Consider the following 72,089-nt stretch of genomic DNA (forward strand, 5'->3'; position numbering starts at 1 on the left):
GCCTGGTTAAAACTGCTGCAAGCTAGAATGTGAATAGGGTTTTGTCCACTTGCACTGCACTTGATGTTGCACTACACACTACTTTTACTTTACATTGCAGAGCTTTCCAGGATCGAATTATTATAGTAGATCAGGAATCCTGCTCTGCAATAGATAGTCACGAAGACGTCCTGTGTGTGATATGCCGACATGGCTGAGCAGCCTGAACGTTTCCAAGAAGAATATTAGAAGATCAGAATTCCTGCTCTATAATAGCAATGATGAAATCCTGCAATGTAAAGTGAAGCTAGTGTGTAGAGTGGCCGTACCCACATCACCCTGTCCTAGTCACATTGTAGAGATGCGATAATTAGAAGGAATAAGGATAGCGGCACTCACCCAGATGTTGCAAATAGTAACGTTATTCTTGTAGAATCGGATACAAGGTTCAACAGGCTGGGGCGGACAGAGCGTGTATATGCTGAGTAGTCAAACAGGCGACGGCCTATGATCTCATCACGCTACCTGTGCGCTCCTTTATACCAGGTCTCAAGTTGCCTAGGCAACCTCTGACGCTAAGGTATAACAGTAACCAGCTTCCTGAGCAATGATTAAACCATGCACACGGCATCAGATAAAAACATCCCTGACATCTACTAAATTTACATATAAAGGCTAATCTAGAAGTGTGTCTCCTCACAAAAATATACTTGGATCATTGCGGTCGTTTAACCCTAACTGTCCCATCGCATTTGTGCGAATGATCCAATCTGCCTCCCTCTGAATAAGGAGGCGATCTCCATTCCCCCTTCAGGTGGTGCAAGTACCTGCTCTAGGGCCACAAACTTCAAGCATTTAACATTGCTATCATGCAAGTTCACCACATGTTCAATCAATCTTGGACATCCTTTTCCTGATCTAACAGAATTGATGTGCTCCCTGAACCTTTCATACATAGAGCGAATAGTCTTCCCTATGTAGAAAGATCCACAGGAGCACAAGACCAGGTGTCACATTGTAGGATGGTTTGCTTGCAGAGATTTTAAATAATTTCTGGAGAACCCCTTTAAAATCTTGCCACTTGTGTGTACTTTTAAGTTGGTTTATACAATGTGTGACAGATTAATTTCCTGAGCCGACCGCTGTTGGTTTGACTACAGCACCATGTGAGAAGTACAGTAAAGCCGCGGTCAGGCAGGAACCCACGGCATCGTACATCACTGTAATCCAGTCCAGAAAATGCAGCAGTCACACAAACTGATTCCTGGACTGAACACGTCTGTGAAACTGTCTAATTTCCATAAAGTTCTGTTGCTTGACAGTAACAAGAAAGTGCCATTCACTAGTTGTTACTCTGTGATAGGAAAGCGATGCAACCTTTACATATACAGGTAAGGAATGGGGACAGATACATAAAGCTATTGCTAGTTCGTATCTTCTTTCTCGTCACCATTAATTGTTCTGATTGTAACATATTATATTTTATTGTGACTGAAATCTGCTTATTTCTTTTGATAAATTGAAATACAACGGTACTTGAAATTCTTGTGCTGTCTTTATTCAAAGCTTAGTAAACCTCAAAATTAATAGGGTTTTCCAAAATGAGTAAAGGACTGGTTTATTCCAAAAACCTGGAAATCAATGTTTTGTTTTTCATACAAAGAAATTGCAAAACCCAGATTTGAGACTTTTTAAATGCCATTGCACTTAAATCTAGACAAAAGTGGTGTTTCTACACTGCCCTCAAAAGGGGGCATAAAGTGGGTGGAGCCATGGGCTGATGTAAATGATGACTCAAATCTGCAAATTTCAGTTTCCTGAGGATATCAAACATAGGCGTAAAACACCGGTGTTTGATACATTGCCCCCAGTGTGTTTTACCACTAACATTTTCTGCATGTGCCAATCAGCTAACATCTGGAGCTGGTGGGGGGAATAACATGTGAAACCACTCAAACTCTGCTGGAGGTTGAGAAATGGTTATTAGCAGTATGAGGTGAGCAGTTCTGGGATGATGAGTCACCTGGACTGCATTTACTTAGGCATTCCCGCTGAGAAAACCCGATCAATGCTCTTCATGATGTCCCTACAAAGGCCGGGTTCACATCACCTGGCATCAGAGAACGGATTGTGCAGTCCGTTCTGAGGCGGATACCAGTACAGGGATGGAAGACTGGGTGGGCGCTTACGCCAGCAGTATGGGCCAAGTCCTCTGTGTGACATTGTGGGAGCTACGAGAGGGGACTTTGTGATGCGTTGCTGGGCTCCTTCAGAATGGGCGTGGCTGGGCCCCAGAGACATTAGGAACAGGCCCTTGGGCTCTTTTCAGAGGTAGTTTGCATACTGATAAAAATCTAGTTTCTGAATAAACTAAAGCATTCATCTCTATGGCAAAAGTATGTTACGAACATGCTATAGGACACCGGTGGCGAACCCAAGGCACGGGTGCCAGAGGCGGCACTCAGAGCCCTCTCTATGTCCCCCCCGCACCCTTGAAAAAGTCTATGGCGTACCAATATGCCTTAGACTTTTCCTGCCATTCATCAGAGCAGGGCGCACTATGAACAGCACAAGCAGAGCACTGAATGTAGGCAGGATATTCTAGCTAAATGATAAAGTACATGGAAGATATACTATATTGGTATTCAGGTTACATTGCCATGTTGGCACTTTGCGATAAATAAGTGGGTTTTGGGTTCCAGTTTGGGCAATCAGTCTCTAAAAGGTTCTCAATCACTACTATAGGAGATCTGGCATACCCTATAAACTGCTCTATATGCAAAATCTGGGTGACAGAATCTCTTTAAGAAGGGCACAGAACTGATTTTTCCTCGGTTCCCTCAAAAGACTTCCAAGTTGAAAAAAGATATATACATTTTTTTTTTTTCTTACTGGGGATTTAAGATCTTCTGCAGTTAGTAGCTACGGTATTCAGTCAGTCCCTCAAGAGGAGCACTTTTTCATACGCCTCCCCAACGGCACTAATCAGGAGGTTACCCCGCCTCCCAGGGACAGGAAACAACGTGGAGAGTAAAAGGTTAAAAGCCCCCTCCCCTTTACCTTGTCAAGTTATTTCCTGTCCCTTGGGGATAAAGTGGTGAAGTGAAGGTTTCCCTCCTGCCTAGTTTTTGCTCAGGCTTATGGTAAGTTGAGGGCTGATGCAGAGCGACAGATTCCGGGGCGGGCTACAGGTCTGTCCGTCAGCTTTGGTGTAAGCCCTGTGGTGGCAAGAAACACCAGCATTTCTGCTCCTCTCAGTAGGCAGCGGTGGGAGAACAGCGTCCGGCAGTTGCGATTCTCCAGGAGGGCCGGAGTCTCGTGAGATCGGAAGTTCGGGCTGTAAAAGGCCGGCATGTGCGGCGGTATGGGGTTCCTCAGTCGGAACACAGCCTGTCCAGGAAAGGTGTCATGTCCCTTCCAGCGGAGACGTCTGCCAATCCTCCTAAAGCCCTCAGCCCCGTAAGCCTCCTCCTGGGTAAAATTCCTTTTGTAGCACTTTTTTTTTTTGTGTGTGGGGGTGTTGAGTGTATTTTCACCTTTGTTCATGGTGGAGGTTCCAATGTTTAAACAAAAGCTCCCTTTTCAAAGAGGAAGTAAGCTCTATTGACCAAAGATGGCTTTAATTCCGCAAAAAACATCTTCATCAAGATCTAATCCCGAAACTAAGGTTGATATGGATTTTGATTTAGACGAGGGTGAAGTTTCATCTAATTCTGACCCTGCCTCATCTGATGATGATTCTGGAAGGCCTTTATGTTTTATAGAAGAGACTGATTCGTTGCTCAAAACAATCAGAGCTACTATACAGGGAGTGCAGAATTATTAGGCAAGTTGTATTTTTGAGGATTAATTTTATTATTGAACAACAACCATGTTCTCAATGAACCCAAAAAGCTCATTAATATCAAGGCTGAATATTTTTGGAAGTAGTTTTTGGTTTGTTTTTAGTTTTAGCTATTTTAGGGGGATATCTGTGTGTGCAGGTGACTTACTGTACATAATTATTAGGCAACTTAACAAAAAACAAATATATACCCATTTCAAATATTTATTTTTACCAGTGAAACCAATATAACATCTCAACATTCACAAATATACATTTCTGACATTCAAAAACAAAACAAAAACAAATCAGTGACCAATATAGCCACCTTTCTTTGCAAGGACACTGAAAAGCCTGCCATCCATGGATTCTGTCAGTGTTTTGATCTGTTCACCATCAACATTGCGTGCAGCAGCAACCACAGCCTCCCAGACACTGTTCAGAGAGGTGTACTGTTTTCCCTCCTTGTAAATCTCACATTTGATGATGGACCACAGGTTCTCAATGGGGTTCAGATCAGGTGAACAAGGAGGCCATGTCATTAGATTTTCTTCTTTTATACCCTTTCTTGCCAGCCACGTTGTGGAGTACTTGGACGCGTGTGATGGAGCATTGTCCTGCATGAAAATCATGTTTTTCTTACCTTGCAGACTTCTTCCTGTACCACTGCTTGAAGAAGGTGTCTTCCAGAAACTGGCAGTAGGACTGGGAGTTGAGCTTGACTCCATCCTCAACCCGAAAAGGCCCCACAAGCTCATCTTTGATGATACCAGCCCAAACCAGTACTCCACCTCCACCTTGTTGGCGTCTGAGTCGGACTGGAGCTCTCTGCCCTTTACCAATCCAGCCATCTGGCCCATCAAGACTCACTCTCATTTCATCAGTCCATAAAACCTTAGAAAAATCAGTCTTGAGATATTTCTTGGCCCAGTCTTGACGTTTCAGCTTGTGTGTCTTGTTCAGTGGTGGTCGTCTTTCAGCCTTTCTTACCTTGGCCATGTCTCTGAGTATTGTACACCTTGTGCTTTTGGGCACTCCAGTGATGTTGCAGCTCTGAAATATGGCCAAACTGGTGGCAAGTGGCATCTTGGCAGCTGCACGCTTGACTTTTCTCAGTTCATGGGCAGTTATTTTGCGCCTTGGTTTTTCCACACGCTTCTTGCGACCCTGTTGACTATTTTGAATGAAACGCTTGATTGTTCGATGATCACGCTTCAGAAGCTTTGCAATTTTAAGAGTGCTGCATCCCTCTGCAAGATATCTCACTATTTTTGACTTTTCTGAGCCTGTCAAGTCCTTCTTTTGACCCATTTTGCCAAAGGAAAGGAAGTTGCCTAATAATTATGCACACCTGATATAGGGTGTTGATGTCATTAGACCACACCCCTTCTCATTACAGAGATGCACATCATCTAATATGCTTAATTGGTAGTAGGCTTTCGAGCCTATACAGCTTGGAGTAAGACAACATGCATAAAGAGGATGATGTGGTCAAAATACTCATTTGCCTAATAATTCTGCACGTAGTATAAATATACAGGAGTTTAAAGAGCCACACTCTATACAAGACCAAATGTTTAAAGGTCTGGGGTATAAAAAGAGGCAAGTTTTTCCTGTCCATGTCTCCGACAGTTAGCTGCTGGATTCAAAAGGTAGAGGAGACCTGGAGAATGGAGGAACTTACTTCGCAGCCGGGATCTAAACATCTCCCCCCCCCCCCCCCAGCCTGTGGTACCTGGTCGTCAGTGTCTTGTCTTTGTCTAAGTGTTAAAGTTGAGTTCTGTTTTATGTGTGCGTTTGTTTGTTCTCAATTGTCATCAATAATATATGGAAGATGGTCCTTCTTGATCATTTTTCTTAATGGTGCAAGGAATGTCTTTTTCTCGCTCATATCATTGGGGGAAACAGGACCGTGGTATAGCTTGCTGCTGCCACTAGGAGGCGACACTAGGCTGAAAGCTGTTAGCTCCTCCCCTGCAGGCTATACCCCCTCCAGCCTGGAGAGAGAGCATATCAGTTTTTAGCTTAGTGTCGTAGGAGGCAGACCTCCCTGCTTTGCAGGGTGGCGTTTGTATTTTTATTTGATTTTATTATTCTTTTATTTTTATTCACAGACTACTGGAAGGGGGCAGAGGGTCGCCTGCGTCCCTGTATCCCCGGGGGGCTGGCCGGGGGATCTTGGTCAGGGGATGCTACCTCTCAAAGTAGGTTATGTGGTATCCCCTGTGAAGTGGACAGACTCTTCGGATCGGCACTGGATGATATACTTGATAAAGCATCTGATAGAAAAAAGGGGTTCCCGGCAGAGTCCACAATTTTCCATCAACCCTGCTCCTTTCTTAATAAAAAAAAAAAATAGGAAACCTGTTCAAAAGAAAGATGGTTCCTGGCTGCCCATGAGATGCAGAGGTAGGGGTTTCCTGTTCAATCCTGATAAATCTGCTAAACAATCTGGATTATGACGCCAAAGACCCGGGGGGAGATCATTTGTCTGGGCTACAAACTGGAGTTTTCTTCTCCTACAGAAAGGTTCCTGATAAACAAAAGACTGAAGGAGGAAGATCATCGGCTTCTGGAGTCTCAGATTTTCTTATTGCTGGAAAAAAAGGTAGTTATCCCGATCCCAGAGGATCAAAAGGGGAAGGAGTTTTACTCCCCAGTTTTCCTGGTGAAGAAGCCAAACTGTTCTTTCAGTGCTATTATCAATCTAAAGTACCTCAACAAGCACATCACATACAAAAAAAAAAAAAAAAAAAAAAGCTTCCTTCAAACCATCTATCTACGTGAGGTCAAAATCTTGTCGGACAACAGAGCCGCCGTGGCATATATAAACAAACAAGGCGGAACAAGAAGCCAGAATCTATGTTAGACAGCATCCCGAATATTCTCCTGGGCTCAGGTTCATATAAATTTTATTTCAGCAGTCCATTTGAAAGGGGAAGAGAATTGTCTGACGATTTTCTTGAGCAGGAATAAGTTAAAATCAGGAGAATGGAGCTTGAACAAATCTATATTCACCGAGATCTGCAAAACAATTCTCCAGTTCTGGCGGCACAGGAAGAATACCAGTCCGGTTGTGGGGAGGCTGCGGACGGTCTGGGCGCGGTTTCTCCCCTTTGCAGTGGTTGTCATGTTTCGGGGTTCCATGCTGCGAGGCCCCCTGTTTAAAGATATCTCCTCCGTTCACCAGCTCAGAAGGGAAGAGCTCCCGCAGAAAGTTCTCCAGCAGATGCCGACTCTCCACCCAGTCCCACAGTTCCCCGACCACCAGGACTTGCTGAGGTCTCCCGAAGTGCTCCAGCACCTCCCTGAAGCGGCTCTCTGTGCAGTCTCTCGCCATGCCGGCCTTAGTCATCCTAGCAGCATCCTGACCTTACAGTCCCATACACACGATCCACTGCCCGCAAAGCAGAGCTTAAAGAGACAGAGCAGTGGAGAGTCTAGGTGCAAATGGCGAGAAGACAACAAAGTCTTTCTTTTGCAATTCTAAGTTGTATAAATGGTCGCCATCTGGAGCCCTGTTATGGTCCCTTACCTGGATGACCTCCTCTTAAAGGGCCCCAGCAAATACATTTTCAGTGGCAGATTTTAGAAACGGGGTCAGCAACTTTGGTACTCCAGCTGTTGTGGAACTACAATTCCCAGCATTCTACATTCATTTCTATGACAGTTCTGACAAAAGCAGAGCAAGTATGCATGCTGGGAGTTGTAGTTTCACAACACCTGGAGTGCCGGAGGTTGCCTACCCCTGTTTTAGAACATCCCCTAGAGCCAGGCAGCCATGTGAATACACATACTGATATAGTTACTGTAATAATTACAACTACTATTCCAATTTAGTTATCCCTTGGATATGTTCTATGTGCTGACCCAGCACATGTACATTGTGTAACAATGTTGCTTACTGAACTGAATGCCATGTTTCAGTTAGGTCATGAATACATTACACAGGATTGTAATTCTACTGTGTATATTACGGTCAACTGCCTCATAGAAGAGGGTATGTATGAAGAGTTTTAAATATATGAATATGTGTATGATTTCCTATTATATAAACAAGTAAATAAAAAAAAATATTTAAGATTTTCTAATATTCCTGCAGTTTAAGATTTTTTTTGCAAAATACAGTGGACATGGGTCTTAGTTCCAGCACCCTTAGGCCTCTTTCACACTACAGTATGTCCATTCCAGTGTTTTGCGGTCCGTTTTTCACGGATCCGTTGTTCCGTTTTTTTGCTTCCGTTGTGGTTCCGTTTCCGTTCCGTTCCATTTTTCCGTATGGCATATACAGTATACAGTAATTACATAGAAAAAATTGGGCTGGGCATAACATTTTCAATAGATGGTTCAGAAAAAACGGAACGGAAACGGAAGACATACGGATGCATTTCCGTATGTGTTCCGTTTTTTTTGCGGACCCATTGACTTGAATGGAGCCACGGACCGTGATTTGCGGCCAAATATAGGACATGTTCTATCTTTCAACGGAACGGAAAAACGGAAATGGAATGCATACGGAACACATTCCGTTTTTTTTGCGGAACCATTGAAATGAATGGTTCCGTATACGGACCGTATACGGAACGCAAAAAACGGACCGCAAAACGGAAAAAAAAACGGTAGTGTGAAAGAGGCCTTAGAGGACAGGTTTCTGTGCTGTCAATTTTTAGGATTCCAAATTGTCAGAGCATAAGCTTGTGTTTAGAAAGTTTGTTGGCATCTTTGAAACCAAGAATCACTAATCTGGTTCCCTCATGGAACCATAGTTGGGATTTTTAAAACTCTCTCTGGTCCCCCTTTGAGCCAATTAACAACATTTCTATACAATTCCCCACTTGGAAGACTGTTTTTTAGTTGCTGTTTTTTCAGCCCATAGAGATCCAAGCCATTTCTACAGTCCTGTGACGAAAGACTACTTTTTAAGTTAGACCCCTCCTTTTTGCCAGGTCGCAGAACATTAACATTGGTCCTAACAAGGGGAAGAGAGGAAGTAATTCACAGCTAGAACTAGAAGGTTCATTCTACTAGAGCAGTGTTCCTCAACTCCAGTCCTCAGAGCCAACCAGCCGATCATGATTTGAGAATATCCCACTGAATAAAACACACGTGGTAAGTCCTGATGCACTGACACCAATTATATCACCTGCTGAATACTAAGGAAACCCTGAAAACATGGGCAGGAGATGGGCCCTGAGGACCGGAGTTGAGGAACACTGTACTAGAGCTTTGGCACTGGATTGGTCCGAGAGAGCCTCAACGTCAATGAAACAAATTTGTTGTGTGGCCACCATGAAAAGAATGCATACATTTGCTAAACACCATAGATTACATGTAAGAAGCAATAAGAATTTGGCATTTTGTCACAAAGTCCTTCAGGCTGTAGTCCCACCCTAGTTTTGTCTCTGGTATATCTCAGGTGCCTTCATGGAAACAACTTGGGGAAAAGTATAATTGCACTTATTGGTAATTAACTTTCCTGGGAGTCTCCATGTTGGCACGCATAGTTTCCCTTCCCTTCATTTGCATGTGCAAATTATCATATAAGGGTTTATATTTTGTTTTAGTGTAGTTATGAAAGTATTAACTGCCTTTATTGTCTTCTGGGATATTTCTAAAGTCATATCCTTTGATAAACATGAATGTCGATATGTTTCTGCTGAACATACAGTCTCTTACTGAAGGTGGGGAGGGGAAATGTAACCTTTCTGCGTGATTTTCTTGTCCCTGATAGGGATGCCGTCATGGAGACTTCTAGGAAACCTAATTACTGGTTAGTGTAATTTCACTTTTCCTAACCCTAATAAATAAAAGACTAAAATGATGAAAAATGGTATTACTTACCGGTAATTTTATTTTACGGAGCCCATGACAGCACCACCAGAGAGAAGGATCCGCCCCCCGAGACAGGAAACCTGCAGAATAAAAAGGGTGGACACTCTCCTCCCCTTCAGTGAGTTTTCCAAGTACCGGAGGAAGGCCGCCAATATATATTAGACGTGTAAATGAACATTTTATTTTTTTTATATACATATCGCCCTTTTTTTTAAAAAAATTTTTTATATCACCCGTGCAAGAAAAGGACACATAGGGAGGGAAAGCCGTGGTGCTGTCATGGGCTCCGTAAAATAAAATTACCGGTAAGTAATACCATTTTTTCCTATCGCCCATGACAGCACCACCAGAGACTTACAAGAGGAACTCTTAAGGGTGGGATGTAGAAAGAAGGACCCCTTCACCAAAGGAAGCATCCCCCGAAAGGTTCAAGTCGAACCTATAGTGTTTAAAGAAGGTAGAGGGTGAAGACCAAGTGGCAGCCTTGCAAATTCTCTCAATTGGAACCGCAGACCTCTCTGCCCAAGATGCCGCCACCGCTCTGGTTGAGTGAGCCCTTAACCCAACAGGAGAGGACAGACCAGAGGATAGATAGGATAAAGAAATAGCAGCAACAATCCACCGGGCGATGGAATTTTTAGAGGCAGCCGAACCCTTATTCACTCCCTGATATTGCAGAAACAGTGAAGAAGACTTCCGCCAGGTAGATGTGGCCGATAGATATGCTAAGAGAGCTCTTCTGACATCAAGACAATGGAGAGACTCTTCCTCCTTAGTAGAAGGATTCTGAAAAAGGGTAGGAAGAACAATCTCCTGAGAACGGTGAAATTTAGAGACAACTTTCGGGAGGAAAGCCGGGTCAGGGCGAATGATAACTTTGTCATCTAGTATCAAAGTATACAGAGGATTTATAGAGATGGCCTGAATTTCACTAATCCTGCGGGCGGAAGTTAAGGCTATTAACAAGGCTAATTTTAAGGTCAGATGCTTGATAGAGTAGGACTCAATAGGCTCAAAGGGGGGTACTGATAAGGCTTTCAGCACTACCTCTAAACTCCACGCAGGAGGCTTAGGAACTGACACAAGGGAGGTTCTATCCACAGCCCTAAAAAATCTGGAAACCCACGGATTCCCTGCTAAGTTAAGATTGAACAAGGCAGAAAGGGCTGGCTGCTAGACCCAGTTCTAACCCCTTCTGGAGAAACTCCAGGATAGTATGTAAAGAGGCTACCGCCGGGAGGTTCCCTAACTGGATCTGAGCGAAGTCAAGAAATTTATGCCAAACCCTGCGATAAATTCTAACCGTGACCTCTTTTTTACTCTTTAACAGGGTAGAGACTAGGGCGTCAGAAAACCCTTCCTTGTTCAGCAACCACCTCTCAAATTCCAGGCCGTTAAGTGTAGGTTCTCCACAGCTGGATGTAACACCGGCCCCTGGCTTAGAAGCCCCTTGACCGAAGGGAGAACCCAAGGATCGGACACTGACATGGTTCTGAGTCCCGTGAACCAGGCTCTCCTGGGCCAAAAGGGGGCTATCAGGATAACCCTGGCCCTTTCTTCCCGAATCTTCCTCAAAACCCGGGGAATGAGGGGAAAGGGGGGGGGAAGGCGTAAGCTAGATGAAACTTCCACACCTGGGACAGAGCATCCATCCCACAAGGGGACCCCAACAGGTCTAGAGAAAAGAACTTGGGAACTTTTTTGTTTGAATGGGTAGCAAACAAGTCAATTTCCGGAAGACCCCAAAGATCTACAATCTTCTGGAAGACTACCGGGTCCAAAGACCACTCCCCCCGAGACAGGGTATGACTGCTCAGAAAATCGGCTTGTTTGTTCTCCACACCCTTTATGTGAACAGCTGAGATCGAGAGACACGTTCTCTCTGCTAACTCCAGAATAGAGAAGGCTTCTTTCATGAGGGTTTTGCATCTTGTTCCTCCCTGCCTGTTTAAATAGGACACTACTGTCCTGTTGTCTGAAAGAACCCTTAAATTCCTTCCTTTTATTTCCGGAAGTGAACTCTTCATAGCAAAGCCCACTGCCATCAGTTCCTTTAGATTTGAGGATTGCATTTTCTGAAGGAAATTCCAACGGCCCTGATAGGAGGACCCTTGAATGTGAGCCCCCCCACCCCCAAGGGCTTGCGTCCGTAGTTAGACAAACCAAATTCTCGGTTTTCCAGGGGGACCCCTGTGTTAGATTTCTTTTTACTAGCCACCAGGCTAGTTCCTGGATAGTCTGGGAGGAGACTTCTAGACTGGCATCCAGTGACCTGCTCTTCCCCCAACTGGCCAGAATCTCCCACTGTAAGGTCCTGGAATGAAGCTGTGCCCACCTCACTGCAGGGATACAGGACGTGAGGGAGCCCAGGACTGACATGGCTTTCCTTATGGAAGTCACTGGTCTGTGGGATAGACTCGCAACCTTGCTCTGAACGGTCTGTATCTTTTCCAAAGGTAAAAAACATTTCTTGAGAGGAGTCCAAAATTAGGCCTAGGAACGCCTGCTTCTTTAGCGGATGGGATCTTGACTTCTCCTCGTTTATCATCCAACCCAGTTTGCCTAGGATGGAACGGACCTCTAGAACAGCCAGATTGCAAGCCTCTTCTGACTGAGCTACGATTAAAAAGTCGTCTAAGTAAGGAATGAAAAGGATGTCTCTTTCCCTTATGTGGGCCGCCATCTCTGCCACCAACTTTGTGAAGACTCTCGGAGCCATGGAAAGCCCGAAGGGGAGCGCCTGGTACTGAAAATGTTGCAGATGACCATCCAAAAATACTGCTACCCTTAGGAACTTTTGATGTTCTACAGCAATGGGAACGTGGTAATAGGCGTCCTTTAGGTCGAGAACCGCCATAAAGCACTGAGGGTATAAGAGATTGATTGCTGATTTTATCGTCTCCATTCTGAATTTCTTCGGCTGAAGAAAGAGATTTAGTTTCTTTAGATTTATGATGGTTCTCCAGGAACCGTCTGGTTTCTTGACCAGAAAAAGCGGGGAATAGAATCCTTTCCCTCTTTCCTCTTCTAACACCGGGATTAAAACGGACTTTCCTACTAGTTTCACCACCTCTTCTTCCATGATGGATCTGCCCTGCACGGAACCCGGAACTACGGTGGGTAGAAATCTGGCAGGAGGAGACTGAAGGAATTCTAGATTTAGGCCTCTGGAAATGGTATCGAGTACCCAAGGGCTCGAGGAAATTCTCCTCCATTCCAAAGTGAAAGCCTTCAGTCTGCCCCCTACCGGAATGCTGGCGTCATTGCTGGTCAGGCTTCTTTTTGTCTGAGGAGGACTGGTTAAAGAAAAAGTTTCTGCTCTTTCTCTGACCCCTAAACCGGTCTTCCCTAGGTCTTCTATCCTGTTCCTGGTTACTTCTAAAGGGACGAAAGGAGCGGCTAAACCTGTTTTTACTGGGGAAGGAGCTCTGAAAACCGGGAAACTTTCTCTTCCTATCAGCCGCCTTATCCAGGAGGTCGTCCAAACTAGGACCAAAGAGGTACTCCCCCTCACATGGAACTCCGCAAAGCTTAGTCTTGGAGGCCGTATCGCCACTCCAATTCTTTATCCACAGAGCTCTCCGAGCAGAGTTGGATAAGGCTGCCGACTTAGCGGCCAGTCTGACTGAGTCAGCAGATGCGTCCGCTAAAAAATCAGCTGCTTTTTTAATAGTAGGGAGGGAGGCCAGTATCTCCTCACGGGGACTTCTGTTTTTAAGCTGAGCTTCTAATTCGGATAGCCAAACAATTAAAGAACGGGCCGTACAGGTGGAGGCTATACTGGGCCTAAAGGATGAGGTAGATGCCTCCCAAGCACCCTTAAGAAAGGCGTCTGCTTTTTTGTCTAGAGGGTCTTTTAATATACCCATATCCTCAAAAGGCAAGGCCGTCTTCCTAGAGACCTTGGAGATGGCTACGTCGATGCGGGGAGCCCTATCCCAGGAGGTAGAGTCCTCTTCTTTAAAGGGGTATTTGCGTTTGAGGTTTTTGGAGATAAATACCTTTTTATTTGGTTTCTTCCACTCGCCTCTAATTAACGCAGCTACATTTTTGTGTACCGGAAAAGTACCATGCTGTCTGGCTTCTAACCCCCCAAACATAATGTCCTGAAAGGAACGGGGCTCCCGGGTCTCTTCTATGCCCATCGTAGAACGAACCGCTTTTAACAGCTTTTCCGTATCTTCCACAGGTAAACATGGTCTCCGCCCTTGACCTTCTTCCTCATCAGGAGAGGACTGCCCTGAGACGTCCGAAAATTCAAACACTGAAGAAGGCAAATCTTCTTCTCCATCTGAAACACTGGGATTACGCCGGGTCTCTTTACGAACCGGCCTCTGATCCTTCTTAGCAGTTAAAGAGGAGTTAACCTCTGACTGAACTAACGCCTGCAGACACTTATAAAAGGAAGGGGATTCTTCCGCAACTGTTTTGTCTATACAGGTCTGGCATAACTTTTTATCCCACTCTGAGGATAACCCCACTTTGCACAGGGCACACTCTCTATTTTTCTTTTTGGACACCACTTTTTTAGGCTTAACCTGAAAATAAACAGTAACGCCAATTAGTAAAAAGGGAATCTAGGTCATAAGAGACCCCACTCACCCCTTCAGAGGTACCGAAGCAGGAGGGACAGCAAGCTCCTCAGATGGCTTCTCCTCCTCCATGATGCAGGCTCAGCCAAGTCGCAAATGAACGCCGGCAACTGGAAAATCGCGCTCCTCTCATAGGGCGCATACTGATGACGTCACCGCCGACGCCTGCGCCGGTCACATGACGGCAGGAGCGCTATCCGGCACTCACTGCCGAAGCCCCTCCTCCTCCTCCCCCAGGCAGCCGGCGTCAGTCTTCACGGCACCTCCACAGAGGCGCCGGCTTCCAGCTCCAGCACACTGAATACTCCCTCCGGAGCTCAGCTGTGCCTCTGAACGGACCCCCCGCGCATGTTGATGCCGCTGATCTCACAGGGACTGCAGGTCAGTAGCGGAGCGCCACCAGGGAGAGGGATCCGAAGCATCCATGCTGCAGGCTTCCCGCCAGAGACAGGAAACCACACTGAAGGGGAGGAGAGTGTCCGCCCTTTTTATTCTGCAGGTTTCCTGTCTCGGGGGGCGGATCCTTCTCTCTGGTGGTGCTGTCATGGGCGATAGGAAAATGTTAGGTTTTAGACACCAGTTCATAAACACTCTTCTCATCTCAGTCTCACATGACTATGCCAATTTAGTTTAGGCTTGCTCATTTTACTCTAATACTTATTCCCAAACCCTAATAAATAAGAGTATAACCATCCTTAGGGGACATGCTGCTGATTTTCTGCAGAAAATTTGCAGGCTATAAAAGTAGTACCAAAGTGAATGGGATTTTACCTACAGGGATCCAGACATTACTTTACACATGGTGTGGATCTGTGGCAAATTCCATGAATTAAATCCACACCATTTGGTGCAGATTTTGCTGCTGTGGAGTTTGATAGAGTACACTATAGATTTTCTGCTGTCTGCTTGTAACATGTACACATTCGGTTGTGGGAAGGTAAGACGCCTGTCCAGTCCCACAGTCATTATAAACTCATTTAAAATAAAAAATCTTTAATGCAACATATTTTAACTTTGAAACACAATACTGAAAAAATACTACTGATTCTCTCCATCCCCAGCATTGGCATGTCTTCACTTGCAGTATCTATCTGCTTTCAGTTTTGCTCTCCTGAAAATAAAAATAAAAAAATATATAAATAAAAAAAATACATTAATATTGGGCTGATAAAACATCAGTATTTACAGATTTCTGCATTCTATTTGAAATAATCTTTTACATTACTTTTACACAGGTAGCCCTTTTATGGTTATGTCCCTGATATTCCCGCCATAGTGATTTCACTGCCTACCACAATCTGCTGTCACTATTGGACACATGTTCACCCTCCTAAATGAATCCATAAGGTTTTATTCAACTTACATATCTATCGTGTGTCTACTTGAAGTAGTTATCCTTTGTATAATGCTCTGTATTACATAGTATTCCACAACAATATAGCCTGGAAGTAGTACTCCGACAGGCAACCTGTTAGACCTCTGACTGTAGTGGTAACACATTGCCAATCCATGATCACGTTGGTGCCCCCTCCCTCTGTCAACCATGTTGATGCTACACTTGCAGTGTAATACACCTGAGCTTCCGCTGCAATCTCGAGGGGACATTAAGTGGTGCCCATAGGATCGTCATAACAGATACAGTACAGACCAAAATATTGGACACACCTTCTCATTCAAAGAGTTTTCCTTATTGTCATGACTATGAAAATTGTAGATTCACACTGAAGGCATCAAAACTATGAATTAACACATGTGGAATTATATACACATAACAAAAAAGTGTGAAACAACTGAAAATATGTCATATTCTAGGTTCTTCAAAGTAGCCACCTTTTGCTTTGATTACTGTTTTGCACACTCTTGGCATTCTCTTGATGAGCTTCAAGAGGTAGTCACCTGAAATGGTTTTCACTTCACAGGTGTGCCCTGTCAGGTTTAATAAGTGGGATTTCTTGCCTTATAAATGGGGTTGGGACCATCAGTTGCGTTGTGGAGAAGTCAGGTGGATACAAAGCTGATAGTCCTACTAAATAGACTGTTAGAATTTGTATTATGGCAAGAAAAAAGCAGCTAAGTAAAGAAAAACTAGTGGCCATCATTACTTTAAGAAATGAAGGGCAGTCAGTCCGAAAAATTAGAAAAACTTTAAAAGTGTCCCCAAGTGCAGTCACAAAAACCATCAAGCGCTACAAAGAAACTGGCTCACATACAGACCGTCCCAGGAAAGGAAGACCAAGAGTCACCTCTGCTGCGGAGGATAAGTTCATCCGAGTCACCAGCCTCAGAAATCGCAGGTTAACAGCAGCTCAGATTAGAGACCAGGTCAATGCCACACAGAGTTCTAGCAGCAGACACATCTCTAGAACAACTGTTAAGGGGAGACTGTGAATCAGGCCTTCATGGTAGAATATCTGCTAGGAAACCACTGCTAAGGACAGGCAACAAGCAGAAGAGACTTGTTTGGGCTAAAGAACACAAGGAATGGACATTAGACCAGTGGAAATCTGTGCTTTGGTCTGATGAGTCCAAATTTGAGATCTTTGCTTCCAACCACCGTGTCTTTGTGCGAGGCAGAAAAGGTGAACGGATGGACTCTACATGCCTGGTTCCCACCGTGAAGCATGGAGGAGGAGGTGTGATGGTGCTTTGCTGGTGACACTGTTGGGGATTTATTCAAAATTGAAGGCATACTGAACCAGCATGGCTACCACAGCATCTTGCAGCGGCATGCTATTCCACCCGGTTTGCATTTAGTTGGATCATCATTTATTTTTCAACAGGACAATGACCCCAAACACACCTCCAGGCTGTGTAAGGGCTATTTGACCATGAAGGAGAGTGATGGGGTGCTGCGCCAGATGACCTGGCCTCCACAGTCACCGGACCTCAACCCAATCGAGATGGTTTGGGGTGAGCTGGACCGCAGAGTGAAGGCAAAAGGGCCAACAAGTGCTAAGCATCTCTGGGAACTCCTTCAAGACTGTTGGAAGACCATTTCAGATGACTACCTCTTGAAGCTCATCAAGAGAATGCCAAGAGTGTGCAAAGCAGTAATCAAAGCAAAAGGTGGCTACTTTAAAGAACCTAGAATAATGACATATTTTCAGTTGGTTCACACTTTTTTGTTATGTATATAATTCCACATGTGTTAATTCATAGTTTTGATGCCTTCAGTGTGAATCTACAATTTTCATAGTCCTGAAAATAAAGAAAACTCTTTGAATGAGAAGGTGTGTCCAAACTTTTGGTCTGTACTGTATATCAATCATGATGTGGACACTAGTAATCAATCATGATGAATATATATGGGGTTTTCCAGGAATTTAATATTGATGACCTATCCTAAGGCACTCCAATCAATCAGCTTTCGAACATGCTGTGGTTCTCTGACGAATGGTGTGGTCCCTACATATTATATCAAGCACACCGCTGTACATTGTAGCTCTATCACATCCACCTGAATGGGACCAAGCTGCACAAAGGCCATGTGATCAATGGACCTGACGTCACAGTCCAAGGTCAAGGCAGCAGCCCCTTTCACCAGATGATCAATGGGGTGCCTGCAGTTAGACCCCCACCAAATTAATATTAATGACCTATCCCGAGGAAAGGTCATTAAAACTTAAAAGGGGTTATCCAACCCCTATAATGCCTCCTGCCCCCATATAATGCCCGAGCTCCTCACACAGGTTGTACTTGCCTTGCTCCCCGCGCCGCATCAAAACATCCGCCGATGGGCGGGGGTATGTTAGCCAATAGCAGGCCACGGGTGATGCTAGGGAGGCTCATCCATCCTGTGTGAGGGGCCCGGGCATTACAGGGGTTGGATAACCCCTTTAATTGCCTGGAACACCCCTTCTAAAAATTGTATCATCTTTCCATTCAGACATATATGGAATGGATCACAATATAACTACACTACTATTTGATATTAACATTCACATGAAGATTTCATCCAACAGAAGACCGGATAGAAGTATTAAATAAGCTAGAAGGGAAATTGTAGAGGGGAATAGTAATGGCCTACTTAAAGCTAACAAGAGATAAATCATTAGGACTTGGTAAAGTCAGACAGGCATGTAATAGAGGAGCTCTGAAGTGTGAGCCTGCCATCACCACTGTAATTATTTCTCCAATTACTATAGAGATAGCTCTGGCTGACACTCTCCAAATACCGCTATAGCGTTACGGATGGCAGGTAATATCAGGTCATGTCACAATAAGTGTACCTCTGCCATCATTTATTAAAAATCATTATTCAGAGTTTTTGTTTTCTGAGCAGACAAGTGGAAAAGTTATGTAAAGGCTTTCCAGCTTTTTAACAAATTTTGCCATGGACCGGGGTTGTCAGGTGTGGTGCTGCAGCGGTAACGTGTCCTCCAAATGTCATGCCACATGTTCCGCATGCATGGCAGCGCCTGCAGCAGCAGATGATCACATGTCCAGGCAAGAAGTTTAGAAGTAAGAGCGAGCATGGCGAATACAGCGGTGGACCAGAAGAGCTGGAACTGAGCGGTGGAGAAAAGGAAAGTATGCTTTCCTTCACAGGGCTGGTGGGGAGGGGGAGGCAAAATTTTCTAAAAAGCTGGAGAACCCATTTAAATGAAGTGTTCAGTTTTTAATATAAAGGATATTAAAGGGGTTTTCCCATCACAGACAATCGGGGCATATCATTAGGATATGCCCCCATTGTCCGAAGGGTGTGGGTCCCACCTCTGGGACCCGCACCTACACCGAGAACAGAGTGGGAAAAGGTGGTGGAGGGCACACTGCGCATGCGCAGCCGCCGTCCATTCATTTCTATGGGGCTGCCAAAAATAGCTAAGCGCTGGCTCGGCTATTTCCATCGGCTTCATAGAAATGAATGGGAGCAGGGGCCACGCGTGCGCAGTGTGCTCCCATTCACTTATACGGGGAGAGTGCATGGTGGTGGCTGGGGTCACCACTCTACCCACTCCATTCTCGGCATACGTGTGGGTCCTAGCGGTATGCCCCCATTGTCTGTGATGGGAATACCCCTTTAAGTTCATAATAAAAAATATACAGTATTTTACTTCTGCACAGGTTAATATTTCCGCTTGCTGTCAGTGAATGGGAACATTGTTTACAAGCAGTGGCTGAAAACCTGTTCGTGTCCACTTGATTAAAAAAAAAGTAAGCTTAAAACATCTCCTAAAGCTAAAATACGTATTAAAATGCTGTTTATATTTTCACAGTGGCAAAAAAAAATTTGCTATCCCAAAATTCACCTGTCCAGAAGTGCTTCATGGAAAGACCCTTCTTTTCTGGCTTTTTTGAGTTCCTTGTGGTCTTCTTTGCTTACTTTAAGTTTACGGTCCTGAAAACTTTGAAATTTTTTGCTGCAAAATAATCAAAAAGAACATTAAATAAATCTGACAGTATTTACAAGTACTATGCCTAGTACAAAGTGTACTGTCTGGGTACAGCCACCTCTCTGTCCTTCTAAGTGCATAATCAGACCAGCACCGTATTCAGGCCACTAAAAACTGACTGCACATGGATGGTGTCTGTGTGCTGTGCATTATTTTTTATCGCGCGCCCACTGACTTGGGTGAAAATTAGGACCAATGGTCCATGCAGAAAGTTGGAGCTGTTAAATGGACCATTGATCATAAAGGCCTAGTGTTCAGTCCACGTGCTGTCTGTTCCACACTTGGACTGCAAATGGATATGAACATTGCTGGTATGACAGATATTTTCTGTAATTTTTCAGATAATGAAGTTCTCTGAGATTTTTATATTGATGGCCTATTCTTAAGACAGGCAATCAATATCTCATCATGTGGGTCCACTATTGGTACCTGCACCGATCAGCTGTTCTGCGGTAGCTCCGTCCACCACACAATGGTCAAGTCAGTGCTCAGCTGTTTTCAGAGCTCCTATATTGGTGAATGGAAGGTGGCCGTGCACGAGCAGCTCCTCTCACTTCACATCCTAGCAATATGCCATCAGCGTCCTAGATGGTAACACCCCTTTAAATAGATACAAACACTCCAGTATTTTTACTCTCAGCCACTGAAACCCAACAGGAGGGGTAGGGGCACTGTGGCTGACCCCCGATGGGGTAGGGGCACTGTGGCTGACCCCCGATGGGGTAGGGGCACTGTGGCTGACCCCCGATGGGGTAGGGGCACTGTGGCTGACCCCCGATGGGGTAGGGGCACTGTGGCTGACCCCCGATGGGGTAGGGGCACTGTGGCTGACCCCCGATGTATATATATTGTAGGAAGGCGCAAGGGGCCGTCGTTAATGGAAGGTATGTGTCACCGAGATTCCTGGCCTCGGTGAGGTAAGAGTCGGTAGCTTTAAGTGTCATCGGCAGCTAGTGCTGATTGACACTGTTTTGTTGTTAGTTTGGCTGTAAAGCTGATCCAGGCCGGCTGTTACTGGGAGTAGCCAAAGTGCTGGGTGGGTGGCTACTCCCCACACTCCAGGCCGGGTCTTTTTTTGGCCTATATAAAACCGAGCCAGCAGTCTCAGCTGGGTTTGGTTTATCCTCCATCTGAGAGAGAGAAACTGTGGAGTCTCTGTGTTTTGGGACCTGTGAATTTGTGCCGTGCTAAAGGACTGAGAGCCACATGCTGGGAAAACAGGCCCCTAAAGCCTGCTGTGGACTGTGGATAGAAAACTGCTAACCAGGTGAAGATTTTGTTCTATGGACAATGCATGGTGTGAACAAACACCAAGACTGTGAACGGTCATTTAGTTTTTCCTTATGTGTGAATAAACACCGAACTGTTTAAGTTAAAGACTTCGTGGTTGCCTCTATACTGTGTCCGCTAGCCTGTCTACCAGAGCAAATCCCAATATAATACATATACATATATACATATACACAACAGAATAATCCGAGATCAAGGAGTTTGTGAAAGTCACCTGACATTCCACAAATCTTATTTATATCCTGTTTATAATCTGTAGTTTGGTGAGAAAGTCATGCAAACGAGTGTCATCATTAATGTTACATATGCAAGGGAATGATGTAGAAGCAGCGTTTTTATTTTCCTGCCTCACAGAGATAAAATCAGCTATAATCCTCCATGTAATGCTGCAAGCAATGAAACCCGCAGGACTAACGTACTACACAAAATAAATAGGGAGCAGACTCACAAGGTGATCTACTCTGCAGGTTATCTTGGAACCATTTGTATAAAGCTTCTGAGGGACTTTTACTGCACATGACACCAGTGCTTATTCACTAGGAGCGATGGGACTGACACACAGCATGGTTGCCAAGATAAGGAGATCTTCTAGAGCATTTCTTCTAGTTCAGTGTTCCATTTTCTTACATAAATCTCAGCATTTTCGCAATAGAGTCATTACCAGAATTGCTCCCATTTATACAACCTTTCATCAGCAGAACGAGAGATGCAACAATTCGCTAACAGAATATAGACTGCCATAAGCAGTACTTGATTTTGGCTTAGGACATTTTATTGAACTGTATTGCCATCATACTGCCCTATCAGGGGAACTGCCTGCCATCATACTGCCCTATCAGGGTCTAACGGGTGTACTAAGATGGCAGACAGGGGGGCCACTGCTGTCACAACAAGCCAATATCACATTACAGGGGGCTGATGGCGTTAAAAAGGGAGCTCCCCACCTGTGTCAACCACTTAGGCCCCTTGCAGACGAGCGTGTCCGGATGTGTCCCGGTGCATTGCGGCAAACCAGAGCGAGTAGGTACGCAGTTGCAGTCAGTTTTGAAAGCGATTGCGTTCCGATGTTCAGCTTTTATCGCGCGGGTGCAATGTGTTTTGTACACGCGTGATTAAAAAACGACTGTGGTACCCAGACCCGAACTTCTTCACAGAAGTTCAGGTTTGGGTTAGTTGTAGTGTAGATTGTATTATTTTCCCTTATAACATGGTTATAAGGGAAAATAATAGCATTCTGAATACAGAATGCATAGTACAATAGGGCTGGAGGGGTTAAAAAAAAAATATAAAAAAAAATTAACTCACCTTAATCCACTTGTTCGCGCAGCCGGCTTCTCTTCTGTCTTCATCTGTGAGCAATAGGACCTTTGATGACGTCACTGCGTTCATCACATGGTCCATCACATGATCCATCACCATGGTGATGGATCATGTGATGAGCATAGTGACGTCATCAAAGGTCCTATTGCTCACAGATGAAGACAGAAGAGATGCCGGGCTGCACGAACAAGTGGATTAAGGTGAGTTAATTTTTTTTTTAATTTTTTTTTTAACCCCTCCAGCCCTATTGTACTATGCATTCTGTATTCAGAATTCTATTATTTTCCCTTATAACCATGTTATAAGGGGAAATAATAATGATCGGGTCCCCATCCCGATCGTCACCTAGCAACCGTGCGTGAAAATCGCACCGCATCCGCACTTGCTTGCGATTTTCACACAACCCCATTCATTTCTATGCGGCCTGCGTTACGTGAAAAACGCACAAAGAGGAGCATGCTGCGATTTTCACCCAACGCACAAGTGATGCATGAAAATCACCGCTTGTGTGCACAGCCCCATAGAAATTATTGGGTCAGTATTCAGTGCGGGTGCAATGCGTTCAACTCGCGCGGAATACTCGCCCGTGTGAAAGGGGCCTTAGGTGTTGAGGACAGCAACATCTATTGGCAAGTTACAATGTCAGCCATTGCAGCAGGATGGCAGCTTTACTTTTCAGCGGAACCCACTCCTGATGGCGTGGGCTTAGCTCCTGAATATGTTGGGAGCAATTTATCATTCCCCCACGCCACTTTTCTGGCATAAAAAAGTTGCAATCCTCCTGTTTGTCATTTTGTAAACGGCACATGTGATAGATTTTGTCGCCAGTGGCATTTCTACGCCACCCTCGCCACTTTACGAAAACTGAGAGTGGCAAGGGGGGAGCCATCTGTATTTTAAGCATTTTTTGGAAAGCTTCTAAAAAGGCATGAGATTTAGCTTACACATAATTGAGTTCACACTGTTTAACATTGCCCCGATCTTCATCAGCTAAGTCGTCTTTTCGCGTCGATTCTCTTTCTGTACTGCATCGGATCTGTAATAAGGGAAGAACATAAAGAGACCTGTTATAAGAAGAAGACACGACTTGTATTATTTGCACCTGACTTGCTGCAAACTCTAGTTTTACTACATTTCTCTCAAAGTGGCTACGGTAATCTTCTGTACAATCTTATTATAGTGGTTTTCCGGGCTCCCATTATTTGTGACCTATCCTCAGGATCAGATACCCGGCACCCTCACCAATCAGCTGTTCCTTGCAGGTGCCAAGGCTACCACAGGGGCTCAAACTGTAGTGGCCGGGGCAGGTTTCTACAGCTCAGCTCCCGTTCAAGTGTATGGGCTGATAGAGGATCCTATCCATCAGTGGCCCCTCCATTCACCTGGAGACAGGGGAACTAGCGTGTGCGCAGTCCATCCCTGGTATAAGTGAATGGAGGGCACTGACGAACGGGATCCTCCATCAGCGCCCATGTACCCAGCACAGTGCGGGCCTGCGTGTAAACATGAAGTATTCTCATTAAACCGACGGACATCAGTGCATGTGCTGTGTGATTTACACCTGTTCAGTAGGTGCCATTTTTGGTAACTTGAAATCGGTCATTGTATTTCAGACTATATTAACGACAGGGAAAGTGCAGGCAACTGAAACCTCATCTACATCTAATATAATAAAGAGCTGATTACTCCTGCTATCTTGTATTGTTCATTTTTCAACAAACACTATTGGCTAAGTCCTCATGTGTCACCAGTTCACAAGTGCTCCCAGACAGGAGAAAGGGTTACAGGCTCAAACTGTCTAAAATTTTATGTTACCTCTGAAATTGGGCCCATCACCTCTCCCGTTTTCAATTCTGGAATATACTTTCATATGACTATGTTGTGCCGTTCCTCTTTTATTCATGCTAGACGTTTATGAATGAATTCCCAGCAGTCTGCCATAAAGGTCCAACTGGGTGTTACCAGTTGGGGAGTTGTCTCTGCACAGTCTGACACTATCCAATCAGTGCTGCCAGTAGCAGACTGTGCAGGAACACCCCCCCAACTGGTAACACCTGGTTGGACCTTTATTGCAGGCTGCTGGCAATTCATTCATAAACGTCTATTAGGAATAATAGAGGAATGGCACAACAGAGCCATATGAAAAGATGCTCCAGAATTGTTTTTATACAGGGAAAGTGACATGTCAGGGTAGGTGACAGGTGCTCTTTAAGCACATTTAGGCTATTTTCACATCTGCGTTTTTTCGCTGGATACGGCAGGGATCAGCAAAAACAAATCCGTTCAATAATACAACTGTCTGCGTCCGTTCAGAATGGATCTGGTTGTATTATCTCTAAAATGAACCAGATGGATCCAGCACTAAAACCATTGTAAGTCAATGGTTGCGGATCCGGCATTTAGGTGCACCCCGTTCCGGTTTGTTTAGTTTTGTCCCCTGTGACAATGATGCGTCAATGAAGCGTTTACCTCCGGTTTCGAGATCCTATGATGGATCTCAAAACCAGAAAGCAAAACACAGATGTGAAAGTAGCCGTATACACCTCATTTCACACAATACGCCTGGTTGGAAAGGTGGTGCAATTCACAAGGTATAACTAAAGGGCAGGCAGCCTAAATACCTTTATCATCTCCGCTTCACCGGCCGTCTTACTGTGTGCTACTAAGTCTCCTTCTTCACTGCAGCCAACAAAACAGCTGTTGGACGCCAGCAGAGCCGTTTTCCCCTGAAAGTGATCAGAGAACCCTGTGTAAGTAGAATCCGTCTGCAGTATAAAAATACACCGGTGCACAATTCTGAAAAGTGCCGTTTTGGAAGCAGGGGATAGTATATACTGCTGATCAATAACAGACATACCGGTAATTAACTGATGGAATTGATTTAAGAAAAATATACATTTTAGGTGCCCTTAAAGTGAACGTCTCCATGGAATACATTTGTATTGTCTAAATTGGTTCAAAATTCTGTGCGGACTAATTTCTCAATCCTAACACAGAATGTTGTGTGAAAGAGGAGCCTGCTGGCAGACATGGGTCGGGGCCAGGAAGTATTGAAAGCATATATTACCATCTATCTATATATTTTAATCAATGGAGTACAGTAAAAATGACCTCTGAACGCTGCAGGTGCTGCTCCCCCAGCAGAGGGGCTGGGTTCATACATTGAGCCTGCAGGCCTGGCCGTAATGCACTGGCTCCCCCGGTATACATGCAAAGTTCATTTTTGATAAATAGCCCTCTGCCCCTAACCATGCCTGTCATCAGTTTGCATTGACAAAGCTACTGACAGACTTCCTTTAACCCATTCAGTCCCAAAGGGTTTTTTGTTTTAGTTTTTCACACCCTGACTTTCAGGGGCAATGACTTTTTATTTTTCCTGTTTACATAGCTGAATGAGGGATTGTTTTTTTTCTTTCTTTTACGTGACAAGTTGCACTTTCTAATTCCACCATTTAATAATGCACACGATGTAGTGGGAAGCTGGAAAAAAATTAAATTCCCAAAAAGTTTTATGGGTTTCCCTAGACGGTAAAACTGACCTGTTACTTTCATTCTCCAGGTCAGTATGATTACAGCGATACCACATATAGATCGTTTTTTTTTTTGCATTTTAAAACTGATCACACTGCATTCTGGGGTGTATAAGACTTTTTGATCAACCAAAGTCCAAAAACAATGAATTCGGCTATTTTGACTTTTTGTTTCCCCGTTTTGCAATTTGGGAAAAATATTTTTATACTTTAATAGTATGCTTTTTTTCGTTTTTTTTTTTCATTTTTACATTATTATTTTTGGGGAAAGGGAGGTGATTTGAATTTTTTTATTGTTTAAAACTTTTATTTTATTTTTTTATACACTATTGTATAGTTGCCATAGGGAATGATAACAAACAATCATCAGATTGCTTCTCTCATACACTCCAATGCATTAGCATTGGAGTGTACGAGAGCTTTAATGTATCACTATGGAGTCCTGCTACAGGCAGGGGCTCCACAGAAACTAATGTGCGGCAGCTTCAGTTGCATCCGGCTCCCCTAATCTCTGCCAGGGGGAGCCAGAGCACAAAAGGGTCGCAGGTGTCTGGTGCATGAAGCAGCAGGCACCCGGCGGTTATAAAACCCGGCGCCATGTTTAAAGTCCTGGCCAGCGCCGTACTTGTACAGCACTGGTTGGGAAGGGATTAGGTAAATACCTCTATTGGTCATAAAATAACAATTCTGTGCCATTCCTCCATTGCACCTATCAGAAATGTATTAAATAAACTGACAACTAAATGCTGCCAGTAGGGGGTGCGTTCTTGAACAGTTTGCCATCGTCCAATCAGTGCTGACATTCCTCTTTAACAAGTGAAATGATAACAACCAGTTGTCAATATATGTATTCATACATGTCTAGGAGGAATAACAGAGGAATGGCACATCACAGACTTCAATGAAAAGATGCTCCGGAATTACTACTTCTTAGGGAATACAAGTATTTCGTAAAAAAAAACAGGAAACCTGACGATCCTCTTACAGCTATGACTATTCCACTATAAACATGCATCATCACAAAACGCCTAAAAACCATGGGAAGCTGGAGATTTTAACGATCATAGGCACTTATTAGAGCTTACGTCTTGAAACACAGGCTCCCATTGCTCCCTAGCGCCAATTGCATCTGCACGACCCACGACCAGGCCATCTGAGTTTATTCCCAGGTACTTCCCATATCCAGACTTCAGTGCAATCCTACAAAAGAATGAGGTAAATAGATGAAATGTCATAGCAGTTTTATATAGGTAGTAACAGGAGCCCCCTGTAATTACCTGGCATCTGAGAGTTTAATAGCTGTGAACTGCTCTGGTGGCGCTGGACCCTCATCATCTGGAAGGAGAGGTAGAAACATTTCTTCAAGTAATGACTGCGCAATTGTATCAGGGAACAGCGCAAGACTAACCATATCAGCTGGAGTCTAGCTGCACGTGGCCAACAAACCACCATCGCGGGAGAACAGAGACAAGAGACGCTCGTGAGTATTGGCCTGACAAATACAGGACCACCGAGCCGAGCATCTTTGGGACATTTACTTACACGGTAAGATCGTCCTGATTCTTCCGGCAGGCCGTCATAAGGAGCACGAGAAGGTTTCTTTCCCCAGTGGGACGCCGCTATCTCTCTGAGTGTATGTACACACTATTTGCAATTGACCTATAGTACCCAGTTTGTGATACCACACCAGGAACATCCATAGATCCTTTCTAGGATATTTTGTAAATATCGATTACATTTGGGACTATATATCAAGTGCAATCCATCTACCTCATTGACAGTGCCGTTTTCTATTCTGCAGCGATATTTTGTTACTTGTAGCCACTTGTTTATTTATTTATACCTATATTTTAGGGTTTCTTGTTGGCATGTATATTCTTATCCTTAGGAGCATCTATTAGGATATGTTTGGGTAGCGGAGTTCTATGAATTAGCATTTTATTTATTTGTGTAGTAAAACTCTTTATGGTCCGATTATCTTGAGTGCCCAGATTTTCCTTTGTTACACGTATCTGACCTTTTGAGGATAGGGCGAGTCCTCTTATCTGAGAGCACCTCATTTTGGTCCTAGTGAATACAGTGCGCCACATCCATCACTATGTACACCACTACTTGCTTTTTAAAGGGAACCTGTCATCAACTTTATGCCGACCTCACTGAGGGCAGCATAAAATAGTGACAGAAATGCGGATTTCAGGTGTGTCACTCATGAGCTAAAAGTCAGTGGTTGCCGAGAACCAGCATCATAATCATTGCAGCCCAGGCCTTGAAAAGAGTCAGATCTACTTCAGAGAGAAAGGGAGGAAACTCTGTATTAGACTGTCAGTCCTCAGCAGGTGGGCAGGACTTCATGTATAACCATGACTCTTCTCAGGTGGCCGGACTCTTTTCCAGGCCCAGTCTGCAATGACTGTGATGTTGGTTCTCAGCAACCACTTACTTTTAACTTATAAATGACCGACCGCAGAAATCAACTCACCTGTCTCTACTTTATTCTGGCGTAAGTATGGGCAGCATAAAGTTGATGACAGGTTCCCTTTAAGCAAAAAGGGACACACTTAGCAGGAGGGGACAAGGCTTTGCGTGGTCCACAAATGTACTATAACTTATGCCAGAAGCTGGCGTGTGTTACAGCTGATGTCTAAGTCAGCCCCTAGCTGGTGTACACTTCAGTATCTGGTGCCCGGACTGTCAGATACATGACTAATGCATCTGCCTCTTAATAAATTAGGTGCAACTCTCTCTAGCGCACATGGATCAGGAATGGTGATTTTGAACGCCAGTCCCGATAAACGTCCCTCTATGTAATGTTTTCTTTTTATGAACATGCCCAAAAGAAACTATTTCAACACATTTAAAGGGGTTATCCTATGAGTAATGTAAAAAAATTAAAATCAGAGATCATATAGTACATGCCAATACCTTTCTAACAACGCTAGAAACAGCCCTGTACCTCACATGGATCCAGAGATCTCCCCATTCATTGCTCGGCTAGATTTATATCAAGCTGGCAGCTCAGGGGAGTGTCTTATCTGCTGCAGCTCAGGGGGCGTGTCCACGCTCTCCCTATCACAGCTCAGGGGGCGTGTCCATGCTCTCCCTATCACAGCTCAGGGGGCAGTGGAAGGATGAAAGCGAGCATGTTCGGCCTTCTCAGTGACCAGGTCAAAGAAACAAGAAAAAAAAAACAGCAGGTGGTGCTATACAGACACATTTTCTTGAATAACTCAGTGGCTATACAAAATTTTTAATTACATGCAATTACAAAAGTATTCAGATCCAGGTGCTGGTTTGAAAAACTGTAAAATATTTTTCGTGGGACAACCCCTTTAACCGCCTCCGGACCGCCTAACGCAGATGTGCGGTCCGGAGGCGGCAGCCCTGCGCACGACGACGCATATACGCGTCATCTCGCGAGGGCCGGGATTTCCTGTGAACGCGCGCACACAGGCGCGCGCGCTCACAGGAACGGAAGGTAAGCGAGTGGATCTCCAGCCTGCCAGCGGCGATCGCTCGCTGGCAGGCTGGAGATCCGAATTTTTTAACCCCTAACAGGTATATTAGACGCTGTTTTCATAACAGCGTCTAATATACCTCCTACCTGGTCCTCTGGTGGACCCTTTTGTTAGGATCGACCACCAGAGGACTCAGGTAGCTCAGTACAGTCGCACCAAACACCACACTACACTACACTACACCCCCCCCCCCGGTCACTTATTAACCCCTTATAAACCCCTGATCACCCATGATCACCCCATATAAACTCCCTGATCACCCCCCTGTCATTGATCACCGCCCTGTCATTGATCACCCCCCTGTCATTGATCACCCCCCTGTCATTGATCACCCCCCTGTCATTGATCACCCCCCTGTCATTGATCCGTTCAGACGTCCGTATGATTTTTACGGATCCACGGATACATGGATCGGATCCGCAAAACGCATACGGACGTCTGAATGGAGCCTTACAGGGGGGTGATCAATGACAGGCGGGTGATCACCCATATACACTCCCTGATCACCCCCTGTCATTGATCACCTCCCTGTAAGGCTCCATTCAGACGTCCGCATGCGTTTTGTGGATCCGATCCATGTATCCATGGATCCGTAAAAATCATGCAGACGTCTGAATGGAGCCTTACAGGGGGGGTGATCAGTGACAGGGGGGTGATCACCCTGATCACCCCCTGTCATTGATAACCCCCCTGTAAGGCTCCATTCAGACGTCCGCATGTGTTTTGTGGATCCGATCCATGTATCCATGGATCCGTAAAAATCATGCGGACGTCTGAATGGAGCCTTACAGGGGGGGTGATCAGTGACAGGCGGGTGATCACCCATATACACTCCCTGATCACCCCCTGTCATTGATCACCCCCCTGTCATTGATCACCCCCCTGTAAGGCTCCATTCAGACGTCCGCATGTGTTTTGCGGATCCGATCCATGGATCCGTAAAAATTATACGGACGTCTGAATGGAGCCTTACCAGGGGGGTGATCAATGACAGGGGGGTGATCAGGGAGTCTATATGGGTGATCACCCCCCTGTCATTGATCACCCCCCTGTAAGGCTCCATTCAGACATTTTTTTTGGCACAAGTTAGCGGAAATTTTTTGTTTGTTTTTGTTTTTGTTTTTTCTTACTAAGTCTCATATTCCACTAACTTGTGTCAAAAAATAAAATCTCACATGAACTCGCCATACCCCTCACGGAATCCAAATGCGTAAACATTTTTAGACATTTATATTCCAGACTTCTTCTCACGCTTTAGGGCCCCTAAAAAGCCAGGGCAGTATAAATACCCCACATGTGACCCCATTTCGGAAAGAAGACACCCCAAGGTATTCCGTGAGGGGCATATTGAGTCCATGAAAGATTGAAATTTTTGTCCTAAGTTAGCGGAAAGTGAGACTTTGTGAGAAAAAAACAAAAAAAAAAAAATCAATATCCGCTAACTTATGCAAAAAAAAAAAAATTTCTAGGAACTCGCCATGCCCCTCATTGAATACCTTGGGGTGTCTTCTTTCCAAAGTGGGGTCACATGTGGGGTATTTATACTGCCCTGGCTTTTTAGGGGCCCGAAAGTGTGAGAAGAAGTCTGGGATCCAAATGTCTAAAAATGCCCTCCTAAAAGGAATTTGGGCCCCTTTGCCCACCTTGGCTGCAAAAAAGTGTCACACATGTGGTATCGCCGTACTCAGGAGAAGTTGGGTAATGTGTTTTGGGGTGTCATTTTACATATACCCATGCTGGGTGAGAAAAATATCTTGGTCAAATGCCAACTTTGTATAAAAAAAATGGGAAAAGTTATCTTTTGCCAAGATATTTCTCTCACCCAGCATGGGTATATGTAAAATGACACCCCAAAACACATTGCCCAACTTCTCCTGAGTACGGCGATACCACATGTGTGACACTTTTTTGCAGCCAAGGTGGGCAAAGGGGCACATATTCCAAAGAGCACCTTTCGGATTTCGCAGGCCATTTTTTACACATTTTGATTGCAAGGTACTTCTTACACATTTGGGCCCCTAAATTGCCAGGGCAGTATAACTACGCCACAAGTGACCCCATTTTGGAAAGAAGACACCCCAAGGTATTCCGTGAGGGGCACGGCGAGTTCCTAGAATTTTTTATTTTTTGTCACAAGTTAGCGGAAAATGATGATTTTTCTTTTTTTTTCTTTTTTCCTTACAAAGTCTCATATTCCACTAACTTTGGAATATGTGCCCCTTTGCCCACCTTGGCTGCAAAAAAGTGTCACACATGTGGTATCGCCGTACTCAGGAGAAGTTGGGCAATGTGTTTTGGGGTGTCATTTTACATATACCCATGCTGGGTGAGAAAAATATCTTGGTCAAATGCCAACTTTGTATAAAAAAATTGGAAAAGTTGTCTTTTGCCAAGATATTTCTCTAACCCAGCATGGGTATATGTAAAATGGCACCCCAAAACACATTCCCCAACTTCTCCTGAGTACGGCGATACCAGATGTGTCACACTTTTTTGCAGCCAAGGTGGGCAAAGGGGCACATATTCCAAAGTGCACCTTATTTTTTGTCGCAAGTTAGTGGAATATGAGACTTTGTAAGAAAAAAATAAAAATAAAAAATCATCATCATTTTCCGCTAACTTGTGACAAAAAAAAAAAGTTCTATGAACTCACTATGCCCATCAGCGAATACCTTAGGGTGTCTACTTTCCGAAATGGGGTCATTTGTGGGGTTTTTCTACTGTTTGGGCATTGTAGAACCTCAGGAATCATGACAGGTGCTCAGAAAGTCAGAGCTGCTTCAAAAAGCAGAAATTCACATTTTTGTACCATAGTTTGTAAACGCTATAACTTTTACCCAAACCATATTTTTTTTTGCCCAAACATTTTTTTTTTTATCAAAGACATGTAGAACTATAAATTTAGCGAAAAATTTATATATGGATGTCGTTTTTTTTTTGCAAAATTTTACAGCTGAAAGTGAAAAATGTCATTTTTTTGCTAAAAAATCGTTACATTTCGATTAATAACAAAAAAAGTAAAAATGTCAGCAGCAATGAAATACCACCAAATGAAAGCTCCATTAGTGAGAAGAAAAGGAGGTAAAATTCATTTGGGTGGTAAGTTGCATGACCGAGCGATAAACGGTGAAAGGAGTGTAGTGCCGAAGTGTAAAAAGTGGCCTGGTCATTAAGGGGGTTTCAGCTAGCGGGGCTGAAGTGGTTAACTTGTCCACCATCGCTTATACCCCTGGCAAACTGCTGATATTGTTGAAGGAGGTTATTGAAGACCATACAGAAAACACAGTTTCCTACATGCCACCCATTAACTTGAATGGGTGAACATGTCATAAGTGGCCAAGCTGAGTACACCCGAGCAAAAGCCACTCTTTCTTAGCAACGTTCAACTCTGGCGGTGGAGAGACCCCTTGCACGATGCCCATTTGCCCCAGTAGAGCCCATGGAACATGATGGTCTAACCAAGACAACTGCCTTAACCTTGTTTGACTTTGGTTAGAATATGACAAGTACAACAGGTTCACAGGCCTCGAAATGCACACTAACCTATTCACTGAGAGTCATATGGACCGCCAGGTCTGTGAGGGAATGCCAACTATTCGACAAACTCACCCTTGTGTGGGGCTCCAATAGTAAACAGGCCAGTGTCCAGGGCATGGATGTAAGCTCCTTTGTCCATTTCAACAGCTACCGTCCCTGAAATGTCACCAAGGCATCTGACCACCCACCAGTTTCCTGAAATAAGCAGATGTTTAATTATAATGTCAAACATTACTGACAAAAAAGCATAGTTTTAGGCTATAGACTGGCATAGATAAGCGGGTATTCCCCAAAGGAATAAATGGGAGCTGTAGGGCACCTTCACACACGGCAGATTTTGTGGCAGAAAATTCCCCAAATGAAAATCAGTTTCATTCATTCATTTGAATAAGCGGCTAGCACACGGATTTCTCCGGGCTCCATTAAGGCGAATGGAATTTTCTGCCACAAAATCTGCAGAGTGTGAAAGCTCCCATAGAAACAGCAGATCATCTAGCTGAAAGTCTAACTGCCCTTCTATCTACAGGCGCCTAAACCTGACCCATCGTACCACTCAGATGTTCTCAGAAACTAGTGACAATGTGGAAAAGTATATACAATGTCTGTCACCCGTCATCTGGTACAGCAGCAGAGGATGTGATGGGGGCTGTCAGTGTTATCATGTGTCTCCTGGGGCTCATGGACCTCAGTGCCATACACATCAATGGGGCCATGCACACATCCGTTCTGATCATGTATCTGTGCCCAATCTGAGAACCTCACCACAGCCCTCTCTAACGGAGCGAGAAAACAATGGCACTCACATGGACGCCACGCGTTTCTCACTGATCTCTTTTTTGGTTTTGTACGGCCTTAGGACACTTCTTGAGACCCAGTTGTGGACCCATTGACTTCAATGGGGCCGCAAAAGATGCGGACAGCACATGGAGTGCTCTGTTCCGTGGGTCCACAAAAAAAAAAAAATAGAACATGTCCCATTCTGGTCCGTTTTGCGGACAAGAATAGGCATTTCTATTATGGCCGACCCTTTCCTTTCCGCAAATTGCTGAATGCACACGGGCGTCATCTGTGTTTTGTCGTGTGCATGAGCTCTAAGGGTCCATTCACATGGCCACAACTGTTTTGCAGTCCGCAAATTGTGGATCCGCACTTGACCGGCACTATAATAGACATGTTTTTTCTTGTCCGTGTTCTATTTTTTTGTGGGGCCACGGAATGGAAATGCGGATGCGGACAGCACACAGTGTGCTGTCCGCATCTTTTGCGGCCCCCGCTGAAAATGAATGGGTCCACAATCGTTCTGCAAAATTGCGGAATGGATGCGGACGTGTGAATGGACCCTTATGCAGAGATTCCATTGATCTGATTACACAGGACGATGACCTCACTCACCCACAATATCCAAGCTATCTTCTTTCGATTCCTCTCGCTTCCTCTTACTGCCTTTATGTTTTTTCTTGCTGGAAAGAAAGCAGTAGTTAGCTGTATGTATAGTGCAGGGTTCAGGTCCACAGGTACTGCGGGGGCCCTTGAGCCCTGATAAGAAGTTTTACTAAACACAAGGAGACCCGCCACTTCTACAATGGGGAATGTAAAGGGATTTCAGCTCCTGAAGATGCTTTGTAAAGCAGCAGGCGTATCTGAGCCACATTACAGCACAGAAAGAAGAATTAGCGGCTGCGTTACCTGTCCCTGCGCCAGGCTTCTTCACGGCAGGACTGTCATGGGGGGCGCCCTAGTAGCAGAGGCATTTATTAGGGGCTCTCCTACAGCAGTAAAACTGGGAATTGCTGGCTTAGAGCTGAATGCTCATTTGGATTACAGATACTCCCCTGACCTGCTGACACTTGTAGTTCCACATTGCCTTGGCTACTATAGAATAGATGACGTTTATTTTTCCCCTAAACTCCATTTTCTCTGTAAAACTAGAGTTTTTCCTCCTGTGATGGACTCTCTCAGCTTCTCACCTTTTATCCTTCACTCCCTTCAGCACCAGCTTGGTGGATTTCACACGAGAATATTCAGCCATGGTGCCAGGAACGAGGTCCTAACTGGTGGAGAAAAGAGGGACAATATAATAGATATGTGTATAATACAGTCTGGATCGTTTGTGGGCCGCACACCTTCAATAGCTGATTCTGCTGACTGCCCCGTACACATGCATCCTCAGCCTGTGCTGTCAGTGCCGATAGAGGAGAACTCCCCTACACACCTGACTATGATAAATCACTATGCTGCAGTCAGTTCTGGAGATGCGGTCGTGGCATCAGGCCTTAGACGTGGCCTATGTCCGAAACAATCTGTCCAGTCACTAACGGGTTTGCCATAAACCTGCCATTACGGTGCACCGGAGAAATGATTCACCAGCCATTACGGTGCACCGGAGAAATGATTCACCAGCCATTACGGTGCACTAGAGAAATGATTCACCAGCCATTACGGTGCACTAGAGAAGTGATTCACCAGCCATTACGGTGCACTAGAGAAGTGATTCACCAGCCATTACGGTGCACTAGAGAAGCGATTCACCAGCCATTACGGTGCACTAGAGAAGTGATTCACCAGCCATTACGGTGCACTAGAGAAATGATTCACCAGCCATTACGGTGCACTAGAGAAGCGATTCACCAGCCATTACGGTGCACTAGAGAACTGATTCACCAGCCATTACGGTGCACTAGAGAAGCGATTCACCAGCCATTACGGTGCACTAGAGAAGTGATTCACCAGTCATTACTGTGCACTAGAGAAGTGATTCACCAGCCATTACTGTGCACTAGAGAAGTGATTCACCAGCCATTACTGTGCACTAGAGAAGTGATTCACCAGCCATTACTGTGCACTAGAGAAGTGATTCACCAGTCATTACTGTGCACTAGAGAAGTGATTCACCAGCCATTACTGTGCACTAGAGAAGTAATTCACCAGCCATTACTGTGCACTAGAGAAGTAATTCACCAGCCATTACTGTGCACTAGAGAAGTAATTCACCAGCCATTACTGTGCACTAGAGAAGTAATTCACCAGCCATTACGGTGCACTAGAGAAGTGATTCACCAGTCATTACTGTGCACTAGAGAAGTGATTCACCAGCCATTACTGTGCACTAGAGAAGTAATTCACCATCCATTACTGTGCACTAGAGAAGTAATTCACCAGTCATTACTGTGCACTAGAGAAGTAATTCACCAGTCATTACTGTGCACTAGAGAAGTGATTCATCAGCCATTACTGTGCACTAGAGAAGTAATTCACCAGCCATTACTGTGCACTAGAGAAGTAATTCATCAGCCATTACTGTGCACTAGAGAAGTAATTCACCAGCCATTACTGTGCACTAGAGAAGTGATTCACCAGCCATTACGGTGCACTGGAGAACTGATTCACGTTTGTTATATATAAAGGAATAATCCATCTGGAATACCACTATAACAATAGGTGACACGTCGATTACCCCATTGTAACTGATGGAGCTTTCACTACCACAATAGGGGCTCTTATGAGCACCGCACAGGGACACCATAGGGCAGGTATCGTTGCTTCCGGCCCTGCTGTGTATAAGTCCCGTATCATCAGTACGTACATAACACAACGACAGACCCCGCTCTGCTACACCGCACACAGCACCACTCACTTGTTTCCGGAACTGCTGCTACCTCATCACAACACGACGCAGCGGAAGTTTCCCCTGGAAAACAGCTCTCAACAGGGACAACCATGATCCAACCCTGGAACTAACAAGACGGTGCATGGTAATGCTGCAGTTTAGGAGCGCCCTCTAGTGGCACTCCTAGTAACCTGCTGGCTGGAAAGACCTAATGGTTCATCATTCACTACTCACTCCGCCTGGAGAAACAAGAAGTGATATCTGTATATATTATTTATAGAACTCATTCTGCTCTACTATGTATGGTATATATGGAATTTCGAGCTCAGGCACAAGACCCGATTTTTCATCTGTGTGCTATCCCCTTTTTTCTGCAGATGGGAGTAGTAGTACTCATTATGGCATTTCTCTCCATGTCGTGCCCTGGGCCCTGCAGTCATAGGAAGGATGCGCCTTTTCTTCATTCTTTTGGTTCACACCCCGGTTTTGGGGGCCCTGCCTGACCTTAGGTGGGTGCCCTTGGTGCAGATGAGTTTTGAGGTGCAAAGCATGGTCACTAAATAATGTTACAGCAATGCAGGTGTAGGTGCACACAATGATAAGAGTTCACTGATAAAATCAAACTAATTATTACTTTATTATAAATATATCTCAAATACCTTTCATTAGTTATAATGGCTTGCTTTGTCTAGGGAGCAATCATTAGGAGAAAAAAAAATATATGTCCGCCACCCTATTAGTACACACAGAAACTGTCCTAATCACACAGCAGGACAAGTTACTTCAGATCACTGAGGTAAAGAGCTGCCTCATCCTCCTCCTCTCTGCTCTGCTTGTCAGATCCTGAATACAGCTGATAAGATCTTCAGCTGAATCTCTGTAGGAATGGAGTTCATGAGGAGACATGAAGTACAGAGATGAGGTGGGGATTTGGCTAATGAGCAGCAGCTCTTGTATGCAGTGTCCATTACCACAGTCTGTCTTGTCCATCCTCTATGTACTTAAAGGGGTTCTGTCAGCAGGAAAATGGTTATTAACCTGGCTGACATTAGTGATGTACTAATGTCAACTGAACATAACTATATTAGTGCCATCTTACTGCGTGCCGCCATTATTAAGAAAAAATTACTTTTAGAATATGCAAATGAGCCTCTAGGTGCAGGGGGGCGTTGCGCTGAATACTTAAGGGTATGGCGCAGGCGCAAGATTTCCTTGGCAGACAGGGCTGGAAGGAGGAGATCAGCGCTGCCTGTCCCTGTTAATCAAGTGTAGCAGGGCGTGGCCAGAGGTGGGAGAACGGAGCCTCTAGGAGCAGGAGCAACGCCCCCACCTCCGCTCCTTGAGGCTCATTTGCATAATATAAAAGTTATTTTTTTCTCAATAACGGTGGCACGCATTGAGATGGCACTAATATAATTATGTTCAGCTGACATTAGTACATCACTAATGTCAGTCAGGTTAATAACCATTTTCTTGCTGACAGAAACCCTTTACTGTTTCCTCACGAACTCCATTCATACAGAGATGTAGCTAAAGATCATCTGTATTCAGGATCATAAACCCTGACGAGCAGAGAGGAGGATGAGGCAGCTTTTTACCTCAGTGTTCTGAAGTAACTTGTCCTCCTGTGTGATTAGGACAGGTTTTGTGTGTACTAATTGGGCAGCGGACATTTTTTCTTTCTTCTGATGATTGCTCCCTAGACAAAACAAGCCATTATAACTAATGAAAGGTATTTGTGAATATATTTATAAAAAGGTAATATTTAGGTCTTTTAATTTTCTTAATTCCTGGCGAACCCCTTTAAGCGCAGTCTTGTGCATGTGCAGTCCCTTAGGCTGTGTATGGGAGGCTAGTCTGTCTTTTCAATCAGCCGTACATTCCATTTTTTCTCTCAGTGGAATACAGTCTCTGAACAGAGGGCCTTTCTGTCTTTTGATATCATAGAGAACCCAAAACTTTTTGCTCCCACTAATATGCAGAGAAGTCTGTAGCTACAATGTAGATGTGCTACCTTTCTCTTACAAATGCACAGCAATCCTCCTTGCATGGCTGCTGAACTTTCTGCTGCATTCATTAACTCTTTCTCTCAAGAGCTGGCACATATGCTGTCACTGTAGTTTTTGTAATCCACAGGGGAATTCTGCTTCCACTGGAGAATATACCGTATATATATATAAAAAAAATCTATATATAGGACATAGAGACAGTTGATTGCAATGATGAAGCAACTCAACTGCTTGCACTCCCGAGCATAGACTATGCGGTCACACGTTGGGCTGTATAGGATGAGGGTGTAGGCCTGGGAATCATCCTGTGCGCTGCTCCTACACAGCCCAGCAGCGCAATGTGTGACTGCATCATGCTTGCTGGAGAGGGTAGGTCGGGAGATCATCAGGCGAATGGCTAGGTGAGTATTTACTATATTTTTTTTTATTTTAATAGTGGAGGTGGCACTAGTGAATGGGGCATAACTACTACAAGGGCACAATGCTGGCATATCTTCAGTGAAAGGTGCTCAATGTGGACATAACTACTGTGAGGGGACGCAATGTAGGTATAACTTCTGTGTGGGGCACTAAAAGGACTTGCAGGATTGGGTGTGTATAGATATACATTGGGCGGAGTTAGTACTAAAAAATTTGGTGCACTGCTGCTATTGTCCATCTTTGTGATTTACAAACGTTTCTCCAAAATAAGCCCTACCCCGAAAATAAGCCCTAGCGCTATTTTGCTGGGTTTTTGGAGTAGGCTTAAAATATAAACCCTACTCCAAATATAAGCCCTAGATACAGTGAGCGCCTCCAGTGCTAGGTTATGTCCCATGACGTGACTGACGTCATAGGAACACTGTAGCCTTACACTGCGCCCAGGACGGTAGCAGGCATGGCAGAATCCACTCACCCAATCACGAGACATGTCTACTGCCTCCCGTGTCCTGCCTCCCGAGAGGAGATCCCATAGAGAGAGCACGGTGCCACTGCCAGAGTGGCTCCAGAGTTCTGCCTCCCAAGTGCAGAGAGTAGATTGCCTTAGAGAAAATGTGAGAGAGAGTGCCAGTAACACCCACTGACACTACACCACCGAATAAGCCCTACCCCGAAATTAAGCCCTAGCCCTTTTTTCGAAGGAAAAAATAATATAAGACCCTGTCTTATTTTCAGAGAAACACGTTATCAAGTATAAAGAGCACCTGGCACCAAGAGCTTTTGAACTGCATCGTTGTTAGCCCAGCGGTCTGCACCTGCGCTGCTGGCCCTACACACAGGCACAGGTGCGGTCTCCCGCTTTCCCTCCTGCTGCCATGCGCTGTGCTGACATGCGCAGGCAGCAGGTAGATAAACTGTTGTATTTGTGCTCCATGCCAGAGCTTACGTCCTGCTTGAGTCCTGTACTGTTTGGTAGGGCATTCATGGGCATGTCTCTCCTCCGTTGTGAGGCAGCATGTACATGCCTTCTATCTCCCAGCCTATTGCTGGGTTGCAGGAAGAATTCAAAGGCATTTCCTGCACAGGAAGGCGCCTGAGCAATCTTGGTCACTAGCTTGTCTAGTTCCTAGTGTAAAGGTGTTTTGGATGTTTCTGCTTTTCTGTGTACCGGACCCTGCTTTTTGATTTAATGGATTTTGCTTGTTTACCGCCTGCCTCTGACCTTGGACTTCAAAAACTTTGCTTTATCGCTGCATTCCCTGACTCTGGGTTCCCTGACCACGTCCTTCCCCGTGGTGCTTTTACCGTTATCTCTGGAGTGGTACCTGGTGATTATCCTAATGGCCCAATATAAAATTATTTGGACGGCACTCCTCTGTTACTTTTTCCGGTGCTCAGCAGTAGTTGCAGTGACAACATAATAGGAATGACCACGGCACTCGTTTTACTATTCAATTAATAATGTTTCTTTATTATCCATCCAGGAAGTAAGAGTTAATAAATAAATACTCGCCAACGTTTCGGTCTTATCACAAGACCTTGTTCACGGCCTGAGGCAAAATGAGAAATATGGTACATATAAGGACACATATATAGGCAAATATTAATAATATATATCTAGGTACATAAAGTAGATCAAATATTAAGTATAATATACATTGTGCATGCACGGACATTAGAGGACTTTGCTCGTTCGCGGTTCGCCGAACATGTGAACATATGGCGATGTCCGCCGGCACCATATTCTTTTGCATTGAGCCGAACTTTGACCCATGACACATCCATCAAGTGGTACAGGACAGCCAATTGAGACGTTTCAGCACATGGACATACCCCCTACCTTATAAATAAACCTGATCTGGCCGCCAGTTTACATTCAGTGTTTTGCCAGTGTAGGGAGTGGTTGCTGTGTGGAGCAGGGACAGCCTGTTAGGGACACCAAATACTAGCTAATAGGGCCACAAAAGTCCTTTTAAGGACTGGTATAGGTGTGTTATCGATAGGTAAGACATACTGAGGGGTGTGATATACTTATATTTATTTGAAGTAACTAATTGCAACTGGTGTGATATACCTGTTGTCCCCCCCAAAAAAAAAACTGATTGAGGGGTGTGATATACCTATAATATACCTTCTAACATAGAAAGTAGATTATAGTTCATTTGTATTGTGCAGCAGTTGTGGGTGGTTCTGCTGAGATACCACAGCTAGATAGAGGGACACACGCTATTGGAATAACTAATTGCAACTAGTGTGATATACCTGTTGCCCCCCCCCCCCCAAAAAAAAAAAATGATTAAGGGGTGCGATATACTTGCTTCCACAAAATACTGTTTGAGACTTCCACAAAATATTGATTGAGGCCTGCGATACACCGTCTTCCCCCAAATATTGATTAAGGGGTTTGATATACTGGCTTCCAGCAAATATTCATTAAGGGGCTCTATATACTTGTTGCCACAAAATACTGATAGAGGGGATAGATATACAGGATTCCACCAAATATTGATTGAGGCCTGCGATACACCGGCTTCCACCAAATATTGATAAGGGTTTTGATATACCAGCTTCCAGCAAATACTCATTAGGGGGTTCTATATACTTGTTTCAACAAAATACTGATCGAGGGGATTGATTTACCGGCTACCACCAAATATTGATTGAGGCCTGCGATACACCGGCTTCTACCAAATATTGATTAAGGGGTTTGATATACCAGCTTCCAGCAAATACTCATTAAGGGGTTCTATATACCTGTTTCCACAAAATACTGATAGATGGGATTGATATGCCTGCTTTCACCAAATGTGGATTGAGGCCTGCGATATATATCTGCTTCCACAAATACTGCTCTTCTATAGGGACTTTGTCACAGGGTCATTTTGAAAATGACAGGCAGAGGAAGAGGCAGTTCATTTCGCAGGGGTGGTAGGGGTCGGGCAGGTGCACCAGGCCAGAGCCTAAGTGGTAAGTTGGAGAAGGTGTGTGCGATTACGTCAAAGGACGCACCAGAGTTGGTTGAGTGGCTCACTCAGCCTTCTGCTTCTGCACCCTCCTCATCATCTGTATCTGCACCCTCCTCACTCTCTGCTGTGTGCACCCCCAAAGACACCACCACCACCACCACCAAATTATTTTACCATTCATTCCCAGACCTTACCGATGCGCAGCCATTCTTGGCATTGGATCAGGAAGAGGAGGCAGCAACGGCTGCCACCCAGCGGTCTGATGACAGTACCCAGATTGGCCCAAGAAAGGGAGGTCCCCGCTGTTGCTGCCTACTCAGAGAGCTCTAATGTCAGTGGGGGTGAAGGCGATGATAATGACATGTCGATGGATGTCACGTGGGTGCCCACAAGAGAGGAAGAGGAGGGGAGTTCAGAGGGAGAGACGGAGCAGCAGATAGAGGGCAGAAGGAGGAGAAGCAGGCAGAACTCGCAGTGCAAAGGAGGCAAAAAGCAGACTGCAAATGTATCTGGAGCGAGCCATCCACAATTCACTGTCACATCTGGCGCTCCCAGGACGCCCACACATGGCTCCGCAGTGTGGGCTTTTTATAACGTGTCAGCTGCTGACAATAGTGTTGCCATCTGCAGCCTGTGCTGTCAAAGCATAAGTCACGGTAAGCCCAACACTCACCTAGGGACGACCGCCTTAAGAAGGCACCTGGTCTCCCATCACCGAGCCCAGTGGGAGAAACACAGTCAGAACCCACAAAGCCACACTCCCGGCGCTCCACGTTCTGCCTCTTTTCCTTCTGCTCTCTCCCCCTATTTGTCCTCCACTCCACCTTCCACCGTGCCGTCGTCGAGTTCATCTGGTAAAAGGCATGCTTCTGTGGCCCAAATGTTCGAACATAAAAAGTTGATGACGCCGGATAACCCTCTTGTTGACCGCTGGCTTGTCGGAACTGCTAGCCCGCAAACTACTACCATATAAACTGGTGGACTCGTAGGCCTTTCGAAAATTTGTGGCTATTGGCACATTGCAATGGAAGGTCCCCGGAAGGAAATATTTTTCCCAGGAGGGCATCCCAGAGCTATACGGCCACATTCAGCAGCAAGTGAATATATCTCTGGCACACAGTGTTGGTGCTAAGATACACCGGACCACAGACACATGGTCTATCAAACACTGGCAGGGAAGGTACATAACTTTTACTGCCCACTGGGTGAACCTTCTGATGGCTGTCAAGCATGCAACCTGTAGCACCCGTGTGGATTTGGTGTTGCCGCCATGCATTGCATGCAGGCCTGCCTCTTCTTCTCCTACTCCATCATCCGTCTCCTCCTCGGCTGACTCCTCCTTTTCCACTGCTACCACCTCTTCCACTGCACCCCCCAAGCTTCCTAGAACCTATTCGACGTGCCAGGTGAGACGTTGCCATGCTATGCTGTGGCTGTTGTGCCTGGAAGCCAAGAGCCACATCGGTCCTGCACTGCTTTCAGCTCTGCGGTCACAGGCCAATCAGTGGCTAACCCTGCTCAATTTGACAGTTGGTAAAGTGGTGTGCAACAACGGTGCCAATCTCGCAGTCGTGCAGCGATTCGTTGGCAAATGCCCTGGGGTCCAGGATGTTTTGTGGCAGGCCAGGAAAAATCTCTGACCATTTTAGAAGATCTTACACGGCCATGGCTCGCCTTGCTGAAGTTCAGCGGCGACACCACCTGCCAATCAGACGTCTGATTTGTGACAGCTCGATGCGCTGGAACTCCACCTTGTATATGCTTGATAGGCTGCTCCAGCAGCAACATGCCATTAATGACTACCTGTAGGAACTCTGCAGCAGGAAAGGTTCTGGGGAGCTTGGTTTCTTTTCACAGCGCCAGTGGCTTCTCATGCGCGATGCATGCAGACTTTTGCGGCGATTTGATGAGATCACCAAACTGGTCAGTCTCAGCTAGGGCACCATCAGTGACATCATGCCTTACGCCTTCTTTCTGGAGCATGCATTGCGTTGTTTCACTTATCAAGCTGTCGATGAGCAGGAGCTGGAAGATGAAGAAGTCGCAATGCTGAATGAATTCCCAGGGGGGGCTACTCCATCTGATACAAGTCAGCAGGATTCTGAAGAGGAGTCAGAGGAGGATGGTGCCTGGGGGGAGGAGTAGCAAGAAGAGGAGGCTTTAAACTTTTTGGGGAACCCTGGTGTTGTCCGTGGAAGGGGGGAGGAGACCGAGGATGACATTCTCCTGGGCCATGAGCAGGAGCCAGGGTGCTCCACCACTTTTAATTTAGTGCAAATGGGGCCTTCATGCTCCAGTGTTTTAAGAGGGACCCCCGTATAAAAAGCATAAAGGGCATGGACCAGTACTGGGTGGCAACGTACTTAGACCGCCGGTAAAAACTCAAAATGGCGGACATGTTACCAGCATCACAGAGGGCTGTTATAATGCAGCATTTCCAGGCCTTGCTGTAAAAGATGCTGCATTCTGCTGTTGCAGGCGCTGGTAGAGGAATTTCCACCCACAGAGAAACAGTTGCAGGTACCAATTGTGACGGTCATGTAAACTACACACAGAGGGGAGGATAGTGACCACTGTGCTCCACCCTCACCCCTGGCCCTGCCTACTTGCCTCGCAAGTCCTAATGACAGGGGACAACTAGACGGCAGTCCTTAACTTAGGATACGTGCTGGGAAGACAGACAAGACAAATAACGGAACGTGAACAGACCGGGTCAATACCTAGAGAGCTACGCAGTACTAAGGAATGAGCAGAGAATAGTCAGGAAAAGCTGAGGTCAAATACCAGGATAGAAACGAAGTACAACAGGAGTCCGCAAAGAATCATCAGGTGGAAGGCAGGGTCAGGATACCAGGAGAGATGCGCAGTACAGGAGGAGCAGGCAAAGGATCGTCAGGGAACAGGATCAGGTAGTATTCAGTAGTCCAACAACATGCCAAGAACCTAGAATTAACAGGCAACCTGTGGCCAGCAGGCTGCCTGCATTTATAGTGGGGAGTGAGGGTCATGTGACGTGGCCAGCGTCACATGACCGACCAGTAAAGCACCGAGTGATCAGCTCGGCGCTCAAGGCAGACCTAGGAGCAGGGAGCCTCCCAGCTAGCAAAGCCGCCCTGGGAACGAGGTCAAACACAGATCCTCGCTCCCGAAGCTAAGCAGCAGGTCTGCGGCTGATGGGAGACCGAGTGCGCCTTCGGCACCCCGTTACACCAATCCTACAGTGCATGCAAGAAGAGGGCGGTTTGAAGATGTGTTGGTCACTTCGGATATGAGATCATTCTTGCAGCCAACCCATCGAGAGCTGCCCTCCGGATCCAGCCTCAGGGAATGCCTAGACCGACAGGTGTCTGACTACATTGGGTTAACGGCTGATGTGGACGCTCTGAGAAGCGAGGAACCCCTGGACTACTGGGTGTGCAGGCTTGACCTGTGGCCAGAGTTGGCACAATTTGCCATGGAACTCTTGGCTTTCCCCTCATCGAGTGTCCTGTCCGAAAGGACATTCAGCGAAGCAGGGGGGATCGTGACCAATAAGCGCACTCGCCTAGCTTACGACAGTGTGGACTACCTCACATTTCTAAAAATGAATGAGGCATGGATCTCGGAGGAATTCAACACCTGTGATGACCACGTTTAATTGAATTTCCTCATGCCAACCCACACATATCCACCACCACTCAGAACAAAGAATGGTCCCTGTCTTATGTAAATACAGCGGCATAAAAGGCCTTTTCTGTCCGGTGAATGCCTAATGTTTGGGGCCTGTACTCCACTGGCCTGCAGTAAAATTGTTATCTAATGAACGTCTAATATACCTTCAGCCACATAATCACTTGATCTTTTCTGTACGGTGAATGCCTAATTGTTGGGGCCTCTGAGGAATTCAACACCTGTGACGACCATGTTTTATCAAATTTCACCTATTATCATTTGGGGTTTATTCAAGAGGGGATTTTGTTAGCCATGTTTTTAATCGAATTTTATATTTTTAGTTCTTTTAAACATATGTTTTTGACATGTATTTGTACTGGCCTGCAGTAAAATTGATATCCAATGACCGTCTAATATTTCACCAGCCACATAATTACTTAATCTTTTCTGTCCGGTGAATGCCTAATGTTTGGGTCCTGTACTCCAGTGGGTTATAGTAAAATTGTTATTCAGTGACCACATAATGTACCTCGAGCCACATAATCACAGGCCCGTACTCCCGTAGCCTAAAATAAAAGTTTTCTAGGCTCCAGCAGGGCACATTTTTGAGAATTTCCCAGCTCATGATTAAAATACATATTTTTTGTGGGAATTTTTGTCATTGATCCCCCTCTAATATGTCACTGTCCATGTTGTGGGACTATTTGTTCAATTCTAGTAAGTATTTGGTGGCTGTAAATATGACCTGAAGGTTCGCCTGCCAATAAAGTGAATGTGGCCCGCCGCGAACTTGCGGTTTGCGAACATTTGATCGCCCCGGCCGATGTTCATCCATCATTATGTATGACGCTTCACACTGTCTAGAAAACCCCAAGACGGGTGCATTGCAAATAATAGATCCCATACTTGTCATGTGTTTTACTGTAGAAATAGCCAGAGATTTCACATAGCTCTCACATGCTGGGGCTGTGACCGTCTGTATCCCCCACTATTGTCAGACAGATGGCTCCAAATTGTCACATCATGGAAATAATTCATGCTTGTCCTTGATATAGTCCATGGTTCACATTATACCTTACTGTGCAGAACTCTGCATATAGCTAGGGCGCAGATTATGGATTTCTTTACTTACATATCACACAAGCACAGAGCTATGTAATCACAGCTCTCTGCAGGAATAACATTTTGTCATTAGAACTGGATTATAACATGAGCAGACAGGCACAATTTTAGTGCAAAACTGACGTACGTCTTGTGCCAGGTTCATTATATATTTTACATACTTTTCAAAATTTTCCAGTAAGGGGCAAAGGGTGTCTAAGGGTTCATGCATACGACCATTGCCTGTTTTGCGGTGCGCAAATTGTGGATCCCCAAAAAACGGATACCGGCTGTGTGCATTCCACATTTTGTGGAACGGAAGGTCTGGCCAATAATTGAACAGTCCTATCCTATAATTTTGGAATGGACATGGGGACATAGGGAAAAGGAATGCACACAGAGTAAATTGCATTTTTTGTGTGGACCCATTGAAGTGAATGTGTTACGCCCCAGAGTGGCATTACCACTTCTGCACCTCACTACTATCTCCTATGGTTCACCTAGTGTCATCGTGTGTATTTATTTCCAAGTCCTCCACAATGTGCATTTCCTATTTTGCAACTGTTATGTTCAAATGTAATATGCCAGCAGGTGGCATAAATGGCAGAGATACAGGTGCATTCCATTCAAACACTCCCCCCCCTCTGTGGTGTGGTGGGCGTGTCCCTCTTGCTGCAGGGAGGGTGGAGACTAGTTAATTAGTAGCAGTCTAGCTTACCCCCTGCTTGGGGAAGGAAGCAAGGGCTGGGCACGTCGTCATTTGATGCGCCCACACCAAGCCCAACCAAGCCATCTAGAGCACCTTCAGCTCTGCTGGATGTGGAGGCCACAGCTTGGAGCCTCTGAAGCCAGGAAGTATAGTTCCCTGGACAAACCTAGAACCAGACTGCAAGAGAGAAGTTTCAGCATCCTGCAGAAGCAGAGATTCTATTTAAGTTTGTCAGCACAGCAGACCCAGACAGCAACAGATGTAGCAGAGAGGAGTTTGCCTGCCAGTTTACAAGCTAAAGCCTGCTTTGAATCAAGACAAAGCCTAAGTCTGTTTGGAGAAATATTTATGCAAAGTAAAGCTGTCATTAACTTCATCACAAGGTCTGGACTCAATTTATTTCTCCCTCCCCTTCATCAACAACCCCCTTTTCATTGCTTTGGAGCCAACACCTGGGGTCCAGCATATCCAGGTAGGAGCACCATGACACGTGCACCAACATTAAGGGACATTTAGGCTACCCTACACTACTCTGGCATTCCTACACCTAGGTACCATCCACAGTATCAGTAAAAGGGGCCATGTGCCCTTGTTGCTTCACTGCAACTGGCGTCATGAAAATTTTATCCTTCTTAAAGGCCCCTGGGGGGAGGCCCTGCGCAAATGGATCCGCCTACAGGCGATGAAACAAATGGCAGGGAAAAGGGAAAAAATATGTTTGTTTGCATGAGCCCTAAAACACATTAAATCTGCCACAAGGCATACATGCCAGTTTTTTTGTGAAACTTTGTTAGCTTATAACATTATCGTGTAAGAGAAGGCTCACACTTTTCCATTTAACTGATCTGGCAGGCTATTCCAGCAGAGAACAGCCAGATCCAGCCTAGCCGAATACTGATGGTCACCATGGAACCCCATTTAAAGGGGTTGTCCAAGTTATATTTATTGATGACTTATCCTTAGGATAGGTCATCTATATCAGATCGGTGGGGATCCAACACCCCCGCCGATCAGCTGTTTGCAGAGAAGGCGCGTGCCGCACCAGCGCTGCCTCCCCTTCACTGTTTAACTTCTAGCCGTTGCATCTGCAGCGGTGAGCAGGTGTAACTACACCCAAGACGTCCCATTAATTTCAATGGGACAGATCGCTCCTATACAAGTGTATAGGAGCGATCCGTACCCACCGACTGTTGGCTGGGTGTGTCCGATGTCACTTGGGATGAATTGGATGACCGAGTTAACCAATCAATAACCACTGGGTTGCTGTTCAAGACATGACCAGTAGATGACACTGGGAGCTCAGGCCTCTCGCTGCGACTCCTGCTGCCATGGCCCCTTAATCTGCTGCAACCTCTGCCTGTGCCAGAAACATTTATGCTTTTAGCACAAATAACACCAAAATGTGAACTGCGTATATTTTTCTCTTATTGTACTGAACTGGCAATAAATGGTTTGAACGCAAACACCAGATGTCAACTGTAACATAGTACATAACATAGTAACATAGTACATAAGGCCGAAAAAAGACATTTGTCCATCCAGTTCGGCCTGTTATCCCGCAAGTTGATCCAGAGGAAGACTCCTCTCTAGTAGCTATAGCCTGTAATATTATTACACTCCAGAAATACATCCAGGCCCCTCTTGAATTCCTTTATTGTACTCACCATCACCACCTCCTCAGGCAGAGAGTTCCATAGTCTCACTGCTCTTACCGTAAAGAATCCTTTTCTATGTTTGTGTACAAACCTTCTTTCCTCCAGACGCAGAGGATGTCCCCTCGTCACAGTCACAGTCCTGGGGATAAATAGCTGATGGGAGAGATCTCTGTACTGACCCCTGATATATTTATACATATTAATTAGATCTCCCCTTAGTCGTCTTTTTTCTAAAGCGAATAACCCTAATTTTGATAATCTTTCAGGGTACTGTAGTTGCCCCATTCCAGTTATTACTTTAGATGCCCTCCTCTGGACCTTCTCCAGCTCTGCTATGTCTGCCTTGTTTACAGGAGCCCAGAACTGTACACAGTACTCCATGTGCGGTCTGACTAGCGATTTGTAAAGTGGTAGAACTATGTTCTTATCACGGGAATCTATGCCCCTTCTGATGCAACCCATTATCTTGTTGGCCTTGGCAGCAGCTGCCTGACACTGGTTTTTGCAGCTTAGTTTGCTGTTTATTAAAATTCCTAGATCCTTTTCCATGTCAGTGTTACCGAGTGTTTTACCATTTAGTATGTACGGTTGACTTGCATTTTTCCTTCCCATGTGCATAACTTTACATTTATCAGTGTTAAACCCCATCTGCCACTTATCTGCCCAAGCCTCCAGTCTATCCAGATCCCTCTGTAGTAGTATACTGTCCTCATCAGTGTAAATTACTTTACACAGTTTAGTGTCATCTGCGAAAATTGACACTTTACTGTGCAAGCCTTCTACAAGATCATTAATAAATATATTGAAGAGAATAGGGCCCAATACTGACCCCTGAGGTACCCCACTAGTGACAGTGACCCAATCTGAGTGTGTACCGTTAATAACCACCCTCTGTTTTCTATCCCTCAGCCAGTTACTTACCCACATACAGATAACTGCAGAAGTGACCTGAGTAAATTTTTTTCTTGTTGAACTGAAATAGGCCACTATATGCTTTCCACAGAAATAACTGCAACAGTGCAGTGGGTATATATTTTTCTTGTATTACTGAAATACTGCCCAATACACTTTCCACAGAAATTACTGCAACAGTGCAGTGGGTATATATTTTTCTTGTATTACTGAAATACTGCCCAATACGCTTTCAACAGAAATGACTGTAACAATGCAGTGGGTATATATTTTTCTTGTATTACTGATTTAAGGCCACTATATGCTTTCACCAAAAATAACTGCAACAGTGCAGTGGGTATATACTTCTCTTTTTTTACTGAAATAATGAAAATTTATTCACCAAAATGTTTGTTTCCTGGAGTCCGTAGGAAGCACATAACGAAAGGGTTAAGTCCCCTAGGTACAACCAGGCTAGAGATACATTAGAAAGCAATAAACTTAATTAATCCATCAATTAGCAGGCTAATTGGTAACACACGACACCAGAGCCCTGTATTTGTATGCAGCAATACATTTATTAAGGGGGGTAAGCTGTGCTGCCTACGGACTCCAGGAAACAAAAATTACGAGAGTAAATTTTCATTTTCCTGATCGTCCTTGGCAGCACATAACGAAAGGGACTTGATAAGCAGTACTCATTGGGATGGGGGGGGGGGGGGGGGAGCACTGGCCGCAACTTGGAGCACTCTTTTGCCAAATGTTGACCCTTCAGCTGCTAATATGTCTAGCCTCTATTGCCTTATGAATGTGGATACAGAAGACCTTGTAGCCGCATTACAGATTTGGTCATGAGAAACCTGTGCCAATTCTGCCCAGGATGAAGCTGTAGATCTTGTAGAGTGCGCTATTAATCCAATGGGGCAATCTAGGCCAGCAGCCGTATAATATTCTTCAATTGAGCGTTTGATCCACCTTGCTAGTGTTGCTTTGCTAGCTCTCTTTCCTTTGTTTGGCCCTTGAATCTGTAAAAATAATCCTTCAGATTTTCTGAAGGAGGCAATAGCTTGAAGATATGCAAGCAAAGCTCTTTTAACATCCAATAGATGCCAATCAACTTGTTCTTGAGGATCTGAGTTAAGAACTGGAAGAGAAATTTCTTGGTTAATGTTCACCACTGATGCTACTTTTGGGAGAAAACCTGGCATAGTTCCGAGAACAATACAGTCACCAACATTTCTAAAATACGGTTCTTTACATGAAAGAGCTTGCAGTTCACTAACACGTCTGGCCGAAGTGATTGCAACCAGAAAAAAGGCCTTCATAAAAACATGCTTCAGAGAAGAGGATTCAATTGGTTCAAAAGGTTCTTTTAACCCCTTAAGGACACAGCTTTATTTCACCTTAGGACCAGGCCATTTTTTGCAAATCTGACCAGTGTCACTTTAAGTGGTGATAACTTTAAAACGCTTTGACTTATCCAGGCCGTTCTGAGATTGTTTTTTCGTCACATATTGTACTTCATGACACTGGTAAAATGAAGTAGAAAAATTTCATTTTTATTTATAAAAAAAATACAAAATGTACCATTTTTTTTTTTAAATTGCAAATTTCCAAGTTTCAATTTCTCTACTTCTATAATACATAGTAATACCTTCACTTGTCTACTTCATGTTTGGATCATTTTGGGAATGATATTTTATTTATTTTTTGGGGATGTTACAAGGCTTAGAAGTTTAGAAGCAAATCTTGAAATTTTTCCGAAATTTTCAAAAACCCAATTTTTAGGGACCAGTTCAGGTCTGAAGTCACTTTGCGAGGCTTACTTAATAGAAACCACCCAAAAATGACCCCATTCTAGAAACTACACCCCTCAAGGTATTCAAAACTGATTTTAAAAACTTTAACCCTTTAGGTGTTCCACAAAAATTCATGGAAAATAGAGATACAATTTCAAAATTTCACTTTTTTGGCAGATTTTCCATTTTAATATTTTTTTTTACAGTTACAAAGCAAGGGTTAACAGCCAAACCAAACTCAATATTTATGGCCCTGATTCTGTAGTTTACAGAAACACCCCATATGTGGTCGTAAACCGCTGTACGGGCACACGGCAGGGCGCAGAAGGAAAGGAATGCCATATGGTTTTTGGAAGGCAGGTTTTGCTGGACTTTTTTTTGACACCATGTCCCATTTGAAGCCACCCTGATGCACCCCTAGAGTAGAAACTCCACAAAAGTGACCCCATCTAAGAAACTACACCCCTCAAGGTATTCAAAACTGATTTTACAAACATCATTAACCCTTTAGGTGTTCCACAAGAATTAATGGAAAATAGAGATACAATTTCAAAATTTAACTTTTTTGGCAGATTTTCCATTTTAATCATTTTTTTTCCAGTTATAAAGCAAGGGTTAACAGCCAAACCAAACTCAATATTTATGGCCCTGATTCTGTAGTTTACAGAAACACCCCATATGTGGTCGTAAACTGCTGTACGGGCACACGGCAGGGTGCAGTAGGAAAGGAATGCCATACGGTTTTTGGAAGGCAGGTTTTGCTGGACTATTTTTTTGACACCATGTCCCATTTGAAGCCCCCCTGATTCACCCCTAGAGTAGAAACTCCAAAAAAGTGACCCCTTTTTAGAAACTACGGGATAGGGTGGCAGTATTGTTGGTACTAGTTTAGGGTACATATGATTTTTGGTTGCTCTATATTACACTTTTTGTGAGGCAAGGTAACAAGAAATAGCTGTTTTGGCACAGTTTTTATTTTTTGTTATTTACAACATTCATCTGACAGATTAGATCATGTGATATTTTTATAGACTAGGTTGTCACGGATGCGGCAATACCTAATATGTATACTTTTTTTTTATTTATGTAAGTTTTACACAATGATTTCATTTTTGAAGCCAAAAAAAATCATGTTTTATTGTTTCCATATTCTGAGAGCCATAACTTTTTCAGTTTTTGGGCGATTACCTTGGGTACGGTATGATTTTTGAGGGATGATATGACGGTTTTATTGGCACTATTTTGGGGTGTGTGTGACTTTTTGATCGCTTGCTATTACACTTTTTGTGATGTAAGGTGACAAAAAATGGTTTATTTAGCACCGTTTTTATTTTTTACGGTGTTCATCTAAGGGGTTAGGTCATGTGATATTTTTATAGAGCCGGTCGATATGGACGCGGCGATACCTGATATGTATACTTTTTTCCCCCCCTATTTTTTACCAATTTTTTTTTACTTTATTTGGGGAAAGATTACCTTTTTGTTTATTTTTACTTGAAACTTTTAATTTTTTGGGGGGAAAACTTTATTTTTTCCACTTAATTTTTTGTCCCACTTTGGGACTTGAACTTTTGGGGTCTAATCCTTTACAATGCATTCCAATACTTCTGTATTGGAATGCATTGGCTGTATGAGTAATACTGTGTGTATTACTCATATAGCTTCCGGCCTGTGAGATCCAGGGGACTGTATCTCACAGGCTCGTCACAGGAAGGCAGCTCGATGCCTTCCTTAGGCATCGCGCTGCCTTCCATGCCATCGGGTCCCCCTACAGCCGCATGGGGACACGATGGCACCGCCGCCAGCAGCCGCAAACCGCAGGTCTGAATTGACCTGCGGTTTGCGGCGATCGCCCTTATTCGTGGGGGGGGGGGGTGGGTCCCCCCCCCCACGCATTTAGGCAAGGTGCCTGCTCAATGATTTGAGCAGGCATCTTGTTCCGATCACCGCCCGCCGGGCGGCGGTGATCAGAAATACACATGACGTACCGGTACGTCATGTGTCCTTAAGTACCAGGACAACATGCCGTACCAGTACGTCATGTGTCCTGAAGAGGTTAACATAGCTGACAGCACCACAGATAAGTCCCAGGAAGGAACAGGCAGACTAACAGGTGGTCTTAGATTTTTCAAGGCTTTAAAAAAGGGTACGTATTATTTGATTACTTGAAAACTTCCCTTGTAACTGCATTGATCGCAGTGAACTGTACTTTCAAGGTGTTTGTTTTTAAACATTTACTAAAGCCTTCCTGAAATAATTGCATAACAGAATTCAAATCTTCAGCCGCTCAGCCTCCAGGCCGCAAGTTTTAGGCTGTTGGGATTGTGGTGAAGAAAACCTCTCTGGATAAGCAAATCTGGTCGAGGAGGAATCTTCCAAACTCTCCTCTTGGAGAGGGATAGAGCTAGAGAGAACCACATCCTTCGAAGCCAGAAAGGAAGAACTGCTATCACCTCTGTATGATCTTCTCATATCTTCTTGAAGACTTTTGGTATAGGGGAATCGGAGGAAATACATAAATCGGGCCCTTCTTCCAACTGATTGACAGACCGTCTATCGATAATGCTTGGCTGGACCGATGAATGGAGCAGAATTGGTTGAGTTTCTAGTTCTGCTCAGTTACCATGGCATCGAGAGGTTTCCCTCAGTGAGATGCAATGCTGTTGAAGACTGCAGGATTTAAGCTCCATTCCCCTGGATGTAGAGGGGTATGGCTAAGTAGATCTGCAGACTGATTCAGAATTCTCCTTAGGTAAATAGCTGAGATGTCTTTTGTGAACTTCTCTGCCCAACTCATCAGGATAGTACACTCCCTGGAGAGACTGTGACTCCTTGTGCCTCCCTCCTTGTTGATATAATAAACAGTCGGTAGATTGTCTGACTGAATCATTATCTTGAACCCTGAAAGATATGTTTGAAAATGAAGGGCTAGCCTTACTGCTCTCAATTCCCTCCAATTGGAGGACATTACTGCTTCTTCTTTTGTCCACTTCTTTTGCACCAATATATTGTCTACATGAGCACCCCAGCCCCAGGACGAGGCATCCGATGTGAGAACTTTTTGGCAGTGGGATTCAGACCCCTGCCTTGTTTTAGGTGATGTGATGAAATCCACCACTTTAGGTCCATCTTTTTGTCCAAGGAGCTGTAATTTTTGTTCCAGCTGGTCAGTATATTGTACTGCAAATTTCTGATGTGAGCTTTGGCCCAAGGAACCGCTTCTATAGATGAAGTCAGGAGACCTAACACCCTCATTGCGTGACGGATAGAGACCTTGTAATTGGACAAAAGTTGATGCACTCCTCTGTGAACAGAAGATATTCTTTGCAAAGATAGTCTGATTGTCATCTGATGAGAATTCAAAACGTAACCTAGAAACTTTATCTGTTGTGACGGTACTAGAGAATATTTTTCTTTGTTTATCACAAATCCATGAGACTGGAGCACTTGTATAGCGGACTGTAGATGGAGGCTCAGTTGTTGGCTGGAACTTGCTATTAAAAGCTAATCGTCCAGATATGGAATACACGTTATACCTTTCAACCTCAGAGCTGCTGTTAGGACTATTGACACTTTAGTGAAAACTCTTGGAGTGGAAGTTATGCCGAAGGGAAGGCATGTAAAGTGGAGATGTGCAATGCCAGTTACCGTCTGAACTGCCACCCTCAAGAATTTTATGTGGTTGGGGTAAATTGGAATATGCAGATAGGCATCCTCCTTCAAAACCATTAAAACTGATTTTATGAACTCCATTTTGAATTTATTCTTCATTAAGAACTTGTTAAAAAATGTTCGATCAATAATTAGCCTCCATTTTTTTCTTGGTTAGGGTACAGGGAATACTTTGGAATATGCCCCCTTGAATTGTTCTTCCAGGGGCACTGGTTCTAACTCTCCCTTCTGGATAAACTCCTGAAGAAGATAGAAGAAAACATGATCTTTGGAATGATTTAGCTAAAACCAATCTGGAGGAAAGTGTGCAAACTCTAGAACGTAGCCGTTTTTGACTGTGGTGAGAATAGCTTTAATCCTGTGCCAATTTTTGGCTTTATGCTGGCGTCATAGATCTGAGGATTTTTTTTAGGCTTCTTTTTATATTCAGACCTTTCTTACTTGCCCCGAAATCTCCTTTGTCTAGAAAAGTGCTGTCTATTTCTGAACCTAGGAGATCTTCTCCTCTGACGAAAAGGCCTAAAAGCAATCTCTTTTTTGACTCTGGAAAAACTGAACCTTTCCCTTTATTCAAGGACTCAGGAATTTTTTCAAGCTGAGGTCCAAACAGTGATGTTGGCTGAAAAGGGAGATTGTAAAAATGATTTTTGGACAACACATCTCCTGGCCACTGTTTAATCCAGAGCGCTCTTCTTGCAGCATTAGTGAGGCTCATAGAATTTGCTGAGGATTTTATAATATCAAGAGCGGCATCACACAAGAAATCTGAAGCTGCTTTCATTACTAGTAAACTTTTTAAAATCTCCTCTCTAGCCACTCCATCTTCTAGGTCATGGGACTGCTAAGACAACCAGATTCTTAATACCCTGCTACGGGTACAGAAGATAGGCCAGCTACACAGGCCGCTAAAGTAGAATCATAATCTCTTTTTAGTAAGGTTTACATTTTCCTGTCCATGAGATCTTTAATAAGGGATGCTTCACCCGCAGGAAATATCGCCTTTTTGGACAGACAGGCGACTGCTAAATCAAATTTAGGAACTGAAACCTATTGTGCAAAAAATTTTTCATCCAATTTATAAATTAATTTTAGCCTAGACCCCGGATTTGATTTTTTTGTCAGGTCTATCCTAGTCCTGTTTGATCCATTCGTTAAGGACCGGATGCCCTGAAAACATATTCCCTTTAGTTTCGGTAAAATAAAAAAGTTTATCTGACTTAGATTTCCCTGAAGTAACTGTAACGGATTTCCTAGCACCCCGACCGGGTACCTCCGTTGATAGATGCTCCTAGTGCTTCCCGAGGTCCCCAAGCATTCCACTTGACACCGTAAGCGCTGCAGACTCCACAAACCGCCGAAGCTTGGTTGAGGTCTCACCGTCTCCTACCCACCCCGGACCGACGACAAGGCTCCAGGCTCCAGTGGGTGAACCTCTCCTAAATCCTGAGAGCAGGAACAGCTCTTACAAGAGCTAGTAGTTATGCCAGGGGAGTATAGAAAATCTTCAGCGCATAGCAATCCCCCAGTGTCGATGAGTTACCAAAACACCAGCCTCAACATGGTAAAGGGTAAAACAGGAACTCTTTATTTGGACACACAAGCACTGATTTATACACATTTTCCAACAAGGTTACCACCCACAGGGTTTTGTAAAAACAGCCAATAACCACATACAATACACTCAGACACTCCCACACAAAATCCTCCCCTCTGCCTGTGATACAATTACCTCACACTGGGTTGATGTAATCATCACAGGCAGGAGAATACACAATAGTCTTCTGTCCTGGAGACAACCGAGACGTAATTCAATTATCTCTCAGGACAAAGGGACACCGCTAATACACACAGAGAGACAATGGAACAGACCTCACTACTCAACGTATACAATGTCCCACCCTTTACAATACACATAGACATTTAACATCCCAAAATGGCACGAATTAGACCAGGGGTTCAAGTTAGTACAAGTCCTTTGTGAACAAAGGAGGCCTGGCTGATGAGAGGGCCCATAATCCAGGGGCAGGAGGTGGGCAAACAGCCCCCTCCAAAACACTGCGGCGAAGTGGCTTTCGCCACAGTGACCTTATCAGACTCTAATGTCTGTTTTACTGCTTTTAGTAGGTCATGTAATTTGTCTTTACGAAAAATAAAATATTCATCAGAATCATCAGCAGACTTATCAGAATTGATTTCACCTCAGACAGGAATTCGTCCTCAGATGAGGAGGAAATCATCTGTGGAGGCGGAGATTTGTTTGCATGCCTAGGCCTTTTGTTTACTGACTTGATTTCATCAAACACAGAAGTAAGTTGTTTCTTAAACCACACAAGAAAGTTCATATTTCCAGACTGGATAGACGTAGTTGGAGACAAGCAATCAGCGCAGACATTAGTGGATAAGGCTGTTCACACTTTTGACATAAACGATGATAACATTTTATTTTATTTTTGCTGGATTTCTGTTGTGAGGCAGACATCTGTTAGTTAAAAATTAGGAAAAAATACACAGCCACATACCTGATATATGCAAAGATACATATTACAGTAAATAACATGAATGGGCCCAGGCCACAGGCTGAACCGCAATACCCCAAGTCAGTATTTAGTTTTTTTTTTTTTTTTAGTAAAACAGCCAAAACCATAACCTCTGAATGGTTAAACCAAACATAGGAGCTTTGCCCTCAGCAGAGGCAATATGCAATCATATCCATTTGTATTAAGGCAAGATCCTCAACTCTTATCCAGCAAGAGGAGGCTTTTAAATACAGCATAAATATATATATATCATCCTGCAATCGCAATAGCTTCCAAGCAGTCAAACTCCAGATCCCTCCATACTTACCGCAGTAAGCAGCGGGTGAAGCGCTCTTAAAAAGCCGGACTTCCGGGACGCGCTCGCCAGAGGCACGTGCACGGCCCTAGCTCCCCCAGCCGCACGTGCACGCCATATGACACCAAAGTCGGAATAAGCACATCGGCTTGTGGAACGAGGCACTGTATGAGCTACACAGGGGAGGTGCGCTCGTTCCACCTTCAGGCTGAGGGACAGGCAAGCATGTATACCACCTGGAAGGGATCGGGTCTTCTTTTGCAGGATGATTACACATGTGTCCATCTGATCACCTAGAGAAATAAAAAATACAGGGCTCTGGTGTGTGTTACCTTATATAGCCTGCTAATTGATGGATTAACTAAGTGTATTGCTTTCTAATGTGTCTCTATCCTGGTAGTACCTAGGGGACTTAACCCTTTCGTTATGTGCTGCCAAGGACAATCAGGAAAAGGCCACTATTCGCTTTCACCAGTAATAACTGAAACAGTGCAGTCGGTATATATTTCTATTTTTTTAATGAAATACTGCCCTATACGCTTTCACCAGAAATTACTGCAACATTGCAGTGGGTATATATTTTTCTTTTTTAACTGAAATACGTCCCTATATGCTTTCAACAGTAATTACTGCAACAGTGCAGTGGGTATATATTTTTCTTGTATTACTGAAATACGTCCCTATACGCTTTCAACAGAAATAACTGCAGAAGTGACCTGAAAATGTATTTTTGGTGTTGGACTGAAATAGGCCACTATACGCTTTCACTAGCAGTGCGTATATATTCTTATTTTTTGTATGAAATAAACCCCTATACTCTTTCACCAGAAATGAATGCAACCGTGCAGTGTGTTTAAATGTTTTGTGTATTACTGAAATACCACCCTATACTCCTTCACCAGAAATTAGTTTTTCTTTCACTCTCCCTAGCGCCTGCATACACGTCTGTCCCTGACCAATGTATGATGGTGAATGGCAGCATCTAAGATAGCTGCCATATTTATAGGGCTGTGACATCACCGGGCTGACTGGCTGCATGCATAGTATTATGGGTCATCCCGTCTTCCCAGAGTTCCTTGACCCATGTCCTCACAGGTGTAGCCGCCCGTCATTGTAGGAAATAATGCGTTTCATTATGACGAAGTGTGAGGAAATTTGCTTTTGGGGTTGCAAATATGTCACTATTTTCAGTCCCCATGTAGACAGAGGTGTAACCACATTCACCTGGGGCAAAGATTCGGTTTGGCACCTGTTGTCAGCTGTTTGATCCAAATTTCTAACAGGTTCCCTGCTCCTCCGACAGGTATGCTTGAGGTGTGCAAAGTGAACCATGGCAATTTATTTTAACTCTCACTGTAATCTGCTGCATACTGCTCACAGCATGTCCCCCAAAACCTGTAGGCTGTAAGCTCCTTTGTCCGGTGTTGTCTTTTCCTGCATCATCTTTGCTGAGATAAATGCTCCCTCACACATTTACATCTCTATGTCCTCACCCTGTACAGAAATTACCAACCACACTACTCATGGCACAGGGTGGTGCCTCTCATTTGCGCAGTCCTTTAACCCCTACATCCTCTGGTGCCTATGGACACAGTCAACTGAAGAAGGCAGACCATAGTTATGTGACAACTTTTATCCCATCCATGAGCAATCATCAGTTGGTACTGCTGCATATGGCAGGCTGTCCATTCTTTGTCTGTGTAGGTTCTGGATTCAGAGCTGGTCATCTTTCTGCCCAGTATCGGACCATGACATGGGGGAAGAAGTTTATGGTGTGAGAATATTACAGTTAGCGGGCAAATGGCAGCCAGGTAAATAATTGAGGTCAGAGGGGAAGACTGAGTGCATCTTAATCCTCTCCTTCCTGCAGCTACCCCTTCAGCTGGTTGAGTTTTCTTCTGAGTGTCCTTATCTCCTTTCCCTGGTGCCTTCTTGCTTTACACCTAATGGCACCCAGGGCACTTGCCCCGCTTGCCACCCAAGCTATGTCCCTGTGGGTAGGCTCAGCGTAAGGGCTCATGCACATGAACATATTTTTTTCCGGCCCATATGTAGAACTATTTACTTCAATGGGGCCTCAAAAAACAAACAATGGAATGTGTACATTCCATATGTCCCCATGGCCATTCCACAAAAAAATTGAACATGTCCTATTATTGTCCGCATTAAGGACAGTGATAGGACTGTTCTATTATGGGCCAGATGTTCCGTTCCTCGAAATGCAGAATGCACAAGGTCGGTGTTCGTGTTTTGCAGACTGCAAAACATCTATTGGTCATGTGCATGAGCCCTAAAAATTTGGTTTTATGTTGAAAATTCAATAATGACCTTTACAATGGTGCAGCCTTATACTCAGCATAGATTTTTTATAGGTATGATATATCTACAATGCATTCAGAAAGTGAGTACCTTGAAGCAACTTTTGATTAAGCTGTCCTTTCCTCATTTTTTCCTGTGCAGCTCTATCTTGTTGCTCGGAGCGGAGTGAGCACCTTAGCCAGCAGACACCGAGGCCAACGTCTGCAATCAGCGATAACGCTGATCATGTTCATTTTGAGGCACTGATACCTATCACTGGTATATTCCAATAAAGGCTTGCCGGTGGCAGTATTGCATTGGAACATTCTGAAGTGCATATTCAGTAATGGATAAAATGCCATTTATGAATACAAATGGTGACTTAAAAAAGGTTAAAAAAAAAAGTTTTAAAAAAACATCATAAGCCTCGCTGCTTCCAAAAATACCTGTACTATTAAAATAAAAAAATATTTATCCCAAATGGCATGAATGGGGTAATGGAAAAAAATCAAAATGGCCGATTCACCATGTTTTCATCGCTAGTGCTGGGGGAACTAGGGCTGCAGGGTGGCCTCCGCTGACGTTGGAAGCCCGAGCCAATAAGGAGGTGCGCAGGGGCTCCCGAACGTCAGGGTGCGCAGGTGGCAGCTCTACCCGGTGTACAGGCACACTGGCGTGAGATGCCTTTTACCTGTATAAAAGGCATGTGTTTGTCCCTGTTTGTGTGCTGTTCCTTCACGTATTGCTGTACAGGGACTGTCGTCCAGTTGTGGGGTCACCGCAGGTTCATTGTGGAAGTAGGTAGGGATAGTGTGTCTGGACAGTTTTAGGACTGCATTATCCCTGTTTGTGTGTGATAGTAGTCGTTATCCTGACATATTCACGGGTTGAACCTAACGCTGCCTGTTGTTTCACATTATGAATCCAGTCCGTGATTTAGTGCAACAAATGCTGAGTTTATCCTTGACGGTCCAGGATTTAGCCCAGAAGGTCCATCATCAGAGACTATTCAGGGGTCACCGGGCAGTACCTCGGCTTCCCCATCTATGGAAACGAAAATTAAACTTCCTGGCAAATTTGTGGGCGAGAGTAAATTATTTTTTTGCCTTTAAGGAGGGCTGTAAACTTTATTTTAGATTCAGGTCTTTTTCTTCCATTTGTGAATAGTAGGGAGTGGGGATTGTCATTTCACTGTTACAGGGAGACCCCCAGGAGTGGGCATTCTCTCTGCCCTCTGATTCACCTACTTTAGCCTCGGTCGACAATTTGTTTTTCTGCCTTGGGTCTGTTGCATGAAGAACCGGACAAAGCAGCCTACGCCAAAAGTTAACTGGTCAGTTTAAAACAAAGTATGTGGTCGGCCTTTAGAGGAGTTTTGTGCGGAGTATAGGAAATGGTGTGTTGCCTGTGGTTGGAATGACCATGCATCAATGTGTCAGTTTCACCGGGGTCTTTCCGAGGCATTAAAGGATTTAATGGTCAGCTATTCTACGCCCAATACCTAAGGCTACTTTCACACTAGCAGCACGGATCTCCGGCAGGCTGTTCCATCGGGTGAACAGCCTGTCGGATCCATCCTGCCTCTAGTGAACGTGTGCCCCCGGCCTGCCGCTCCGAAGTTCTGGCGGAGGCATGGCAGCGCACGGCGAGAGGCTGCCGGAATAAATGTCGGACATGTCATAGTTTTATTACGGCAGCCTGTCGCCGTGCCTCCGCCGGAACTCCGCCCCCGCACCCATTATAGTCAATGGGGACTGAGCGGCAGTCTGGGGGCACACGTTCACTAGCAACAGGATGGATCCGACAGGCTGTTCACCCGACGGAACAGCCTGCCAGAGGTCCATGCCGCTAGTGTGAAAGTAGCCTTAGGTATTGGACGTAGAATAGCTGACCATTAAATCCACTTTTGTGCTCGATCAACACTAGTGACAGCGATTGATTTTATCATCCTGGGGAATGATGGCATTAAATTCTGTACTCCTGATATTACCATGTCTGTGGGGGTCGTTCACTCTGAAGTCTTTTCATTTTTGTTTATGAGAGAACTACCATTTCATATCTGGTCATAGGTTACAGGTTTACAAACCTGTTATTAATTGGGAAACAAGGGAATTAGAGAGTTGGGGTAAAGATGATAAAAATCATCTCTCTACTATATCTATTGCCTCGCTGCAAATAATTCCTTAGCAATTGTCTAATCTCATTAGCGCATTTCAAGATTAGAGATGTCCCGAACTATTCGCCGGCGAACATTGCTTGTTCGCGGTCGCCGCGGCGGGTGAACATATGCGATGTTCGGTCCGCCCCCTATTCGTCATCATTGAGCAAACTTTGACCCTGTACCTCACAGTCAGCAGACACATTCCAGCCAATCAGCAGCAGACTCTCCCTCCCAGACCCTCCCACCTCCTGGACAGCATCAATTCTAGATTCATTTGGAAGCTGCAGTCTTAGTGAAAGGAGGGACAGTGTAGCTGCTGCTGATTTAATAGTGAAATCGATAGCTAGGCTAGTGTATTCAGTGTCCACACAGTCCTAAAAAAAACTCATCTGATCTCTGCTGTAAGGACAGCGTCCTGAGACTACCCCATAAAGCCCTTTTTAGGGCTAGTACATCAGTCTGCTTTTCTATTTCCCCCCCCCTCTGTAATCTAATTGCATTTGCCTGCCAGAGTGTGTGTCAGGCTCACAGCGTATACTGTGCCCACTTGCCCAGTGCCACCACTCATATCTGGTGTCACAGTAGCTTGCATTTAAAAAAAAATATATAATTTTGACTGTAATATAATAGCAGTTAGTTTTCTGCAAGCATGTGTGTTAGGCCTACAGCGTCTACTCTGTCAACTTCTGCCAGTGCCACTCTGGTGTCACAGTAGCTTGATTAAAAAATAAAAAAAATAAAATAAAAAAGGTTGACTGTAATATAATAGCAGTTAGTTTTCTGCAAGCCTGTGTGTTAGGCCTACAGCGTCTACTCTGCCAACTACTGCCAGTGCACAGTGCCACTCATATCTGGTGTCACAGTAGCTTGCACGCATAGTACAACTAAACTAATCTAAAAAAAAATGACAGGCAGAGGCAGGCCACCCCTCATCTGCCCACAGTCAGGTGTCTCTCAAGGACATGTTTGAGCGTAAAAAGCCAATGTCACAGAGTCACCCCCTTGCCCGGCGTCTGACAGCTGGCTTGTCGGAACTTTTAGCCTGCCAGCTTTTACCATACAAGCTGGTGGAGTCTGAGGCCTTCAAAAAAAAATTTTGCTATTGGGACACCGCAGTGGAAGGTACCCGGCCGAAATTTCTTTTCACAAAAGGCAATCCCCAACCTGTACTCTATTGTGCAAAAGGAAGTCATGGCATGTCTGGCACACAGTGTTGGGACAAGGGTCTGTCTGACCACTGATACCTGGTCTGCAAAGCACGGTCAGGGCAGGTATATCACCTACACTGCGCATTGGGTAAACCTGCTGACACCTGCCAAGCATGGAATGCGTGGCTCTGCAGAGGAGTTGGTGACACTGCCACGACTTGCAGGCAGGCCTGCTGCCACCTCCTCTACTCCTCCTACTCCATCCTCTTTGCTAACCTCCTCGGCTGAGTCCTCTTCTGCTGTTGCGTCTTGCTCCACATCAACTGCACCCCCCAGCTCCCCAGGGGCTATTCCACATCCCGGATATCACAGTGTCACGCCGTCTTGGGGTTGACTTGCCTGAAAGCAGAGAGTCACACCGGACCAGCACTCCTGTCCGCCCTGAACGCACAGGTGGATCAGTGGCTGACTCTGCACCAACTGGAGATCGGCAAAGTGGTGTGTGACAACGGAAGCAATTTATTGGCGGCATTAAATTTGGGCAAGTTGACACATGCGCCGTGCATGGCACATGTGTGTAATCTGATCGTACAACGCTTTGTGCATAAGTACCCAGGCTTACAGGACGTCCTCAAGCAGGCCAGGAAGGTGTGTGGTCATTTCAGGCGTTCCTACACGGCCATGGCGCACTTTTCAGATATTCAGCAGCGAAACAACATGGCAGTGAGGCGCTTGATTTGCGACAGCCCGACACGTTGGAATTCAACACTCCTAATGTTCGACCGCCTGCTCCAACAAGAAAAAGCCGTCAACGAGTTTTTGTATGACCGGGGTGCTAGGACAGTCTCTGCGGAGCTGGGAATTTTTTTGCCACGTTACTGGACGCTCATGAGCAATGCCTGTAGGCTCATGCGTCCTTTTGAGGAGGTGAGAAACGTAGTCAGTCGCACTGAAGGCACCATCAGCGACATAATTCCATTTGTTTTCTTCCTGCAGCGTGCCCTGCGAAGAGTGCTGGATGAGTGTGAAGAGGAAACAGCCTTATCAGCATCGCTTGCTGGACCTGCGGCAATGCTGGAAGAGGAGTCTGAGGAAGAGGAGTCAGAGGAGGAATGTGGCTTTGAGGAGGAGGAAGACCAAGCACAGCAGGCATCCCAGGGTGCTCGTTGTCACCTATCTGGTACCTGTGGTGTTGTACGTGGCTGGGCGGAAGAACAGACCTTCAGTGAGATCAGTGAGGACGAGGAACAGGACATGATTAGCTCGGCATCCAACCTGGTGCAAATGGTGTCTTTCATGCTGTCGTGCCTGTTGAGGGACCCTCGTATAAAAAGGCTGAAGGAGAACGACCTGTACTGGGTGGCCACGGTACTAGACCCCCGGTATAAGCAGAAAGTACCTGAAATGTTACCGAATTACCGGAAGTCGGAAAGGATGCAGCAGTTCCAAAATAAATTAAAAAGTATGCTTTACACAGCGTATAAGGGTGAGGTCACAGCACAACGGGAATCTAACAGGGGAAGAGGTGAAAGTAATTCTCCTCCTACCACGACCACACCGGCAAGGACAGGACGCTTTACAGACGTGTTGTTGATGGAGGACATGCAGAGCTTTTTAAGTCCTACGCATCGCCACAGCCCTTCGGGGTCCACCCTCAGAGAACGACTCGACCGACAGGTAGCAGACTACCTCGCCTTAACTGCAGATATCGACACTCTGAGGAGCGATGAACCCCTTGACTACTGGGTGTGCAGGCTTGACCTGTGGCCTGAGCTATCCCAATTTGCGATAGAACTTCTGGCCTGTCCCGCTTCAAGTGTCCTGTCAGAAAGGACCTTCAGTGCAGCAGGAGGTATTGTCACTAAGAAGAGAAGTCGCCTAGGTCAAAAAAGTCTAGATTACCTCACCTTTATTAAGATGAATGAGGGATGGATCCCGAAGGGACTGATAGTGGGCGATATATTCAACAAAAAAAGGCCTGATGAGATGAGCTGCCTTGGGCTAAAAATGGTCCACACGCTGCTGTATTTTATCTCTGCATTCCGGATGACTTGCGTGACTTATCCGCCACCAACTAGGGTTCAAGCCGCAATGTTTTAGTGCACTTTCTGCCTGAAAAACATACATTTTTCTGTAGCAGCGGCTGCAACAATGCCTGATTTTTCAGGCATGTGTACATGCCTAATTTTTCTGGCCTCTGGTGCTGCACTGTGACTGCAAAAACAAAACAAAAAAAAGGCACACACTTGTAAATTCCCCTTCGTGATCGTTACCTTGTTGTGGTGAAGGGGCTTGCGTATCACAATGAAGCGACCACCTCTATGAGTGTGTTGGCAATGGCAATGTTGGCACAACCCAGAAGATAAGGTCGTTGCTTCATTGTGAACAGACCAAAAGCGATCGGCTGGATAATTTTGCATAGAAAAAACATTAATTTTCTTTGTGATCATCTAAGGCGATCATTAAAGCCTACTAGGCCAACAATGGGCCCACATCATTGTTTTCTGGGTCACTTAACTGTCACTGAACTACCTCAGCACGACCATAGGCTTTGAAAAAAAAACATTGCCTGCAATCTCCCAAACGTGCGCATGAGCACAGTCATCACTACATCAAGATTGATGCATAGAGGAATAAAATTTATGTCATTTGTCAACTATTGACAACTTTTTGAGGTTGTCTAAAATCTATTCCATACACGTCCCCTGATAGGAATAGTACTACTTAACACACCACTCATATCTGGTGGCACAGCACATTGCACGGCGCATGCGCCGTGCCCCAAATTGGAAGTAAGAGGACCGACCAAGCATCTTTCTCCATCTCCCGTTTCCTAAAATCTATTCCATACACCGGCCCCTGAATGGAAAAAAAAAAGAGGACAGCCTCTGTGGAGCTGGGTATTTTTGGGCCGCGTTACTGAACGATCATGCACAATGGCTATAGGCTCATGCGTCCTTTTGCGGAGGTGACAAACCTGGTCAGTCAAACCCAAGGCAACATCATCGACCTCATCCCATATGTGTTTTTTCTGGAGCGTGCCCTGCGAAGAGTTCTGGATCAGGCCGTAGATGAGCATAAAGAGGAAGAGTTGTGGTCACCTCACCATCACCACCAGAAGCAGCCTTGTCGTCGTCGATTGCTGGACCTGCGGCAACGCAGAGAGAGGAGTCTGAAGAAGAGGAGTCAGAGGAGGAAGGTGGCTTTTAGGAGGTGGAAGACCAACCACAGCAGGCATCCCAGGGGGCTTGTTGTCACCTTTCGGGGACCCTTGGTGTTGTACATGGCTGGGTGGAGGAAGAGACCTTCAATGACGTCAGTGAGGACAAGGGACGGGACATGGCTAGCTTGGCATCCAACTTTGTGCAAATGGGGAGTTTGCGGTTGTGCAAATGGACTGTTTGCGGTTGTTTGCAGTGCGTTAAACGGGGAGTTTGGTCTGTCATAGTTTGGTCTGTCACTGTGAAGCAGGCGTAACCCTTACACTACCTGATCGATACAACATCATACCTGATGTTTTAAAGCACGTTATTCCAAACAATTTAGGAATGTTAGGTGATTTATGCCCTTTATGGATTAAAACCTGACTCTGCGTCAACTACGTAATTTTCCATGGGAGTTTTGCCATGGATCCCCCTCCGGCATGCCACAGTCCAGGTGTTAGTTCCCTTGAAACAACTTTTCCATCACTATTGTGGCCAGGAAGAGTCCCTGTGGGTTTTAAAATTCGCCTGCCTATTGAAGTCAATGGCGGTTTGCCCGGTTCGGGAACACTTGCGAAAATTCGCGTTCGCCAATGGAACATTTTATGTTCGCGACATCTCTATTTAGGATGTGTTTGTTGAACCTAGGTTTAATTTTCTCCCTCCCACAGTGTGCTATTGACTTGATTCCAGACTCCAACTTTCCAAAAAGACAAATTTGTCTGGTCCAGAACATCAGGCCATGAAGGACTATATAAAAAAAAGTCTGGTAAAGGTGGCTACAAAACTGACCACAAAAATCTGACATTTCTGGAGTCTGCAAAAAATCTCAACTCTAGGCAGACTCTTTGGGCTTTGTTTTTTACATTGAAATTGAGGATGCTCAACATTTCAACTGGTTATACAGACTCAAAATAAATAAATAGCTGGCTCTCAGAAAATTTGCATATCATCTTACTATTCCATTATACATACATAACAATAAAGATAAATAAAACCCTCAAAATTCATACAACCAATAAAAACATATGATCACGGTTCCTTTAAATGCAGAGCTCTTGCATATAAATTTATATAAATGTAAAAAATAGTTAATATATTTAAAAATTGTTTTTAGTTAATCACATTGGAGTGCACATATTACAGTTAGTTCATAATTGCCAATTGCATCTTGTAGGAGAGTACCTGGGGTGGTGGTAGACGGGAGGTACGTGCCACCGGGGGTCCTGGCCCCGGTGGAGTAAGAGCCAGAAAAGTGCATTTTGCAGCGGGTATGCTGTTAACACAGCGGATCCGGGCCGGCTCTTATTGGGAGCAGGCAGATATGCGGGCGGGTGCCTGTCTCCCCACGGTCCAGGCCAGGTTTTGCAGGGAAGGGTTAAAACCTGACCAGCAACAAGGGTGTGGTGTGCAATGTGGAGCGTGTGTGTTCTCTGGCTGGAAAAGAGTAAGAAGTAGAGGTGAGCTGGGCTGTGTGCTGAGGCCTGTAAAGGACTGTGCAGGATCCTGCAGCTGAAGCCAGGAGGGATCCGTGTTCCGTGGCTAGAAGCAGGAACCATGGACTTACTTCACCAAGGAGAAAAAGGTGACATTACTCCTGGCTTTAAATAGGACTTGCTGTGTTTGAACTATTATTTTGCTGTAGTGTGTGACCACCCTCCCTATGAACTGCACCGTCTTTCACAAATATGCACCGTGTGAATAAACAAAGCATCGTGTTTTACACCAAGACCATTCTGTGTTGCCTCTATACTGCACTTGCTACCACTGCCTACCAGAGGGGATCCCCACAATTGGTGGCTTCAGCGGGCAGTGTGTCACAACCAGACAGCTGAGAAGCTCTGACAGAGGCCTTTCAGAACCTCCTCTTTGAGTTTCTGTGTTGTGGTATTCAGCTCCTCCTCTCCTTAGCCTCTCTCAGCTGTCATGTGTTGGACTAATTGCTTCCCTTTAAATTCTTCCCCAGAAGGCTTTTCTGGGCGGCTTATATTTCTTCCTGGAGTATGTGTGCATACCCATCTGGTTCTCCTCTCCTCTACAAAGTTAAGTGTTGAACTGTTATCTGTTATTTTCTGTTTGCTGGATCCCAGGTGACCCTGACTCCCTCCGTGTCTGGTGTAGGGAGCCGGTGGTCGTGTCCCCTCACTATTGTAGGGTGCTCAGGGGTTATATAGTCAAGGTACGTGGATATGCATACCTCCACCATTCGGATCTATGCATAGGCTAAGCAGCCAGGGAAAGTGCCAGGTCTTCTACAGGGGTCTCCCTTTTGTTCCTTAGCTGTTGGATCCAGCGAGTCATTTATGCATGTTGTTTTGCCTTGTTACCTGTACACATTCCGTGACATTATAAGCCGCCCAAAACCGTCTTAAGCATGGATCCGGTTTCACTTTTGGCTGAACGCTTCCAGGGTCTTTCATTGGAGGTAGCTGACCTCCGTAAGACTTTTTCTCAGCTTCAAGTGACCGGTTCAGCTTGCGTTCATGGAGCTTGTTCTGAGCCTAAGATCTCGCTCCCGGATACGTTCTCCGAGGGTAGTGAGAATTTTGTGCGTTTTAGAGAGGCTTGCAAACTCCATTTTCGCCTTCTTCCCCTTTCCTCTGGAGATGAGGAACGGAGGGTGGGGATCATTATATCGCTGCTCAGAGGTAACGCTCAGTCCTGGGCCTTTTTGCTGCCGGAGGGGGCACGGCCTCTCCGTTCAGTGGATGAATTCTTTTTAGCCCTGGGTCAGATATATGATGATCCGGATCGTATTGCTCTGGCGGAGTCTAGACTACGTCTCTTATGCCAGGGTAAACAATCCGCAGAAATATACTGCTCAGAATTTCGGAGATGGGCGGCTGATACTGGTTGGAATGATGCTGCACTCCGAAGTCAATTTTGCCATGGTCTTTCACTGGGATTGAAAGATGCATTTGCCTTTCATGAAAGGCCTATTTCTTTGGACTCTGCTATGTCTCAGGCCGTTCGTATTGACAGGCGTCTTAGAGAGAGAGGAGAGATCTCTCCTTCATGTCATACTCGGTCCCAGGACTGTGCAGCGGTCCCATTCTGTGGGCAGGGGTCTCAGTCGCTGTCAGCCCCTTCTGAGCAGGAGCCCATGCAGCTGGGGTTGATTGCTTCTGACAATAGAAGAATCAGCCCTCATGGGACGGTTTGTTTTTGTTGTGGAGGTATTAATCATTTGGCAAATATTTGTCCCTCTAGGAGATTCAGGCAGTTCTCTGGGTATAATAAAGAAACAAAGAGGAAAAAATCTTTGAAAAATGTTCCGTCTGTTACTATTGGCAGGGTTGAGGCGGAAATTGAAGGTTTTCCGTTTGCTTGTAGTTCCCGTTTTGTCCTGCCGGCTAGGGTGGCGCTAGAGAGCAAGAACATTTTTTGTGAGATTTTTGTGGATAGTGGAGCAGCGGTCAATCTCATTGATAATCAATTTGCGATAACTCATGGTTTCCAGGTGTGCGCTTTGAGAAAGGATATCCCTGTTTTTGCTATCGATTCCGCTCCACTTTCTCAGAAATCATTAAAGGGCATAGTTCACAATATCCGTTTGATTGTGAGTGATGCTCATGTTGAGGATGTGTCATGTTTCGTCCTTAGCGGTTTGGCCACCCCTCTGGTGTTGGGGCTGCCCTGGCTCACTAAGCATAACCCCACCATTGATTGGCAAGCGAAGCAAATAAATGGTTGGAGTGACTTTTGCAGAGAGAATTGCCTCATGACATCTGTTTCTGAGGTTGCTACTAAGACTATACCATCTTTTCTCTCTGAATTTTCGGATGTCTTCTCTGAGAGTGGAGTTCAGGATTTGCCCCCGCACAGGGAGTACGATTGCCCTATTAATCTCATCCCAGATGCCAAGCTGCCTAAATCTCATTTATACAATCTTTCCCAACCTGAGAGGATCGCTATGCATGCTTATATCTCTGAGAGTCTGAGAAAGGGACACATACGACCCTCGAAGTCACCTGTTGCCGCTGGTTTTTTCTTTGTTAAGAAAAAAGATGGTTCTTTAAGACCTTGTCTGGATTTCAGGGAGCTGAACAATATCACAATTCGTGACCCTTATCCGCTTCCTCTGATCCCGGACCTATTTAACCAGGTTGTTGGGGCTAAAGTCTTTTCCAAATTAGATTTAAGAGGGGCATACAACCTGGTCAGGGTCAGAGAAGGGGACGAATGGAAGACGGCCTTCAATACCCCTGAGGGCCATTTTGAAAACTTGGTTATGCCTTTTGGTTTGATGAATGCCCCAGCCGTTTTTCAGCATTTCGTGAACAGCATTTTTTATCATTTGATGGGAAAATTTGTATTGGTGTATTTGGATGACATTTTGATTTTTTCTCCCGATTTCAAAACTCATAAGGAACATTTACGTCAGGTCTTGCTCATTCTGCGGGAGAATAAATTATATGCGAAACTGGAAAAATGTGTGTTTGCGGTTCCAGAAATTCAATTTCTGGGGTTTCTTCTCTCCGCTTCTGGTTTTCGCATGGACCCCGAGAAGGTCCGCGCTGTGCTTGAGTGGGAGCTTCCTGAGAATCAAAAGGCGCTGATGCGTTTTTTGGGCTTTGCCAATTATTACAGGAAGTTCATTTTGAATTATTCTTCTATTGTTAAACCACTCACTGATATGACCAGAAAGGGGGTAGATTTTTCTTCTTGGTCAGTAGAGGCGCGTAAGGCTTTTTCTGATATCAAGGAGAGTTTTGCTTCCGCTCCCATCTTGGTGCAACCTGATGTTTCGTTACCCTTCATAGTTGAGGTTGATGCTTCTGAGGTGGGTGTGGGGGCGGTCTTGTCTCAGGGTTCCTCTCCTGCCAATTGGCGACCGTGTGCCTTTTTCTCAAGAAAACTCTCCTCCGCAGAGAGAAATTACGATGTGGGAGATAGGGAATTGTTGGCCATCAAGTTGGCTTTTGAGGAATGGCGCCATTGGCTAGAGGGAGCCAGACACCCTATTACCGTATTTACTGACCATAAAAATCTGGCCTACTTGGAGTCAGCCAAGCGTCTGAACCCGAGACAGGCCAGATGGTCGTTGTTCTTTTCTAGGTTTAATTTTGTTGTCACGTTCCGCCCTGGAGTTAAGAATGTGAAGGCAGATGCCCTGTCACGTTGTTTTCCGGGAGGCGGGAATTTTGAAGACCCGG

General features: G+C 44.9%; 1 protein-coding gene across 2 annotated transcripts; it reads right to left on the reverse strand.

Moving 5' to 3' along the window:
* Positions 1 to 15,202: 15,202 nt before the first annotated feature.
* FRG1 (FSHD region gene 1) lies at positions 15,203 to 36,524 on the reverse strand. 2 transcript variants are annotated; one of them, XM_044296494.1, is made up of 10 exons: positions 36,446 to 36,524; positions 34,779 to 34,862; positions 34,204 to 34,271; positions 32,884 to 33,006; positions 27,037 to 27,094; positions 26,845 to 26,959; positions 24,851 to 24,955; positions 23,174 to 23,265; positions 19,476 to 19,586; positions 15,203 to 15,337 (listed from the first exon to the last, which is right to left on the reverse strand). In XM_044296494.1, exons 2-10 carry the CDS (start codon positions 34,838 to 34,840, stop codon positions 15,301 to 15,303), a joined length of 771 nt encoding a protein of 256 aa, XP_044152429.1. In that variant the 5' UTR covers positions 34,841 to 34,862; positions 36,446 to 36,524; the 3' UTR covers positions 15,203 to 15,300. The 2 variants fall into 2 exon arrangements, with proteins under 2 accessions (XP_044152429.1, XP_044152350.1); XM_044296415.1 differs by having other exon boundaries at positions 36,395 to 36,458.
* Between the last annotated feature and the right edge of the window lie 35,565 nt (positions 36,525 to 72,089).

Source organism: Bufo gargarizans, chromosome 1 (assembly GCF_014858855.1).
Source record: "Bufo gargarizans isolate SCDJY-AF-19 chromosome 1, ASM1485885v1, whole genome shotgun sequence".
NCBI lineage: Eukaryota > Metazoa > Chordata > Amphibia > Anura > Bufonidae > Bufo > Bufo gargarizans.

Bases quoted from the DNA above. Each gene is read 5' to 3' on its own strand.
- FRG1 (XM_044296494.1), bottom strand. From the start codon at position 34,840: ATGGCTGAATATTCTCGTGTGAAATCCACCAAGCTGGTGCTGAAGGGA. The intron at 19,587-23,173 runs GTAAGCTAAATC...ATTATTTTGCAG, and splicing joins CAGTGTGAACTCAATTATGT to CAAAAAATTTCAAAGTTTTC. The intron at 15,338-19,475 runs GTGAATTTTGGG...TTTTATTTTCAG, and splicing joins CATGAAGCACTTCTGGACAG to GAGAGCAAAACTGAAAGCAG.